The 72089-nt window shown below is 33.8% G+C and overlaps 1 protein-coding gene and 1 pseudogene across 1 annotated transcript; both read left to right on the plus strand.

Annotated features, from left to right (window-relative positions):
- Positions 1–5279: 5279 nt before the first annotated feature.
- On the plus strand, positions 5280–16952 carry LOC139870475 (ABC transporter A family member 2-like; annotated as a pseudogene).
- Positions 16953–18292: 1340 nt separating this feature from the next.
- LOC139870476 (uncharacterized) lies at positions 18293–18841 on the plus strand. The gene has a single exon (XM_071858274.1). The coding sequence runs from the start codon at positions 18293–18295 to the stop codon at positions 18839–18841; it is 549 nt and encodes a 182-aa protein (XP_071714375.1).
- Positions 18842–72089: the final 53248 nt, after the last annotated feature.

Consider the following 72089-nt stretch of genomic DNA (forward strand, 5'->3'; position numbering starts at 1 on the left):
CACAAGTGATAAAAAAATATATTCTACGTTGAGTTGTACCACTGGCATATTTCCCTGTAGCTTGGTAACTACTATTTACATGTGGTATTGTAAACGCGAATCCTGTTGATAGATCTATCGGGCCAGACAACCCCAACCGGACTGGACGACCAGTATTCTACGGTTGCACAGTACTTCGTTTCGGTGACTACACTTGGTACAGTGTAGTGAGATTTCATAATAAAGGGAATATGCGACGTTGATTAAATGTTAAGTATGGTTATCAAGTGCTCAACCACTTAGAATATTTTTATTAAAACGTTTATGTATATGAAATCTTGTGGTCTATATTTATAACGCTGCTAGCATTAAACCTATATCTCACCAACTTTATGTTGACGTTTAAAGCATGTTTATTCTCAGGTTCCTAGAAGTCTTCTGCTGTTTGAATATATGTTAGAGAAACCTTGTGCATGGAGTCATACATGTTTTATTCGAGGAAGCATTGTATTCACAAAATCATCACCGTGTATTTATTTTGACTGCATTGTCAACGGAAGTATTCTTGTAAACTGTTATTTACGGTGATTGTCTACATGTAGAAATCATCATATGTCGAAAACATTGAATTTTAAATATTCATTTATGGTATATCTTTTCAAAAGAATGCAATGTTTATAAAACGTATCATATAGAGGTCAAATGCCTCGCGATGTAATCATATGTTATTGTATTCGTCCCTATGGATTGGGTCGGGTCGTTTCAGTTTGTAACCTTTGCATCATATTCTCCAAAGCCACTACCCGAGCGCGAAGCTCGTTGACTTCTTCTATTACAACGGGGTGATTGTCGGTTCGGACGAGTGGATAAATAAGATCTAGAATTTGATGTAGTATATAATCGTGACGAGATACTCTGGAAATGAGAGAGAAAATGGTGTTTCGGACAGGTTCGTCGGTAAGTGCTTCAGGTTCTTCGCCAAGAGGGCAATGTGGTGGATGGAAAGGATCGCCTTCTTCTTGTCTCCAATGATTAAGGAGGCTACAAACCCATCCCCAATTCATCCAGAATAGATGATGGCTGATTGGTTGATCCATTCCAGTCGCACTGCTTTCGAAGCTTGAGTGAGATTCCATTTCGGAATCCGAGGAACTTGAACTGATGACGAATTCCATTTCGTACGATTTGATAAAGGATTTTTCGATACGAAATGATTTTCCGACTATCGGGTGGTATTCTAACTACATAGAATATCTATATACATAGATCAAAAGATTTCATAGATGATGGAGGAATTTACGGAATATGTCAGGCAAAGTTTACGGTAATAGATACGATAAGATATGATTTAGCAGATACGCTAAGATATGAATTTTGTCTATACACTATTCATGCAATCAATGAAGCAAGACGTGTCAAGACTAAGAATGATAAGTAGGTAATTTCCTAAGGATGATAAGTAGGTAATTTTTGACACAAATGATAAGCAAAACTTTTGACATGCAGACACGGTCGAAGTCCAGACTCACTAATGTATCATAACAACTTATCAGTTAGACACACTAATGCAGACCTGGTTCGCCAAGACCACCGCTCTGATACCAACTGAAACGACCCGTCCATATTACTATAAACGCAGTACGTTATTCATTGGTCCCATAGCGATGTATTTGACCTCTATATGATACGTTTTAGAAAAATATTGCATTCATTTCATAAAAAGCACACCATTATTATACATAATGCATGTTTTAAACAATTGGGCGATTATTTAAGAAATAATCTCCATGATACATCGGTTTCCAAATACTACACACGTGACATAACAATCGAATATAATACATGATAAAGGTTTTATTGAATGCAACACTTCATTTAAACAAAAGCATGAGACTCCATGCACAGCTTGCTCAGATAATGCAACAGCGGAAGACTTTCTTAAGGACCTGAGAATAAACATGCTTAAACAGTCAACACAAAGGTTGGTGAGATATATAGGTTTAGCATCGATATAAATATAGACCACAAGATTTTCATAGTTATAAATATATGTACACTTGCAAGTGTATAAAAGTATTCTATAAGTTGTTGAGTGCTTCGGTAACCATACTTAACCATTAATGTGGCATATTCCCTTTATTATGAAATCTCCCTACACTGTACCAAGTGTAGTAAAAATGAAGTACTATGCAACCGTTTACGATACTAGAGCGACTATCCCGGTTGGGGTTGTCAAATCCGATAGATCTATCAATAGGATTCGCGCTTACAAGTTCTTACAACATGTAAATATTAGTTACCAAGTTATTAGGGACGATATGCAATGTGGTACAACTCAACGTAGAATATATTTTAAGTACTTGTGTCCATGGCGTAAAACATAAAATGCATGTATTCTCATCCCAAAATATTTTTAGAGTTTAAAAAAATGGGACTATATTCTCACGGTAGTAAAAGTATATTAATAATAAGTTTTTAACTTATTAAAAATATGGCCGTCGTCCTTGGATTCACGAACCTATAATAATAATAACGATTTAGATAATAATACATGTGAACAAAATTAATATAGCAAGTTCATATCATATATTCAATCACATGTGATTGTTTAAGTTTATATTTTCAATCACATGTGATTATTTATATTTTCAATCACATGTAATTATTTAAGTTTATATTTTCAATCACATGTGATTATTTATATTTTCAATCACTTGTGATTATTTAAGTTTATATTTTCAATCACATGTGATTATTTAAGTTTTCAAGTTTAGTAGTCCAAAATAGTCCGAAAAGTCCAACAGTCCAATAATCGGTATATATATATATATATATATATATATATATATATATATATATATATATATATATATATATATATATATATATATATAATCTTAGAATTACCCCACGGCGTATTGTGTACTTATTGTCTTGCATCAATCTAGAGACGTATTGTATACGTATTGTCTTAGAATTAACTAAGACGTATTGTGTACGTATTGTCCTCGGATTTATCAAAACGTATTGTGCACGTATTGTCATGGAACGTACCAAGATTATTATATATATACAATCTCGAAATTAATCAAGGTTATAATATTTTGTTATACTAATGATAACATGTCCAAATATATATAGGATATAGGAAAAGTTAACATGGATATGGTTAATATAGTTTTTATAATATAAATTTCGTCCATACCACGTTAATTTTAGCAGATTTTGTTTTGCTCGCCAAATATTCATTACAACTCCGTCTAAAGTGAATCAAATTGCTATGGATTCTTTAAGAATTCAATTTTACAAAACCAATTTGAAAAGTTCATCCCAAGTAGTAATTTTTAGAGCTTTACCCTCTTTTTGTGTCGGTGGACAGATTTGGAAAAATCCCGGCATCCACCCAATATATGATTTTTGATAAAATACTTTCACTTTGTCTAAAATCATAAAAAAAAAAATATTGGAAGTCTTATTTGCATATATTAACATATTTCCAAAGTCTTAGCCTCGAACTCAAAGTCTAAGATAGGTTTTTAATTCCCAACCCAAAACACGCTTTTTACTGAATGGAGATTAAAGGATATATGTTAAGTTTCAAGGTGTTCTTCATATGTACAAGTTATAAGTTCTTATATTAACTTAATATAACATCATAATACATATAAATAAGTGTTATTAGAGTTAAGTTAGAAAGATTAGATTAGTTTTTCAAACAAGTTTAGAATCAACTAAACTATGTTCTAGTTTATAAACTCTTATATAGATAGCTATAAACATATGAATTGAACAAGAGTTGAAGTAAAGTTTTTACCTCAAGTTTAGAATGTAAAGTTGCTGAAAAAAAGTAGTAGAACAAAACTTGAGAGAGTTCTTGCAAGTGTGTGTAAAAATTGGAAGTAAAATTTGGAAAATGAATGTGTAAAAATGAGTTAGAAATGGTGCTTATTTATAGGCTTGAAAATTTGGCTTTTAGTGAAAATATCTAAGATAAGTTAAAATGTATTAAGTCATGGATGACATATTAAATTGATTAGGTCATGGATGACATATTACACAAATAATTGCAGATTTCTATTGGTATATACCAATAGTAAATACTTCTAGAAGATGTGTATAATACGGGTAAAAATACCTTATGAATGCGAGTAGAATTCTTGAGAAAATTGAACAAAAATACGAGTATAGCTATCCTTTATATGTATTGGTATATTATAAAGTGTATTCAATACTTGTAAGGATGTATTTACACTCGTAATACATTATATGTAAATACATTTTAACACAAGTTAATTACTTCGTTTAAATAGTAACATATATATTGTTCAAAAACTCTTTAAATTAGTAGTATGAAAATATATATACAATACTTTGTTAATATACTTAATGAGATATTTAATTATCATATTTTCAAGTTAAATATATATAAATCCATATATATACACAATAATTAAACAACTAAACAATTAAATCAAGTTATGACGTTCGTGAATCGTCGGAATAAAAGGGTGAACAAAAGCTTGTGTAAAATTCTTTCCGGAGGTTCAAGATTTATTAAAAATTCATTGCTTATCAAGTCAGAATTATATAAAGATTAAGTTTAAATTTGGTCGGAAATTTTCGGGTCGTCACATTAGGGTTGTAAAATTAAGGTTCGTGGGGAAAATAATTGGGGATGAAATCTGATGTATAAGTGTTTAAATAGCCAAAGTGGGTCCCAATACAGGTACACGTCAGAAAAGGTAGTATTAGCCGGTTTCCAAGTTATGTTCGTGTACATTATACAACTTTTAAGAGTATATGGCCTACATTGGTATTTTATGGAGTATATAGCCTACATTGAGACAAAAATGAAAGTATATGGCCTATTTTTGACTTTAACCCATTTTTTTATTAAAATATATATGCTAATTATTATAGTGTCGATCAAAATGCGTACACGTGAATTTACATGTCATTAGCGTAATTAGTTAGAAAATAACACGTAAGCGAATTACTGAGATAATTAACGGGGAGCTGACACGTAGGATTTACTCCCATAATTTATAATATGTTATAGATTATAGATAGATACTCGTAATATAATATAATATATAATATAATATAATATAATATAATATAATATATAATAATAATAATATATATAAATGAAAATATAAAATTCATTAAAACCCTGTATGCGTAAATTTCAAAACCCCCACTTCCTTTTTGTTCATATATATTCCTCACAATTCACAATTCTCCGTTACAAAACCTCTATAAATACCTGCAATTTCATACACACAAACCATACCTAAAAAATGGAATTACAGAAAGGGTACAAGTTATTACTGCAACAATACAAATCATTATTCACCAAAAACCTGCTACTCGCATGGAGATACAAAAGAGCTACATTCTTTCAACTATTTTCATCACTATTCTTCATTACTTTCTTATTCATTATTCAAAAAGCAATGGAAGCTCGATTAAGTTCATCGAATGCGTCTACAGCTTCAACCACACCTTTTATAATCGATCCTCCGATCCCTAAGTGTGAACATAAGTATTACAGAAATGATCACTGTTATGATTTTGTTTGGAGTGGAAATCATAGTTTAAGGATTCGATCGATTGTTGATCGAATTAGGGCTAATAATCCTGGTAGACCTATTCCTTCTAATAAGGTGATTATAATCATTTTTTCAAATTTTGTTACTTGCGTGCTGCATTAGAATATTTTTTAATTTCTTATTTTATTTTACATATAACATTTTATTTTTTAATTGTGTGCATATTTGATCCTACATTGAATGTTATTAAACGGAAGGGTATGTAATTCTATTAAATTTAAACAAAATCGATCGACTTACAGTTTATATTACACAAGAATACAAAATTTGTGAATGCCGTGTTATTAAAATTTTTATGCATTCTAAAAGTTACTCTTGCTTAAAAATTGGATTATATGTACTGCCACGTGGATGGAGACAGTGACATGGCGTTGAAGTGGATGCATATGTAGACGGTGACTTAGACCATTTGTAACGGTTATGGCGTTTGTTTTGTCGTGTTTCTTGCTTTTTGCACTTTTTTTATGAGTAGGACATGTTTCTTTTTTGGGTGGAGTAGTGGTGGTGTTTCTTTTTGGTGTTGGTTAGGAATATTGTGATGATGTGTTAATATATAATTGGGTTAAGTATTAAAAGGGGATAAAAATAATATTTTTAAATTAATAAAAAAAAAAAAAAAAAGAAACACCATGTTTCTTGACCTGTCACTTTCCAACTGACGCCAAAGAAACACCACAAGTGACACCCTGTTACGCCGGATTTCGGTGTTTCTTCTCCGCCACATCACCAAGTGACGCCATCACTTGGTACCGTTACAAATAGTCTTATGGAATAGTCTGCTGATTACCCGCACATACTAAATTTCAGTTAATAAAAAAACATTGTGTGTGAAAATTGCATTTTGTAACAGAATGCTTTTCACGAGAAGTAAATTTACGTACCCCATGTTTATGAATTATATACATTTTGTTACATTTCTTAGCTGTTGATTATTTGGAACTTAGGATTTAAGAAAATAGGTGACCATGACCAGTTGCGGAACTTGAACCAAAATAGTGATAGGAGGGGTAAACGCTAAAAAAAACCTTATTTATTTATTTATATATTTTGTTTTTTTAATAGTGTAAAAAAAAATTCCCTGAAAAATCCAGATGAGGCGAGTACCCCTCCGGAATACCCTAAGTTACGCCCCTGACCATGACATGTAACTGATAGTAGCCGGTTCGAGATGGCTAGTCTCCAAAGAATAAGAAGGGGAAACAGACAAGCTTTGCAGCAATTTTCTCATATCATTCATGAACTTCAAAGTTACAATTACTCTATTTATCTAAATGATATAGAGTAAATGAATAGTAACTCTCAATAGTTTCACAAACACCCCTCAAATTTTTTATATTTTCACAATTCACCTTCGCCCTTTACAATAATTAACTTTATAGCTTTTACAAATTTATCACATAGTTTTCACATTTTATACTTTAACCATTACACTTCTCATTCATTATAAATCGATCCTGTAATTTTTACTAACTAACAACTATTCATTATTATTATTATCATCATCATCATCATCATCATCATCATTATTAAATCAACCACATAATTTTTCACTTTATTATTGTTTAATTTTTTTTTATTATAAATTAACTACGCAACTCATTATATATTATTCTCTACATCTCTAAAAGGCCAAAGACTTTATGGATAGTTCTTCCTTATGCTTTAATCGTTTATACGTCGTGCAAAAAGATTGTACCCACAATGACACCACACTAAACATCGAGAACCATTATAAACTTTAGGGCGCCAAATGTAAATTTCTAGGGTAAAAAATGTAAACTCCATAGGGGTCTAACGTTAAAGTTCAAGGGCCAAATCGTAACTTCTTTATTTTCCATAAAACTCTCCAATAAATCCACCTAAATTTTTAACCGCCTTTAAATTTTCGTACGACTTGGGATAGGTTTAACCGACATAACCATTAAACACGAAATAATTTTACGAACCAAATACAACAAACTATATCCGAAACGGAGTCCCGACGCGTAGCGAGTGCTCCTCCACTAGTTTATACTAAAATGCAAGACATACTCTATCAAGGAAACATGCAGTAACGTAATGCACTAACCCACTACAATAACCCACTACTATAAAACTTAATTAACTGACCCACTAAATGCACATGAAGTAAACCACTACATGCTCATGTGTTAACTGTAAATTAAACATGCTTAAACCACTACTTGCAAAAGGGAAACATGGAATTAAATATCCATTCATGCATGACCATAAAAAGAAACGTGAAAACGTGCAGCTACTTTGACACTCTAACCAACTTGTATCTTGACTTAGTAATACTTTGGCTTTTCCCATGCTAAGATGCTATCAGTAACACACCAACTTTATTTAATAGGACAAATAAGAAACAGGCTCTCATTTGAAGATCATTCGTGACTTTTGTGAATAGGTAAAATCATTTCGAACTAAGAAGGATGTAGATGTCTGGCTTTTAGCTAATCCTATGACGTGTCCTGGAGCTCTGCATTTTGTTGAGAGATCTCCTACTGTAATTAGTTACGGTTTGCAAACAAACTCTACATCGATCGACAATCGAGGAAATCATGATGATCCAACGTTAAAAATCCAAATACCACTCCAAGTTGCAGCCGAGCGTGAAATTGCAAGGTCATTAATAGGAGGTACATTTTTAATTTATGTAATCCCTTTCATGTACTTATGGGCAATGTTGCAAACATCGCTACTTCCCGAGTACTCGGCCAAGACTTTTTGGGGAGTACTCGGTAACTCGTCGGGGAGTACTCGTTGACTAAGTTTAACTTTGATCGATTTTGGCTGAGTTTTGACCAATTTTGACATTTTCTGTGTTTTGGCCGAGTTTTGACCGATTTTTCGAGTAATCCTGAGGTTCAGCCGAGGTAGTCCGAGTTTGACCAAGTTTGACCGAATACTCCCTGAGCTGCAAAATTGAGTACTGTCCGAATTATTCCGAATTCTGCAACCCTGCTTATGGGTTGTCATGTCCTCTTCATTTTTGAAAATTAACTGAGGAAAGTTAATAAAATAATGTCAGATCCTAGTTTCAGTTGGGTTGTGAATTTGAAGGTTGCACACTTTGAAGATGAAATGTACTCTTCGGTGGACACAGTCGGACCAAGCTTTTTTCTGGCAATTGCCATGTTTGGCTTTGTGTTTCAAATTAGTTCTTGTTGGGTTATAATCGGTTTATATCAAAAATGGTTTGCTAGTCACGTTCAGTTGCAATTTAAGATGGTTGGAAACTTAGATTTAATAGTTATTTATTTTATATGCTATGTTTTAATTAATTGTTTTATTAGTATTGAATAAGTAGTATGTGGACCTAAATTAGTGGAAGTCACGGAGTGAGTCAGAAGGTGTGCCTATTCTTTAGGAATAGAGTATGGTAGTTTAGATAGTGCTATTTTCCAGCATGGTTTACGTTTGTTTTCTAGCTATATAATATAAAGCTAGCATCTGTTGGTTAATAAAATTGTACTTTTTTTGTTTCCAATTCTTTATCTACTTTAGCATACATCAAATATACAATCTTTATTTTCTTGTTTTGATCTCTGATCTGAAAAGGACCTAACCAACATTTGGTATCAAGAGCTTAGGCTCAATCCTATGAAAGAAAAGCAGTAGCAGTAGCAGAGTAGCAGGCTGATAATTCAGCAATTAGCAGTCAACAATAGCAGTCTAAAAGCAGTGAAAACGAGCAGAAAATAGCAGCCAGTTGCAGCAGATTTATGCAGTAAAAAAAGAAGCAGATAACAGCAGTAAACTCAGTAGAAAGACGTCTAAATTAGCAGCAAATATAAGCAGAAAAGCAGTAGAAGATAGCAGGAAGTGGTACCAATAAATATCAGCAGTTCACAGCAAGAAGTAGTAGCAGCAAAGCAGTACAAAGCAGCAAAAAAAAAAATAAAAAAAAAATAAAAGAAGTCAGCAAGTATTAAAAGGCAAAAAAAAAAAAAAAAAAAAAAAGATGTCATCAAGCGATGGGACTTTAACCGTTCGTGAGCAAGGAACCGTACCAATTCAATGTCCAAAATTAACCGAGACTAACTACACCACATGGTCCATTATGATCGAAACGGTTCTAAGGGCATATGGCCATTGGGATGCTATCACCCAAGATGAGGTTGATGAGAAGAAAAAGTATACTACCAAAGGTATAATTTATCAAACCCTACCCGAAGATGTTCTTTTGCAAGTTTCCAAACACAAGAATGTGAAAGAAGTTTGGGAATCAATCAAAACTCGTTATGTAGGGGCTGAATTTGTTCAAAAAGCAAGGTTACAAACATTGAGAAACGAATTCCAAATGCTAAAGATGAAAGAGAATGAATCAATTAATGATTTTTCGGGTAAGATAAATAGCATTGTTGCTAAATTCAAGAGTCTTGGTTCTACTCTTGAAGAGGAGGTGATTGTAAGGAAGTTTCTTAATTCGGTTCCAATGAAATACTTGCCAATTGTAGCTCCCATTGAACAATATTCGGACCTTACGAAAATGCCATTTGAAGAGGCGGTTGGAAGGGTGAAAGCCTATGAAGAAAGGCTTCTAGGTCATGAAGAAAAAGATGAAGAACAAAACAAACTTTTGTTGGCAAGTGAACAAAAGTATGGTGAAAGTAGTGGACGCGTAAGGGGACGTGGAAGGAGCTATGAAAGAGGTGGTAGAGGTCGAGGAAGAGGCTCGGGTCGAGGTGACAAGAGTGGGTTTAGATGTTACGAGTGTGGAGAGTTTGGACACTTCAAACATGAGTGTACAAAATGGAAGGGTAAGGAGCATGAAGCAAACTTTGCTGAAGAGGAACCGGCATTGTTATAAACCGATTAGGCGGGTGATTGTTGGGTTATAATCGGTTTATATCAAAAATGGTTTGCTAGTCACGTTCAGTTGCAATTTAAGATGGCTGGAAACTTAGATTTAATAGTTATTTATTTTATATGCTATGTTTTAATTAATTGTTTTATTAGTATTGAATAAGTAGTATGTGGACCTAAATTAGTGGAAGTCATGGAGTGAGTCAGAAGGTGTGCCTATTCTTTAGGAATAGAGTATGGTAGTTTAGATACTGCTATTTTCCAGCATGGTTTACGTTTGTTTTCTAGCTATATAAAGCTAGCATCTGTTGGTTAATAAAATTGTACTTTTTTTGTTTCCAATTCTTTATCTACTTTAGCATACATCAAATATACAATCTTTATTTTCTTGTTTTGATCTCTGATCTGAAAAGGACCTAACCAACAGTTCTTTGGTCACTGAGAAAGAACTCAAGCTTCGCCAGGTACTAAGATCATTTTTATTCATGCTAATGCTGTTTACTGAAGGTGGCAATTTGGATCCTGTTACCTATAAATGGGTTGGTAAAGGTTATGTTCGTCTCCAGTGTGTAAACTGGGACTTGGGTTACGATGAGATGAATTTTTTAAATTTGAAACAGGCCATATGGGTTTAGCAAGTGGATCAGGTTGTCAGCTATCAAAAGTGTGCATGCACGTTTCTCAAAACATCATAACTGGTTTTATTAAATTATTATTATCATAATCATAATCATATTTTAGCTTTGTTAAATAAAAGTATATAACACATATATTGTGTATAAAACTAAAGGGAAATTGATAAAAAGTAATTACGGGTTCGTCCAACACGACCCGATTGTCACTAAATAATCGAGCTTTTAATCTGAATCATTTTCACTTGTTACCGACCCACCCACCCTATTATTTTGCCACCTCTACTGTTTATGTACTTGAAGACTTGAAGTTATTTCTCAAGTTCAATAAATTTTTACTTACAGGCGATGGCTATGATGGGTCTTTATGATACGGCTTACTGGTTATCATGGCTTACATGGGAGGGAATGATTACTCTGTTTTCATCTCTTTTCACAGTTCTTTTCGGAATGATGTTTCAGTTTAATTTCTTTTTACACAACAGCTTCGCAGTTGTGTTTTTTTGTTTTTTCTTTTTCAGTTAAACATGGTAACATTCTTTCTTTTTCCAATTTAAATTACAAAGTTGTTCCCATTCTGTATATTTAATGGATCAACTATTTTTAACTTTTTCTGCCAGGTTGGTTTCGCATTCATGTTTTCATCATTCACCAGCAAATCTACCTCGTCTACAAGTGTCGGTTTCTCCGTCTATATACTTGGCTTTCTGACACAGGTTAGTTAATTGATTATTACGCTTACAAATCTACTCACTTTGTCACATTTCAGGTTATAGATATATTTTTTCTTTATTCAGGTTGTTACCAAATCTGGTTTTCCATATACTAGCGGTTTCTCTAACACACAAAGAACCATATGGTCTTTCTACCCACCTAATCTTCTTGCTAAAGCCCTTCAGTTGCTTTCTGACGCTACGGCCACTCATAAAGATCCTGGTATTATTAGGTGGGCCGTTAGGGGGAAGTGTGCACCAAATGATGATGACTGTATAATAACTATGGTATGTATGTATTTATATGTTCGGTGGCTATTTTTATCCATTTGCATATTAAATAGGTCCACGCCGGTTATATTATATCTCAAAAGCTACGAAAGGAATTGTTAAATGGGTGAATGTACATTTGTACTGCATACAACGTCATAAATTGCTTTATTCAAAGTTTTGGATTATTATTGGTATTATTTTTCACAGGTTAACCGTAAACGAACAAACTTTGAAGGTGATCAAAAAAGTGTTTTCTGGTTTCGTTCCAGCTCGTACTTAAAGTAGTTCATTTTGACCTGTTATCCCACCCATTTTCCACCTCTCATATACTTGTGCTTTGTTGGTGAATCACTACTTTCAATGTGGAGATCTTGTAACATTTTTAGTTCAGTTGATTCATTTCATATATTTTTTTTTCGCAGAGTGACATCTATATATGGCTTTTTGCAACATTTGTTTTATGGGTTGCTCTGGCAATCTACTTCGATAATGTACTCCCAAACTCATCAGGCGTAAGAAAACCAGTTTTCTACTTTCTAAATCCTGGATACTGGTCAGGAAACGGTGGTGGTAGGGTGAAAGGTAATCAAGTGAACTAGTAACTAAAGACAACAGTTTTATTTATTTACTTATTAATGGGTCGATTTCGGCTGTATGTTATCTAAGGCAGGTCAAATCTGAGAGTTTAGTTTAAAATGAACGCCTGAAATTTGGTCGAAAGTCATCTAAAATGTATTTGTATACTTATAATTCCCTAGAAGTTTATAAAAGATTTAGATCATTATTGTAGCATTATTCTTTTTCTCAAACACAAATAAGGTCTCAATTTTTAAATTGAAGTGTTCACAGTGGACAAAATGTTTTTTGGGTTAACTCGGCTTGTTCCAAACTCTACCGTAAAGTGATACACTTCAACGTCAACCTGTTTTGACCCGTTAACCAACCCGCCTGATTGACCCATGTTTTACTTTTATTTATAACCGTATGTACTATGGACTCTTGCGATGTCTATTGTTTTTTTTACTTAACCATTATAATCCTTGTTTCGTTTGAAGAGGGTCGGATCTGTAGTTGCATGCGGTCTCTTCCAGCATTAGATGATACATCTCCAGATGATGAGGATGTACTTGAAGAGGAAAGCATTGTGAAGCAGCAACACAAAGATGGTGTTTTTGACCCAAATCTTGCAGTTCAGATACATGGTCTTGTGAAAGTGTACCCTGGTAGAACTAACATTGGTTGTTGTAGCTGCAAGAAGAGTGCACCTTACCATGCACTCAAGGTAACAAACCACTTTTTATTGTCAGTACAGGTCTCATGTTTGACTCAGTTGTTTTTGAATAAGTTTGGGGCTATTTTTTATGTCCATTTCTTAACAAAATTTGACACAACACTGTTCTTTGAAAAGTTGAAATCGGTGGACCCTCGAGGAAAAAAAAACTACCCGTATTGACCGGTTCCCCAACCCATTTTAGCACCTCTGGCTTTTGAGCTTGTAAATAAGCTAATCAAATCTAACTTATTTTCAGGGTTTATGGGTGAACTTTCCAAAGGATCAGTTATTTTGTCTTCTAGGACCCAACGGGGCAGGAAAAACTACTGCGATTAATTGCTTAACCGGAATCACACCTGTGACCAAAGGAGATGGTAATACGGGGTATTTTTTATTTATAGCTGATTATTTTAGGTGTGAAAGTTTTGTGTACATTAAAAATTCTGTTATAAATGTCTCATGAACAGCTCTCATATATGGACATTCCATCCGAAGCTCTATTGGCATGTCAAATATCCAGAAAGTGATAGGTGTATGCCCCCAGGTGATAATATCGCTTTCATAATCACATTTTGCTCATCATTTTTTATTAAAAAAACATGATGGTTAGAAATTGTTAGCGGGTTAGTCCAACACCCCTACTCGGCGTCACCCATTAATACCCACATTATTGACAAGTATCCTTCTTGACCCATTTCTCGACCCGATTGACCCGCACATTCAATCATTAGAATCAATTATTAAGTAGTGAAGGTAACATTTTTACTACTGTGTTGCAGTTTGATATACTTTGGGACGCACTATCTGGTCAAGAGCACCTATATCTTTTTGCCAGTATCAAGGGTCTTCCCCCTGCTTCACTTGCAACGGTGCGCCCTTATGTTGATTAATACGGATCTGTGTAATGTTTTTGTGCTTAGAAGGTTTTTAAGATGATTGATCCCAATGTCTTACAGGTTGTGCAAAAATCATTGGCTGATGTGAGACTCACTGAGTCAGCTAGAGTGAGAGCTTGTAGCTACAGCGGTGGAATGAAACGTCGGCTCAGTGTTGCAATTGCTCTAATTGGTGATCCAAAGTTGGTCATATTAGATGAACCGGTAAACAAGATTGGAAAATTTTCTCTTCACGAGATTCAGTAATCTTTATTAGAGGTGGGAATGTGTGCAAGTTTGGGTAATGGAGCAACTTGGATAATATACGAAGCGGGCGGGTTGACTCAATTTTTAAAAAAAAATTCGAAGTGTTCCCACCTAGATCACTTACAATCTAATTCTAAGAGTTTTATCCACACAAAAAAACACTTTGTGGGGATTTTCGACCCATTTGACCACTTATCTTCTAGCACTTTTTTTGTCCATTCGACCCGTTGGGGATGATACATAAGAATATCTTTTCGTTTATATGTAGATGGTTAAGGTTAAAAAGCTGTTATCTGTAATTTCTATCTTGGTCTAACTTTATATGTTTAGACTACTGGTATGGACCCAATAACACGAAGACATGTTTGGGACATTATTGAGAATGCAAAAACAGGGCGAGCCATTATACTCACAACGCACTCAATGGAAGAAGCTGATATTTTAAGTGATAGAATTGGAATCATGACTAAAGGTAGGTTTCGCTGCATTGGAAATTCAATCAGGCTAAAATCAAGATTTGGTACTGGTTACATCACTAGTATAAGCTTCTCTGAGACCATTAATGATGTCATGTCTGCAATGTATCATGAAGAAGTGAAATTGTTCTTTAAAGAGGTATGTTAAATTACACACCTTCTTTAGGCTTGATTTTGTTATATATTATATTCTAAATTCTAATCTAATGATGATGAAATGTTGGTTTATAATACAGCGTTTGGATGTGGTTCCAAAAGAGGAAAACAAGTCTTTTGTCACTTTTGTTATCCCACATGACAAAGAGAGCCTGCTAGCGGTAAGACTTGTCGTTCTTTTGGTATTGTTGATATGCATAAAAGATCGTGTTTTTTTCGTGTTTATAATTTTCAATAGTTTATCAAGCTGTTTTTTTTTGGTGAGTACTGCACTTCAGTTAGATCTATTGTCGAGTTGTACCCCCAAACTAAAGGCTAGAGGTTCCTTGTTACAAATGCACGTCGTCACAGTTCATTCTTTCAGACAAAACAGTTGTTTTCTTATCCTTGATTCATATAAAAAAAAAATAAAAATAAAAAAATAATTGTTACATTCATATTATATTAGCACACCATCAGTGATATTTACACTTGCAGGAATTGCCTTTTTATTCCGTTAAGCCAATTTTCACGAGCAAACACACTTTAGTGAAAGATCATTTATGATAACATCATCAATTAACAACACATATGCGTATAGTTTCTTAAATGTATTGTATGCATGCTATTTTTGTTATTAGGATTTTTTTGAGGAGCCAGAAAATAGAGAAGACGAATTTGGTATATCGGACATTCAGCTCAGTCTTACGACCCTTGAAGAAGTCTTCCTCAACATTGCAAAGCAAGCAGAGTTTGAAAGTAATGCTGCTGAAGGCAGATTCACCACTTTGATTTTAACCTCAAGAACTTCTCTTCAAGTATGTCTTCCACTTCAGATTCATATTGTCTTTTTTTCTCTCCTTTGCATCTTTTAGTAATGTTGACAAGATGGGCGAGACGGGTAACGACTTCAGGTTGCAACCAGCTAGGTTGACCCGTTTTCATGTTTGCAAACTGCGGTTGCGGCGGCCGTTGCTACTTTTATTGCGGTGGTTTGTTGATTAGTCTGTCCTGCTTCGCCCAGTGGCGGAACTTGAACCTGACCATAGAGGGGGTAAATTAGTGACAGGAGGGGTAAACACTAAAGAAACCTTATTTTTAAATAATTTTATTTTTTTGGTGTAATTTATTTTTTTGAAAAAGCTAAATGGGGCAAGCTCCCCCTCCGGAGTAGCTTATGTTCCGCCCTTGGCTTTGCCCAAAAACGTCTAATTAGCCTGTAACGTTAAAAAGTCTGGTCAAAGTCAGGAAAAGTCGGTCCATGAAAATCGTAAGCTCATTCAAAAATTAGCTAGGGAAAACACTGACTTACATAGTTTTCGTTACAGATAAATTAATAAATACATTATAATAATAGAATACATATGAAAGACCTGTATATATAAACTACCACCACATCATTTTATTTGTAAATTATTTATTTTTAAAATATGAAATATTGATATTCAATATATATTTTATTTAAAAGTTAACGTTCGTCTACGTCCGTCTCAACCCCGACTTCCTGACGGACTGTCTCGCGAAGGGTATGTTTTGTGTCAAACTTATAAAAATTCGTAAAACGTGTTTGTTTGTAAGCAATGTTTTTTGGTTTCTCTTTTATAACTACATTGGAACACAACTTGGTTTGCATAGTATTTTACAACCTTTAAGTAACCTACAAAACGAGATACATTGTTGCAGATACCAGTTGGAGCAAGATATATAGGAATTCCAGGAACAGTTTCAACTGAAAATCCGAAAGGGGTCATGGTCGAAGTTTTTTGGTGTCAAGACGATGCAGGTACCCTCTGCATTTCAGGCCATTCAGAAGAAACACCGATACCACCACATGTCGAATTGGGTGATGTCTCGTCGCACCCTCATGGAATTGTTATTGATCCAAATGAGATTCATAATCCAACATGATCTTGATTGGTACCAAAAACAAAAGTTAACAACATATGGAAGGGACTTAAGTTTTTATCAACTCTTATAGTTATGGCATGTCTAGTCTTGTATTAGAACTTTCGGTTATATATAAAAGTTGTGTTACAATTATAATCTAAATTGTTTTGATTTACTTTACTTCTCAGTGCATGTTACAATTCTAATCTATTATTTCAGTTAAAAAGTTGTTCAAATCTGACTTTTTTCTCATGTATAAAGTTGTTAGACCATGTATGAGCTGACGTTTTCCTAGTCCAATTCCGACTGAGTGAGTTATGGGTGTGTATTAAAAAATATATGTAGGACAATGAGACCCTTCAATAAGTCAATAAGAATTATCAATGTAAATTATGCTTATTATTATTTTTAAAACTTATGCCTATGCTTATTAATGCAAATCGTGATCAAGTTATTACTGCTAATACTAGCTAGTATATATAGTGTCTAACATTTCATTTTAGTGATTGGATTACTAAGTTGAAAGTGCTCGAACCATTGAAACGCTACACGGATTTGAGGGGTGTGGAGTACACGTTCGTAAAGTGTAAAATGGTTTGAGGTTATGTTAGTGAGCTTGGAAATAATGTTTGGAACATTAGAAATGTGAAACGCGACTTGAAAGGCTAAACACGCTTGAAAATGAGCTTAAAATCAATTTTTGGTGTGCAGTAGCTTTAAGCCGCGGCGCGGCTCCTGGGCCCGCGGCGAGGCATAAAGGGTGAAATTGAGGCCGAGAGTTTTGCTTATTTTGGGTGTTTGGTTCTTTTTAAGTCGCGGCGCGGGTCTTTTGGCCGCGGCGCAGCTTAACACTGAATCGCTGAAAATGTGCCTTTTCAACCCAAAAGGCACATTTGAACCCCAAACGTTTTGGGGTTGTTCCAGGTCATTTGATTGCGATTTTTACATGTTTTTAGACCATTTTAAATCTATATACATGAATGTTAACTTCCTAGTCATTAATGGGTATGAATCAAAGGTTGTGACTTTTCATCAAACCTTTTGACCCATTATAAATACACCCTTTGTGTATTTGAAAAAGGTTCCAGATTTTTAACCTTTTGCACACACTTTCAACTTTAAACAATTAGAAGATACATCTCTGCAATTGTTTGATTGTTTTCTTTTAGCCAAGACAACAATCTCATCTTTGTCTTATCCCAATCGAAACTTCATGTAACCCGTGGCTAATAGGGTTGAAATATTCGATTAGGAAAGTGTTCACACGATTCAAAGATCAATCCGGAGTCAGTTCCATTTCAGGCACGAAGGTTTACTTACAATCCAAGTTTATAACATTCTAATCGAATATTTTGATCACCATGTCTGGTGAAACGGTGAAAGAAATGACTTCAAAGTTTGCAAAATTGGAGAAGTTTGAAGGGGCAGATTTTAGGAGATGGCAAAAGAAGATGCAATTTCTTTTGACCACATTGAAATTGGTTTATGTGTTGTCAACTCCAAGGCCTGCTGAATCGGATGAAGAGACAATGGAACATGCCCGGTTAAGGAGCAAATGGGACAACGATGACTTTATGTGTCGTGGCCACATTCTAAATGGTATGTCTGATGTTTTATTTGATGTTTACAATTCGGTTGAATCGGCAAAGGAACTTTGGAATAAATTGGAGGGCAAGTATATGGCCGAGGATGCATCTAGCAAGAAATTTCTTGTTAGTAATTTCAACAATTACAAGATTGTTGATACTAGGTCCATCATGGAACAATTCCATGAGATCCTTAGGATCTTGGGGCAATTTACCCAACACAACATAAGTGTGGATGAAACTTTCATGGTTTCCATCATTGACAAATTGCCATCTTCATGGCAAGATTTCAAACACACACTCAAACACAAAAAGAAGATATGAATTTGAATGAGTTGGGTAGTCACTTGAGAATTGAGGAATCAATTCGGGCACAAGATAGTAGCAAGGGGAAGGGTAAAAAAGTGGGATCTTCTTCAATTAACATGAGTGAAGATAAATCCCATGGGAACAAATACAACAAGAAACCAAACAACAAGAAACAAAAGTTTGAAGGCAACAAGAATGCGTCCAATAAGAAGGACAAGAAGTCTTGTTGAAGATGCGGCAAACCCGATCACTATAAGCGGGATTGCAAAGTTAAGATGGTAGAAGGAGGAAGCACATCGGGTGCGGGCGAAGGATCAAAGGATCCTACTCCTAATCAAGGTCAAATTTCTGAATTTGTGACTATTCCAATTAAGAACTATGTTTCACATATTTCTGATGCATTCTATGTACAGGATGATACAATTGGATGGTGGGTAGATTCGGGTGCAACTTGCCATGCTTGCAAGGATCGTGAATGGTTCAAGACTTTTGTACCGGAAAAGGATGTTTTGCACATGGGCAACGAATCTATGGCTAGTGTTGTTGGTTATGGAAATGTTGTATTGGAGTTTAGCTCCGGAAAAACTATTACTCTTTATAATGTATTGTATGTACCTAACTTGTGTAAGAATCTTATTTCTAGTCTCATGTTGAATAAATGTGGGTATAAACAAGTGTGTGAAAGTGACAAATATATATTGTCTATGTGTGGTGTGTTTGTTGGTTTTGGGTATTATAACAATGGTATGTTCATGCTTAATCTCAAAAATGTTCCTAGGGCCATTAATTCTACTTGCATGATTAGTTCTAGTACTTGTGATTTCGGTTTATGGCATGCTCGTCTAGGTCATGTGTAGTGACCCGAACTTTTCCATGTTTATATATATTAATTGAGATTGATATTTACATGACTAAATGTTTCCAACGTGTTAAGCAATCAAACTTGTTAAGACTTGATTAAATGAAATAAGTTTCATATAGACAATTGATCACCCAAGTTGACCGGCGATTCACGAACGTTACAAAATTGTAAAAAGTACATGTTGTGGTATATATAGACATATATATATATATATATAGTTGACATAAGATTATGATGAGTAAGTATCTCACTAAGCATATTAACAATGTGTGATATACATAAGAAATGAGATTACTAAGTTAAGAAACTCGAAATGATATATATTACGATTATCGTTATGATAACGTCTACTAAATACATATGTATCATATTAAGATATTGATTCACTATGTTTAATCATGATAAATGATAATTAAACATGTCATTAAGTGTATTAACAATGAACTACATATGTAAAAACAAGACTACTAACTTCATGATTTCGAAACGAGACATATATGTAACGATTATCGTTGTAACAACATTTAACTGTATATATATCATATTAAGATATATTAATATATCATAATATCATGATAATATAATAATTTAACATCTCATTAGATATAATAAACATTGGGTTAACAACATTTAACAAGATCGTTAACTTAAAGGTTTCAAATCAACATTTACATATAACGACTAACGATGACTTAACGACTCAGTTAAAATATATATACATGTAGTGTTTTAATATGTATTCATACACTTTTGAAAGACTTCAAGACATTTATCAAAATACTTCTACTTAATAAAAATGCTTACAATTACATCCTCGTTTAGTTTCATCAACAATTCTACTCGTATGCACCCGTATTTGTACTCGTACAATACACAGCTTTTAGATGTATGTACTATTGGTATATACACTCCAATGATCAGCTCTTAGCAGCCCATGTGAGTCACCTAACACATGTAGGAACCATCATTTGGCAACTAGCATGAAATATCTCATAAAATTACAAAAATATGAGTAATCATTCATGACTTATTTACATGAAAACAAAATTACATATCCTTTATATCTAATCCATATACCAACGACCAAAAACACCTACAAACACTTTCATTCTTCAATTTTCTTCATCTAAATATCTCTCTCAAGTTCTATCTTCAAGTTCTAAGTGTTCTTCATAAATTCTACAAGTTCTAGTTTCATAAAATCAAGAATACTTCCAAGTTTGCTAGCTTACTTCCAATCTTGTAGAGTGATCATCCAACCTCAAGAAATCTTTATTATTTACAGTAAGATATCTTTATAATACAAGGTAATACTCATATTCAAACTTTATTTCAATTTCTATAACTATAACAATCTTATTTCGAGTGAAAATCTTACTTGAACTGTTTTCGTGTCATGATTCTGCTTCAAGAACTTTCAAGCCATCTAAGGATCCTTTGAAGCTAGATCCATTTTTTTCATTTTTAGTAGCTTTATCCAGAAAACTTGAGGTAGTAATGATGTTCATAACATCATTCGATTCATACATAAAAAGCTATCATATTCGAAGTGGTAAACTAGTAATCACTAGAACATAGTTTAGTTAATTTTAAACTTGTTCACAAATAAAGTTAATCCTTCTAACTACACTTTTAAAATCAACTATACACATGATCTATATCTATATGATATGCTAACTTAATGATTTAAAACCTGGAAACACGATAAACACCATAAAACCGGATTTACGCCGTCGTAGTTACAACCGGGGGCTGTTTTGGTTTGGATAATTAAAAACTATGAAAAAATTTGATTTAAAAGTTGTTCTTCTGGGAAAATGATTTTTATTATGAACATGAAACTATATCCAAAAATCATGGTTAAACTCAAAGTGGAAGTATGTTTTCTAAAATGGTCATCTAGACGTCGTTCTTTCGACTGAAATGACTACCTTTACAAAAATGACTTGTAACTTATATTTCCGACTATAAACCTATACTTTTTCTGTTTAGATTCATAAAATAGAGTTTAATATGAAACCATAGCAATTTGATTCACTCAAAACGGATTTAAAATGAAGAAGTTATGGGTAAAACAAGATTGGATAATTTTTCTCATTTTAGCTACGTGAAAATTGGTAACAAATCTATTCCAACCATAACTTAATCAACTTGTATTGTATATTATGTAATCTTGAGATACCATAGACACGTATACAATGTTTCGACCTATCATGTCGATACATCTAAATATATTTCGGAACAACCATAGACACTCTATATGTGAATGTTGGAGTTAGCTATACAGGGTTGAGGTTGATTCCAAAATATATATAGTTTGAGTTGTGATCAATACTGAGATATGTATACACTGGGTCGTGGATTGATTCAAGATAATATATATCGATTTATTTCTGTACATCTAACTGTGGACAACTAGTTGTAGGTTACTAACGAGGACAGCTGACTTAATAAACTTAAAACATCAAAATGTATTAAAAGTGTTGTAAATATATTTTGAACATCCTTTGATATATATGTACATATTTGTTATAGGTTCATGAATCGACCAGTGGCCAAGTCTTACTTCCCGACGAAGTAAAAAATCTGTGAAAGTGAGTTATAGTCCCACTTTTAAAATCTAATATTTTTGGGATGAGAATACATGCAGGTTTTATAAATGATTTACAAAATAGACACAAGTACATGAAACTACATTCTATGGTTGAATTATCGAAATCGAATATGCCCCTTTTTATTAAGTCTGGTAATCTAAGAATTAGGGAACAGACACCCTAATTGACGCGAATCCTAAAGATAGATCTATTGGGCCTAACAAACCTCATCCAAAGTACCGGATGCTTTAGTACTTAGAAATTTATATCATATCCGAAGGGTGTCCCGGAATGATGGGGATATTCTTATATATGCATCTTGTTAATGTCGGTTACCAGGTGTTCACCATATGAATGATTTTTATCTCTATGTATGGGATGTATATTGAAATATGAAATCTTGTGGTCTATTATTATGATTTGATAATATATAGGTTAAACCTATAACTCACCAACATTTTTGTTGATGTTTTAAGCATGTTTATTCTCAGGTGATTATTAAGAGCTTCCGCTGTGGCATACTTAAATAAGGACGAGATTTGGAGTCCATGCTTGTATGATATTGTGTAAAAACTGCATTCAAGAAACTTATTTCGTTGTAACATATTTGTATTGTAAACAATTATGTAATGGTCGTGTGTAAACAAGATATTTTAGATTATCATTATTTGATAATCTACGTAAAGCTTTTTAAACCTTTATTGATGAAATAAAGGTTATGGTTTGTTTTAAAATGAATGCAGTCTTTGAAAAACGTCTCATATAGAGGTCAAAACCTCGCAACGAAATCAATTAATATGGAACGTTTTTAATCAATAAGAACGGGACGTTTCAGTTGGTATCCGAGCGTTGGTCTTAGAGAACCAGAATTTTGCATTAGTGTGTCTTATCGAGTTTGTTAGGATGCATTAGTGAGTCTGGACTTCGACCGTGTTTACTTGAAAAATGATTGCTTAACAAATTTTGTTGGAAACTATATATTTTTAACATGTGAATATTATGTGATATATTAATCTCTTAACGTGTTTGATATTATGTGATAGATGTCTATCTCTAGAACAAGTCCCATTGACTCACCTAATAATAATGAAGAGTCAAATGTAAATTGGAATGATTCGTGGACTGATTCACAAGTTCCCGAAGAGGAACCGGAAGAAGAGTCGGAACCGGAAGAAGAATCGGAACCGGAAGAAGAATCGGAACCGGAAGAAGAAATAGAACCGGTGGGGGAAATAATAAAACGGTTAAGTAAAAGAAAATCTTCAACCAACCGACCAAGGTTAATTATGGTCAATGGTATTTCCGCCAAGGAAGCAAAATATTGGGAGGATTACCAATTCTCCGATGAATCAGATTCCGACGAGAATTCCGATGATGTGATAGAAATTACCCCAACTGAATTTAAAAAGGCAAAAGAAAATAATAAGGGAAAGGGCATAAAAATAGAGAAATCTAATTCCAACCCCGATGAACTTTATATGTATCGTCAACCCCCGAAGTCCTTAAGTTGTAACAATGACCCGGGAACCTCTAAACCACCAGGTTTTTCTAAACCAATGTGGAAAATGATGGCTCGTATTAGGGGAACATCATATATCCCTAGAAACTTGGCAAAACGAACCAAAACCGAAGAAGTAGAAACGAGCGAGTCGGAATAAGATAGTTGTATTCGTGTGGTGTAATATATGTAATATAGTGTGCTTATGCTTTATGTTATATGTAAAAATTGCTTGTATTAATAAGTATTTTTTTTATGAATCTAACTCTTGTCTATTTTACAGTATAAAAACACAAAATGGATAGACAACCCAATATTTTAAGAGACCTACCCGGAGACATGATTGATGAAATCTTGTCTAGAGTCGGTCAGAATTCCTCGGCACAACTATTTAAGGCGAGATCAGTTTGTAAGACATTCGAAGAACGTTCCAAGAATGCCTTGGTTTATAAAAGGCTTTCATTCGAAAGATGGGGGATATCACATTGGGAAATCCATAAGTTACGATGTGTTTACTTTGACACATATATTGCGGGGAACCCAAATGCTATTTTACGCAACGGGTTAAGAAATTATTTTGACTCAATGTATCCGAATATAGGACTTCGTGATTTAGAAAAGGCGGCTAACATGTAACATAAAGAAGCATGTTATGCTTACGGGTTAGTAATGTTCGCTTCTCACCAAAGTGAGAAAGAGAATATCGGGCTACAACTATTAAACAAAACGTTCCCACAAGTGACGGAGTCGGTAATTGGGGTAAGAAATGAGGTTTTTAGGTTGTTACGAGACTGTTGGTCATTACGTAACCTTCATCCTTTTGACGACGTTACAACACGTTGTCTTACTATCGGTCACAACGGTTATGTTCCACAAGACCAAGGATGGGAAGTAGTCCTAGTAAAACCAGAATGCATGACTTGTTTCTGGACGTATGAATTACGTGTCTTTATTGTCTTTTCTGAGCGACTTGTGTACTAGCTAGAATTATCTTCACAACTATCTTGTATCAAAGTTATTGTGTGCTATATTTCATGCTTTATGTAAAATAAGCGGTATTGTAAATTTGTAAAATATTGTATAAAAGTTTGAACGCGAAATATTATTATAATCAGTTTTTCATATAGAATTGTAGTAGTTGAATTGTATATTAGCTACTAAGTATGAACTTAACGGGTAGGTACTACCCGAATTTAAACTTATAAAATGCTAATATGAAGAAAAAGCTTTTATAAATGAGTTCATATTATGCTACGAAATACTATTAACTACTCTTAATATTCTGTATGATTAACTTGTTCCATTTGACTATTTTGAAGGAAATGGCACCGACTACTCGACACACCTTGAATATGAATGAAGAGGAATTCCGTACTTTTCTAGCTTCAAACATAGCCGCAGTACAGGCTGCGCTACATACCAACAATAACCTTGGATCTAGCAGTACAGGAAATCGTGTAGGATGCACCTACAAAGAATTCACTGCCTGCAAACCCTTGGAATTTGATGGAACCGAAGGACCGATCGGATTAAAACGGTGGACCGAGAAGGTCGAATCGGTGTTTGCCATAAGTAAGTGTACTGCAGAGGACAAAGTGAAGTACGCTACGCATACCTTCACAGGTTCTGCGTTAACATGGTGGAATACCTATCTAGAGCAAGTGGGACAAGATGATGCGTACGCATTACCGTGGTCAGCATTCAAGCACTTGATGAACGAGAAGTACCGTCCCAGAACCGAGGTCAATAAGCTCAAGACAGAACTTAGAGGGTTACGAACCCCAGGATTTGATATTACCACGTACGAAAGACGATTCACAGAATTGTGCCTATTGTGTCCGGGAGCGTTAGAAGATGAGGAAGAGAAGATCAACGCGTTTGTGAAAGGATTACCGAAAAGAATCCAAGAAGATATAAGTTCACACGAGCCCGCCTCCATACAACAGGCATGTAGAATGGCTCACAAACTAATGAACCAGATTGAGGAAAGAATTAAAGAACAGACGGCTGAAGAGGCCAATGTGAAGCAAGTCAAAAGAAAGTGGGAGGAAAACGGTGATAAGAATCACCAATACAACAACAACAACAACAACAATTACAACAATAATCGCAACAACTATCCCAACAATCGCAACATCAATCGCAACTACAACAAACGGCCCAACAACAACAACAACAGCAACTACAACAATCATCCCAACAACAATAACAACCGCAACAATAACAACAATCAGAAGCAGCTATGCCAAAGGTGTGAAAAGTACACTCGGGGTTCTGCACCAAATTTTGCAACAAGTGTAAAAGAAATGGTCATAGCGCGACGAAGTGTGAGGTCTACGGACCAGGGGTTAACAGAACGAAAGGAACAAATGGTGTCGGAACGAGTAATGGCGGAGCAAGTAGTGTTGGAGCAAGTTATGCCAATGTAGTTTGTTATAAATGTGGAAAACCGGGCCACATTATTAGAAATTGCCCGAACCAGGAGAACACGAATGGACAAGGCTGCGGAAGAGTTTTCAATATTAATGCGGCAGAGGCACAGGAAGACCCGGAGCTTGTTACGGGTACATTTCTTATTGACAATAAATCTGCTTACGTTTTATTTGATTCGGGTGCGGATAGAAGCTATATGAGTAGAGATTTTTGTGCTAAATTAAGTTGTCCATTGATGCCATTGGATAGTAAATTTTTACTCGAATTAGCAAACGGTAAATTAATTTCAGCAGATAATATGTGCCAGAATCGAGAAATTAAACTGGGTAGCGAAATATTTAAGATTGATTTGATACCAGTAGAGTTAGGGAGTTTTGATGTAATAGTTGGTATGGACTGGCTGAAGAAGGTGAAAGCAGAGATCGTATGTTATAAAAATGCAATTCACATTGTACGAGAAGAAGGAGAACCCTTAATGGTGTACGGAGAAAAGGTGATAAGGTTAAAAAGGAACATATATTTCATAGCATTATCCCCCAAGAAAGACAAGATTTTAGTTGTAATTGTTCCATATTCAAGTAATATTCGTTTATATTTAATAAGTGCGAAGACAAAAGGCGTAAACGAAGATTTGAAGACAAAAAGGTCCAAAATGCTCAAATGTACAAGATTCAATCAAAAAGGTTCAAAATATTTATGAAGGACGTCTAAAAATGACAAGAGTACAAGTTGCGGAACGCAAAGTACACGATATAAAATAATACGCGAAGACGTCCGAAAATCCGGAACCGGGACCCGAGCCAAGAAGAAACGCCCGACGCAACGGACCAAAAATATCTAGTCTACTATGCACAAGAATAAAATATAATATATAAATAATTATATTAATTATTTATATATTTATATTTATTTTAAATTATGTCGACGAACAAGAAAACAAAAATGATTGAGCTGGATTCTGATGGCCATGCGACTCGCATGGCCAGAAGGCTATTTCCCATGCGAGTCGCATGAGGATCAGAATCAGGCCTGGTCTATAAATTTGCCAGTTTTCGTTCGTTTTTAAAACACACCACACACCACACACACAAATACATAATAATACTCTGTAAGAATAATGTAATAAATAAATATATATATATATATATATATATATATATATATATATATATATATATATATATATATAGTATAGATTAGTGTTATATTAGATTAGTTTGGGTTATGTAAAGGTTATTTTACGGGTTTTTGAAGTCGAAATTCTGTCCGTGTAACACTACGCGATAAATACTCAATGTAAGTTATGTTCTCCTTTTTAAATTAATGTCTCGTAACTAAGTTATTATTATGCTTATTTGAGCCGAAGTAATCATGATGTTGGGCTAATTACTAAAATTGGGTAATTGGACTTTGTACCATAATTGGGGTTTGGACAAAAGAACGACACTTGTGGAAATTAGACTATGGGCTATTAATGGGCTTTATATTTGTTTAACTAAATGATAGTTTGTTAATGTTAATATAAAGATTTACAATTGGGCGTCCTTATAAATTACCATATACACTCGATCGGACACGATGGGCGGGGTATTTATATGTACGAATAATCGTTCATTTAACCGGACACGGGAATGGATTAATAGCCACTAGAATAATTAAAACAGGGGTGAAATTACATTCAAGGGTAATTGGTGTAATTGTAAACAAAGTAGTAAAACCTTGGTTTACACGCAGTCGATAACCTGGTGTATTCATTAAACAAAGTATTAAAACCTTGTTACAATTCGAATCCCCAATTAGTTGGAATATTTAACTTCGGGTATAAGAATAAATTGACGAGGACACTCGCACTTTAAATTTATGACCGATGGACTGTTATGGACAAAAACCAGACGGACATATTAAATAATCCAGGACAAAGGACAATTAACCCATGGGCATAAAACTAAAATCAACACGTCAACCATCATGGTTACGGAAGTTTAAATAAGCATAATATATTTTATTTCATATTTCCTCGTACTTTTATTTATTGTCATTTTAATTATTGTTATTTATTTTATATTGTTATTTAAATATCGTCATTTACTATACGCTTCGCTTAAAATATAAATCGACAAACCGGTCATTAAACGGTAAAACCCCCACTTTTATATATTATTATATATATATTTATATATTTTTGTACAAATATAATTATATAAAAATAAGTGTTTCGTAAGCCCGTCTCCCTGTGGAATGAACCGAACTTACTAAAAACTATACTACTCCGCGACTAGGTACACTGCCTATTGTGTTGTAGCAAGATTTTGGTATATCCATTTTGTAAATATTTAATTAAAACTTGTTAAATTTTGTAGCATTCCGTAGTAAAATATAGTACTATCACGTACCCCTCCGCTACATCATCAAGTTTTTGGCGCCGCTGCCGGGGAGTCGGCGAAATATTTATATCATTTTTAGAAAAACAATATAAAATCCTAAAAATTAAAAAACTTAAAAAAAAAAAAAAAAAAAAACCGAAAAAAAAATATATATTTTTATATAGTTTTAAGATTTTTATTTATAAAATTATCAAATATTTCTATTTTTAGTTTTATAAAAATATTAAGTTTTTATTTAAATTATATATATATTTTATTTAATATATAAAACAGAAAATATAAATAAATATAAATAATACGGTTGAACCTGTCATTTGACCCCCCCATTTGAACCGGCTCTGGAGGTCATGCGACTCGCATGACCCTTAGCCTGAACCCCATGCGAGTCGCATGAGGGGTCTGACAGGGCCACATACAACCCTACTTTTGCATTAAATACGGTATATTATTTAATTTTATTATATTTAACCCTAGTTAGTTTATTTGTTTAATATAATTAGTTTTTAGTTTTATTTGTATTTTACTTTTAATTAGTTTTATTAATATATAAATTGATATCTTTAATAAATAATAATATAAAAATTATATTTTTATAAAAATTGTACTTTTTACCATTTTTTTTATATATTTTTATATTTTGTATCTTTTTATCGTTTTAGCGTAATTTGTGTATTTTTATTCTTTCGTGCTTAGTTTTAAGTCTAGTTTTTGTCGTAGTTTTAATTTTTATTTCTAGAATTTTTAGGCTTTGCCGTAAAATCCCTTAAGTGCTTATTCCTTAGACTAAGATTTAGGTGCTTTAGAATTTTGCGACGCCGTGTTTCGACGTTTTTCTTTCTTATTTTTATTTTTCGACACTTTTCGACGCGCAATCTATTTCTTTCTATTTTCTCGACACTCTAATTTTTAGGACCTAGAATTTTCTCTATTTCTTATCTAATATCTCAAACGGAAAGAAAAATTATTTAAGTGGTTAAATTAATGGACGTTGACATTTTTCTGGTTCGTAGTAATAGTTGGATTTGTTAGTGGCTAGTTGTGGGCTTCCGATTTAAAGGGTCCTGGCTACCTGCTGCATCTTTTGGCTATTCGAAACGTGGGCAAAAATCAGAAAAGTCTATTAATTGGACAACTTATTTAAGTTTTTCTATTTTTATAACTAATAGGAATTGCGCAAAACTGTAGCTAAAATTTGGCCATCGCAATAAAATGGAAAATTTTGAAAACAAGGCCTTGGAAACTCTTTTTGAACTCCAAAATCAATTAAATCAATACTCTCAAACGAGTGTTGATGACAATTCGGTCAGTCAATCTTGGATCGCGAACGACGAAACAATAACTGGTTGTGAAATCTGTGGAGATTATCACTCAACATGGGAATGTTACTATTACGTTCCTATGGAAAATTACGCACCCACGGAACCTGAATGGAACGATTATGAAGAACACAATTCAAATTGGGATTATTCCCAAGAATATATCCAAACTCAACAACCAGAAGACGAGGAAAATTACGTGTCCGAAAATTCTTTAGATTATATGAGAATCAAACTCGAAGAACTTGATGCTCAAAAGGAACAAATGAGAGAGTTTGTAAACCGGCAAGCTGAAACTCTATCAGATTATACACCTGTTGATCTGAGGAGTATTGTGCAAGAAAATTTCAAATCATCGAATTTTGATGAATTCGAGAGCTCCGAAATCACCAACTATCCCGATGATACTTTTTATTCAGTCTTACCAAATTCACAACATATCGACACATTAGCCTCTACCGACGAAATCATCAGTCCATCAATGGATAAAGATGAAGTAAGGGAGACAAATTGGTACTATTGGGAAAACGATAACGTTGAAAATTTTACCCTCGAGACCAAACCGAACTTCACCATTCCACAACCTTCCAACCCAATATTCTCAATAGAGGAGTCATCTACTGAAGATGAACCACGAGATGTAATAGATAATGACACCTCGGATTTTACCCAATTGGGTAATAGAGGTGAAAACTTTGATCCCAAGAATAAACGGAAGGAAATATTAGGAATTGTCCGCCCTATAATAGGTATGTCGGTGTATATCGATCCATTTGACCAAGAACCAGAAAAGAGACATATCCATTTACTAAAAGCTACACTTAAAAAAGAATTAAGTAGTGACGATCGGGTGAGTCTAAACTTTAAACCCATTGATATATTATACACCACCCGAGATATAAATAACTGGCTCACTATTTTAATTCGAGGAACTTATTCCACCGACTTCACATATCGTCAGCTAAAGTGTAGGGAAGTCTAACCCCACTTAACGTTAAATTAGGGGTTCGGGTTAGTGCATAACTCGTTAATAAACATGCATGATAACTTAGGGTAAAATACGCATTTTCAAAGATTAGCAAATAGTTCAGAAAAGGAACCATTTTTGAAGAAAAACATGTGTGATAAAACAAGAAGGAATGAACGGTGAGGCGCGCCATCTATCATTCGACGAGCTTTGTAAGTACAAACCAGGTATTCTTAATCACTTTTCTACACTAATCACCCTCATGAATTTATAATTATAGTCTGATTTCATGCAAATGAGGGCATTGCATGATCTCAAGTGTGGGGAAGGGTTATAAATTCTCTCGGGTTTACACTTAGTTTATTTGCGAAATTTTGTGAAAATTTGAAAAAAATTTCAATTAAATGAAGTCAAAATCATGTTTATATATATTTATGAACGATGAAAACTAGGTGTTAATACCGAAATTATCGTTACCTCGAAAAGGACATAAATTGAGAAACAACCCAAAATGCTTGAATTCATTTAAGAATGGAATAAAGGAGAATAAAAAGGCAAAGAAAGAAACTAAGTGTGGGGAGAATATACCAAGTCATTCAATTAAGAACTATCTATCACATGTTTCTGTAAAGTTATTGCAGGTGTTTTGTTTTGGACTAAATTAACTGTTTTACCCGATTTACTGTAATGAGAGATGGATCTACACGATGAATCAATTCCATCATTAAAAGGAAGTAAAGTCTTCCGAAAAAGACACGCGCTTCTTGATTTAGGTCAAGAAGTTGTCGTCCAGACCAGCTGTAGGTTGACGAAAAATCTAGAAAAGTCATTTCTAAAATCAGCAGGAAATCCACGGACCTCAGCATCAAACAGGGTCGCCAAGTGGTCAGATTTATCCTAACCATGAGAAGGATTTATCTCGTACAATGGGGAGGCACCGTGCAAATTAGCTTGATAAGACTAATGAATCAGATCCCCAGAAAGGATAATCTCCTTAAAGATTAAAAATTAGCATTTAAGACTGATATTACTCAATCCTAGAGATTGACCTTAAAGATTGAGAATTACAAACTCATGGAATTCAATGATATCTAAACTCGAGCTTGAACGAGAAAATATTTTGATCAAAAATACAAACCGATTTGTTTTCTGAAAACCCATTTTCAATACGTTCATTACCATTGAACGTAAAATCCTAGGAATTCACCTGGAATTCATTAGGTCACCTGAACCAAATCGGGTGTCAACCGTAAGAACGGTGGTTGCATAGCATGGTCGAAGACAGGACCTTGTGCCAGACCGAAAAATCAAAGGATGATCTTTACTATTGCTCCTACCAAGGATAGTTCTAGCATCCGACACGTTAATTAGACCATGAACAAATGCATGTCATTAGACATTGCCTTAACAGTTTCTTGTTCATCGCTTTCCTTTACAACCGGACGGTAGTTTACCGAAAGGTAATATACGGAACAAGTAAACTGGATGTGTGCTTCCGATACCGGGATAGCAGTGGATTACACGAACCTAAAAGTTTTAAGCCAAAATATTGATCCACAAATATATTTTGCAACACCGAATGGTGGGTCAAATCAGAAAACTTGTCTAGGGTAAAATCTAGCTTGAATTTTCAAAAGATCAAATGTTTTCATAAAGATCCAATTTCCTTAAGGATCTAAATTTTTATAGTCATGTGGGACTGTAAACCGCCTTTCAAATGTGCACTTTGCTTTGGAAACCGAAAGTAAATCGGCTATTTGATTGCAAGTGTCGTTGACCTAAACCCGAGGCAACTGTGGATGACACACCCACCTTTAAACCACATCGTTACTATCATTGTTTATACAGCCATATCAAAATCACTAATGTATAAAGTGTGAAGAATAAAGAAGTGATTTGTGTGATGTATTATATTATTTCAAGACTGTATTGCTTGAGGACAAGCAACGCTCAAGTGTGGGGATATTGATAAGGTTAAAAAGGAACATATATTTCATAGCATTATCCCCCAAGAAAGACAAGATTTTAGTTGTAATTGTTCCATATTCAAGTAATATTCGTTTATATTTAATAAGTGCGAAGACAAAAGGCGTAAACGAAGATTTGAAGACAAAAAGGTCCAAAATGCTCAAATGTACAAGATTCAATCAAAAAGGTTCAAAATATTTATGAAGGACGTCTAAAAATGACAAGAGTACAAGTTGCGGAACGCAAAGTACACGATATAAAATAATACGCGAAGACGTCCGAAAATCCGGAACCGGGACCCGAGCCAAGAAGAAACGCCCGACGCAACGGACCAAAAATATCTAGTCTACTATGCACAAGAATAAAATATAATATATAAATAATTATATTAATTATTTATATATTTATATTTATTTTAAATTATGTCGACGAACAAGAAAACAAAAATGATTGAGCTGGATTCTGATGGCCATGCGACTCGCATGGCCAGAAGGCTATTTCCCATGCGAGTCTCATGAGGATCAGAATCAGGCCTGGTCTATAAATTTGCCAGTTTTCGTTCGTTTTTAAAACACACCACACACCACACACACAAATACATAATAATACTCTGTAAGAATAATGTAATAAATAAATATATATATATATATATATATATATATATATATATATATATAGTATAGATTAGTGTTATATTAGATTATTTTGGGTTATGTAAAGGTTATTTTACGGGTTTTTGAAGTCGAAATTCTGTCCGTGTAACACTACGCGATAAATACTCAATGTAAGTTATGTTCTCCTTTTTAAATTAATGTCTCGTAACTAAGTTATTATTATGCTTATTTGAGCCGAAGTAATCATGATGTTGGGCTAATTACTAAAATTGGGTAATTGGACTTTGTACCATAATTGGGGTTTGGACAAAAGAACGACACTTGTGGAAATTAGACTATGGGCTATTAATGGGCTTTATATTTGTTTAACTAAATGATAGTTTGTTAATGTTAATATAAAGATTTACAATTGGGCGTCCTTATAAATTACCATATACACTCGATCGGACACGATGGGCGGGGTATTTATATGTACGAATAATCGTTCATTTAACCGGACACGGGAATGGATTAATAGCCACTAGAATAATTAAAACAGGGGTGAAATTACATTCAAGGGTAATTGGTGTAATTGTAAACAAAGTAGTAAAACCTTGGTTTACACGCAGTCGATAACCTGGTGTATTCATTAAACAAAGTATTAAAACCTTGTTACAATTCGAATCCCCAATTAGTTGGAATATTTAACTTCGGGTATAAGAATAAATTGACGAGGACACTCGCACTTTAAATTTATGACCGATGGACTGTTATGGACAAAAACCAGACGGACATATTAAATAATCCAGGACAAAGGACAATTAACCCATGGGCATAACACTAAAATCAACACGTCAACCATCATGGTTACGGAAGTTTAAATAAGCATAATATATTTTATTTCATATTTCCTCGTACTTTTATTTATTGTCATTTTAATTATTGTTATTTATTTTATATTGTTATTTAAATATCGTCATTTACTATACGCTTCGCTTAAAATATAAATCGACAAACCGGTCATTAAACGGTAAAACCCCCACTTTTATATATTATTATATATATATTTATATATTTTTGTACAAATATAATTATATAAAAATAAGTGTTTCATAAGCCCGTCTCCCTGTGGAACGAACCGAACTTACTAAAAACTATACTACTCCGCGACTAGGTACACTGCCTATTGTGTTGTAGCAAGGTTTTGGTATATCCATTTTGTAAATATTTAATTAAAACTTGTTAAATTTTGTAGCATTCCGTAGTAAAATATAGTACTATCACGTACCCCTCCGCTACATCATCAAAAGGGCAACACGAAGCTACATCTTATTAGTAATTTGAAGGCACAAAAACTAATAAGAAAAGGTTGCTATGCTGTTCTAGCACATGTCGAGAAAGTACAAACTGAAGAAAAGAGCATCAATGATGTTTTTGTCGCAAAAGAATTTTCCGATGTATTTCCGAAAGAATTACCGGGACTACCTCCACATCGATCTGTTGAATTTCAAATAGACCTTGTACCAGGAGCTGCACCAATAGCTCGTGCTCCTTACAGACTCGCACCCAGTGAGATGAAAGAACTGCAAAGCCAACTGCAAGAACTATTAGAACGTGGTTTCATTCGATCAAGCACATCACCATGGGGAGCTCCTGTTTTGTTTGTCAAGAAGAAAGATGGTACATTTAGGTTGTGTATTGACTACAGAGAGTTGAACAAACTTACCATCAAAAACCGTTATCCACTGCCGAGAATTGAAGACTTATTTGATCAACTACAAGGCTCGTCGGTTTATTCGAAGATTGATTTACGTTCTGGATATCATCAAATGTGAGTAAAGGAGGATGATATTCCAAAAACTGCTTTTAGGACGCGTTATGGTCATTACGAGTTTATGGTTATGCCGTTTGGATTAACTAACGCACCAGCTGTGTTCATGGACCTTATGAACCGAGTGTGTGGGCCATATCTTGACAAGTGTGTCATTGTTTTCATCGATGACATACTTATTTACTCAAAGAATGATCAAGAGCACAAAGAACATTTGAGAAAAGTGCTAGAAGTATTGAGGAAAGAAAAACTGTACGCTAAGTTTTCAAAGTGTGCATTTTGGTTGGAAGAAGTTCAATTCCTCGGTCACATAGTGAACAAAGAAGGTATCCAGGTAAAAGTGGGAAACCCCAAAAACTCCGAAGCATATACGCCAATTTTTAGGATTGGCTGGTTACTACAGAAGATTCATCCAAGATTTCTCCAAAATAGCAAAACCCTTGACTGCATTAACGCATAAAGGGAAGAAATTTGAATGGAAGGATGAACAAGAGAAGGCGTTTCAATTATTGAAGAAAAAGCTAACTACGACACCTATATTGTCATTGCCTGAAGGAAATGATGATTTTGTGATTTATTGTGACGCATCAAAGCAAGGTCTCGGTTGTGTATTAATGCAACGGACGAAAGTGATTGCTTATGCGTCTAGACAATTGAAGATTCACGAGCAAAATTATACGACGCATGATTTGGAATTAGGCGCGGTTGTTTTTGCATTAAAGACTTGGAGGCACTACTTATATGGGGTCAAAAGTATTATATATACCGACCACAAAAGTCTTCAACACATATTTAATCAGAAACAACTGAATATGAGGCAGCGTAGGTGGATTGATGTCACGACCCGGAAATTTTTGACCAAATTTAAACTTAATCTTAATATGAATCCGATATGATAAGCTAAGTTTGTAATATTGAGTCTCAGAAATTTTTGAACTGTTTTATGAATTCTATTACCCTTCGACTGATTTCGACGATTCACGAACAAATGTGTATAAATAATATTATGATCACTATTAATAATATAATTATTAATAATTAGTATTAGTATTATTACTATAAAAAAATTTATTAATTATTATTATCTTTAACATGATTCTTATTTTGATTAATAATATTACTAGTATTAATTTATTAATATTATTATTTTTCATTAATTCATTAATATAAAATATACATAGAATTTCATACAGATACAAGGATCCGTTTTTTTTTTCAACAACTTTTCAATTCTTGTTTTCTAGTCGATACCAATTATCAAACACATCCAAAAATTTGTTGAAATCGTACAACTCAAATGTTCTTTATTATCTGTAATATATTTTCTTTATTTATTTAATTCTCTAAATTATAATCCTGTCTAGAATCTGTTACGCGTCCAAATCAATATGTAATACAAACAAGCAAGTTTACTGTATCAATATCCTAATATCATCTACACACGATGTTACCTTCACCAGGCAATTCGATTTTAAAAAAAAAAACAGAAGATAGATATAAAAAAAAAAATAATAGAAGTAGTTCCTTGTTCTCGAACCCACAACTACATCAAAAAGCCCTCCCTTAAGCTATCACCTTCGATTACTGAAGACAACCAAGAACCCCCAAAAGCTATTCGAACAAAACTCAAATATATCTCCTTGCTTTATCTTATATCATATATATATATATATATATATATATATATATATATATATATATATATATATATATATATATATATATATATATATATAGGTGAGATGCATACATAGATATTAAACCGCCATTCAATTCATCATTAGTTACCATCTGCAACCTTCTCATTCTGTTATTTACCCGATTGCCACCACCATCCGATGAATACACCACCACCGATAACACCTTTTCATCAAACCGCCACCTACATCCCTCATCTCTCTCTTTTCCTCTCTTTCTCACTTGCTATTTCATGTTTCTAGTCGATGAACAAGACAACCCTTTCAATCCACCATTTGCAGCTGCTATCTTCTCTATTTGTTGCTACTCTAGTTTCTGTTTCAGCTGAAAATACACGTTAAACCCGCCACCACCTTCGGTTTACATATATATATTTTTCTTTTTCTTTTCTATGCTACTGCTATTCCTTGATCAGACCACGCAACCACACCATGGTACTACTATATTTTGCTGTTTCATTTCTGTAAACAACAACGATGATGATATTTAATCATGGCTGCACACTGTAGCTGCTGCTGTATCGTTTTCTTCCTTTTTCTGTTTTTCGTTTCTGTTTCTAAACCCCTACAAACCACTATAAATCACCATCAATGTTACTGTGCAGTTGCGATTACCTTTCTTTTATGTTAAACCATCGCAAACATGTAAACCTTCACACATAACTTTATCAATTAAAATTGCTTTGACATGTCCCTTTGTTTTCTTAGTGGCCGACAAATACTAAGTGTATACAACCCCACTTATCATTTAAAGAAATCTATATTTTTCATTAAATTTAGTTGGCCTGTTAATGGGGCTTTTAAATAAAAAATCGTTTTAGGATTAGATTAATGATTTGGGCCGAGTTTTGATTAAGATAATTACTGGGCCGAATTGATTTTAATGATGGGCCGGAATCCTTTTGCTGTTGGGCTTGAAAGTCGATTAATTTAAAGAAGAAAACGACTGGTACACGAGTTACAAGAGTTTAAGTGTAAATTAAATCAGAAATGAAACAGATAGATGACTGGTCAGGGATGTTTGCGTGGAACGAGAGGTCATGGGTTCAAGTCCTGTCTGGGGCATTCTTTTTAGGAAAAAGCCTTTAAAGGTAGTTCTATTATTATTATTATTATTATTATTATTATAATTATTATTATTATTATTATTATTATTATTATTATTATTATTATTATTATTATTATTATTATTATTATTATTATTATTATTATTATTATTATTATTATTATTATTACTATTAATGTTATTATTATCATAAGTATTAGTATTATTATTAGTAGTATTATTATCATTGTAGTTATTAATATAAATAATAGTATTATTATTATTATTATTATTATTATTATTATTAGTAAATCATTACTTTTAGAATTATTATTATTAGTACACATTATTATTAAAATTAACATTTTTTTTATTTTTTATTAAAAGTATTATTTTTATTAAAGTCATCATTTTATTATTAATATTAAAAGTATCATTTTTAACTCTATTATCATTATTATTATTTTTATCATTTCTAATATTATTTTAGTATTAATAAAATTTTAACAAACAAAAGACATATATACATATATATATATATATATATATATATATATATATATATATATATATATATATATATATATATATATATATATATATATATATATATATACAAAAATGTATTAAATACGTATAACATAACAAAATTAATATTTTTATTTATTTAAATATATAAAATAAATATATGAAATATATAAGTTGTTAGTATAAAAATGATATAACTAATAAATTATTATATATATGAATTTGTTTGATTACAATTATGTGTGTTAATATATATATACATGATATAGATTCGTGAATCCGAGGCCAACCTTACACTTGTTCAATGACGTCATATGTATTTTTACTACAAAATACAGTATGGTGAGTTTCATTTGCTCTTTTTTAATTGATTTTGCAATATATATTTTTGGGCTGAGAATACATGCGCTGTTTTATAAATGTTTTACGAAATAGACACAAGTACTAAAACTAATTCTAGGTGGGTTTAAACCAGAAATATACCCTTAGCTTGGTAACATTAAACTACTTGTCTATGTACGGTAGGCGCGAATCTTAAAGATAGATCTATTGGGCCTGACAAACCCCATCCTGACTATGGGATGCTTTAGTACTTTGAGGTTATTTTAAACACACCTGATCTGGTGTACTTCAGAGGGTAAAACATGAACGTTAAGGCTTGTTACCGGGTGCCTACAGCTTATAGAATACTTTTATACACTTGTGAGTGTACATATATTTATAAACAGAAATCTTGTGGTCTATTGATATATTGGAATGATTGATATGATAAACCTATGAACTCACCAACCTTTTGGTTGACACTTTTAAGCATGTTTATTCTCAGGTACGAATTAAGTCTTCCGCTGTGCATTTGCTCATTTTAAGGACGGGTTATTACATGTGGTATCAGAGCGTTGGTCCTAGCGAACCAGGCCTTGCATTAGTGTGTCTAACAGATAGTTGTTAGGATGCATTAGCAAGTCTGGACTTCGACCTTAGCTGCATATTATAAGTATTGTTTATCATTCCTAGTGGAAAATTACCTGCTTATCATTCCTAAGTTTAGACACGACTTTCTGCACTTATTTGATAGATAGTGTACAGATAAATTCATATCTTAGCGTATCTGTTACTGTAGACTTATCTGACACGTTTCCTTAAATCCCTTCGTAATCTACGGGATCTTCTGTACTATGTATAGGTATTCTATATAATTAGAATACCATCCGATATCCGAAAATCATTTCATATCAAAAAATCCTTTATTCAATCGTACGCAATGGAACTCACCATTAGATCAAGTCTCTCGGATTCCGATATGGAGTCCCACTCCAGCTCCGAAAGCAGCGTCACCAGAATGAATCAATCAATCATCCATCCCCAATTCATCTGATGGATTCGTAGTCAACTTAACCAATGGAGACGAGAAGAAGGCGATCTCTTCCACTAACCAAATTCACCTTTTGGCGAAGAACCTGAATCACTTACTGGCGAACCTGTTCGAAACACCATTTTCACTCTCGTTGCCCGAATATCTCGCCACGATTATATTCTATCCACAATTCAAAACCTTATTCACTCGCCCGTTCCTACCGACAATCATCTCAGAGTAATAAGTCAACAAGCTTCGCACCCAAGTTGTAGCCTTAAAAAATATGGTGCAAACCGTACCAGCTTCAGCAACATCACTGGCACCAACAGTATCACCAACACCCAAGTTTCAACATCACATGCTTCAACATCTCATTCTGTACCTCGAGCATAATCATCGTTCTACGTATCGTTCTATCTACTTTATCTTCGTTCTACATATCGTTATACATCAATTATCTTCCCTCAACATGGCAATTATGTAATTTCTAAAGTTCTAGAGATTATGTAATTTAGTATTAACGATAAATCAAATGAGTTTAATATCTTATTGACTCATTAAATCCATGATTACATCTGAAGAAAATATATATGTAAGTATATTTTCATAAAGATTGTAATTAAAAATTCTTTCGTACAAACTGTTAATGATGAAAATATTTTAACGGGTAGGCAATACCCTAGGAATATTTAGATTTCACATTAATAAGTTACACTGTACATTCTTTGAATCTGATTCAACGATCATTTACTATCATGTTTACATCCACGGATATACGAATCCGTTCATCACAGAATGACCATTTTCATTCAATTTCATATTGGATTTTGACTTCTCAGAATCCAACAAGTGGCATAATGAAGAAAACATTGGATAAAATAAAATTTGTTAGAAACAAACGAATTAACTAATTGAAATTTTATTAGGAATCCACGCTAACTGTTACAGCTAACTGTTCCTAGCTAACTGATTACATTTTATTTATCGCAATTTAATTATCGTAATTTATATTCTCGCAATTTTATTTATCGTCATTTAAATTATGTTATTTACTTTTACGCACTTTAAATCGGGACACATGTACACAATACGTCGGATTAAGTCTGAGACAATACGTTGTACACGGGTCATGATACATATCTATTTATTTTACGCACTTTAAATAACGGGACACGTATACAAGGTTTCGACCTATCATATCGACCCATCTATATATATATTTCGGAACAACCATAGACACTCTATATGTGAATGTTGGAGTTGGCTATACAGGGTTGAGGTTGATTCCAAAATATATATATGGTTTGAGTTGTGATCAATACTGAGACCGGTACACGGGTCACGATACGTATTAATTAATTCGAATATTATATATATAACTGTATATGAATCGTTGGACAATTGGACTATTGGACTGCTAAATTAAAATGAATTAAAATATTGATTATAACATATGAAACTAAACAATTCTTCAAGTTTGCCACTTGATTTCATCTTAAACCTCATTTGAATCTTGACAATTCCATTCCATGTTCAAATTTTTCTTGATTCTTGAAAACACCTCGATCGAGAGGATGAACCAACCGCACTTCATCTACGGAAGAAAAGATTTATGCATACAGTATTGCACCTGAGAAACTCTTGGAGTTTGAGTAAAGGTTTAACACGTATCTGCGCTAGCTCCTTTAGCAATGTTACTACCGAAAATCACTTAGCAATCCTTTTCCAAAGTAGCCAAAATTGTCACAGCTCCAGCAAGTCAACTTTGACTTTTCATTTGAAACAACCTTATTATAACCTTGATATATATGCGTACCCTTTATTGTTACTGGGGAACCTTTTATATTCCACGATATTACCATCAGCGTTTAACCATCTAAAAGCACAATTCTCCTGAAACCACCTCGGTTTGATAACCGATGACCCAGATCCGTAAACTTTGAAAATGCTGACGAAGCAGTATGTTGTAGATGGTCTTAATGGCCAAAAGTTGATGATAAAGAAGGAAGTGTTGGGAACGCTCGATAGAAAATTGGTACTGAAAAACGGATTAAGAAAACCATGAAGGAGACGATGGACAAATCACAAAGACTAAGACTGTACTTAACGAATCCAGATGATTCAGTATCTGCTGAAACCTTTAAATGAATATCTTGCTCCTACTTAATCTAAATCCTTGCGGAAGGATTTTCTTCATCAACCTTCGATCTTAGAAATTCCAAAATATCATCATAAATATCTTCGATATTTCTGAAAATATATTCATAAATATTCTTGTCCGAAATTATCTATCTCTTCGTGCTATCTGTGTTACATCCTAAAAGAAACTGTTTTAGTTCCTATATTCTTTAAAATTCAAGTTAAATTATGAATGATTTCCTAGAGAAGTGTTGGGAATTGAAGCATGAGTTAGTATAATATAATGACGTCAGGCCAACGTGATTATATTACAGTAAGTCATGCTAAATTTCTAATGTAACATGATGATGATTCACAGACCTTATCCTCATCATGTGCCATGTTACATGACTCTTTCATTCTACTTAATCTCTAAGTATATCACGAAAATATTTCATTAATATTTCTGTTCTTCCGTAATTCCAACAAATTGCTAATAAATCGTGCTATTACATTTTCTTTCTGATTAGAAGATTTCTTTAAATCCCTTGAATTCCGAAAATCAACCATGTCTACATCAAAAATTAAGACGAACCTCTATTTACTCCATTTCATTCTTTTGCGATAGCTTCACTCGTACGCTTCACATGATCGAGAATCGTTTTATCTATATTAATCAATAATGATAAAACTCTAATTATCAACTCATATTTGTCATGAAAACATTTTTATTGTTAGCCATGACGACCTCACTCAAATTTCGGGACGAAATTTCTTTAACGGGTAGGTACTGTCACGACCCGGAAATTTTCGACCAAATTTAAATTTAATCTTAATATGAATCCGATATGATAAGCTAAGTTTGTAATATTGAGTCTCAGAAATTTTTGAACTGTTTTATGAATTCTATTACCCTTCGACTGATTTCGACGATTCACGAACAAATGTGTATAAATAATATTATGATCACTATTAATAATATAATTATTAATAATTAGTATTAGTATTATTACTAAAAAAAATTTATTAATTATTATTATCATTAACATGATTCTTATTTTGATTAATAATATTACTAGTATTAATATTATTATTTTTCATTAATTCATTAATATAAAATATACATAGAATTTCATATAGATACAAGGATCCATTTTTTTTCAACAACTTTTCAATTCTTGTTTTCTAGTCGATACCAATTATCAAACACATACAAAAATTTGTTGAAATCGTACAACTCAAATGTTCTTTATTATCGGTAATATATTTTCTTTATTTATTTAATTCTCTAAATTATTATAATCCTGTCTAGAATCTGTTACGCGTCCAAATCAATATGTAATACAAACAAGCAAGTTTACTGTATCAATATCCTAATATCATCTACACATGATATTACCTTCACCAGGCAATTCGATTTAAAAAAAAACAGAAGATAGATATAAAAAAAAATAATAGAAGTAGTTCCTTGTTCTCAAACCCACAACTACATCAAAAAGCCCTCCCTTAAGCTATCACCTTCGATTACTGAAGACAACCAAGAACCCCCAAAAGCTATTCGAACAAAACTCAAATATATCTCCTTGCTTTATCTTATATCATATATATATATATATATATATATATATATATATATATATATATATATATATATATATATATATATATATATATATATATATACATAGGTGAGATACATACATAGATATCAAACCGCCATTCAATTCATCATTAGTTTACCATCTGCAACCTTCTCATTCTGTTATTTACCCGATTGCCACCACCATCCGATGAATACACCACCACCGATAACACCTTTTCATCAAACCGCCACCTACATCCCTCATCTCTCTCTCTTCCTCTCTTTCTCACTTGCTATTTCATGTTTCTAGTCGATGAACAAGACAACCCTTTCAATCCACCATTTGCAGCTGCTATCTTCTCTATTTGTTGCTACTCTCGTTTCTATTTCAGCTGAAAATACACGTTAAACCCGCCACCACCTTCGGTTTACATATATATATTTTTCTTTTTCTTTTCTATGCTACTGCTATTCCTTGATCAGACCACGCAACCACACCATGGTACTACTATATTTTGCTGTTTCATTTCTGTAAACAACAACGATGATGATATTTAATCATGGCTGCACACTGTAGCTGCTGCTGTATCGTTTTCTTCCTTTTTCTGTTTTCTGTTTCTGTTTCTAAACCCCTACAAACCACTATAAATCACCATCAATGTTACTGTGCAGTTGCGGTTACCTTTCTTTTATGTTAAACCATCGCAAACATGTAAACCTTCACACATAACTTTATCAATTAAAATTGCTTTGACATGTCCCTTTGTTTTCTTAGTGGCCGACAAATACTAAGTGTATACAACCCCACTTATCATTTAAAGAAATCTATATTTTTCATTAAATTTAGTTGGCCTGTTAATGGGGCTTTTAAAAAAAAAAATCGTTTTAGGATTAGATTAATGATTTGGGCCGAGTTTTGATTAAGATAATTACTGGGCCGAATTGATTTTAATGATGGGCTGGAATCCTTTTGTTGTTGGGCTTGAAAGTTGATTAATTTAAAGAAGAAAACGACTGGTACACGAGTTAAAAGAGTTTAAGTGTAAATTAAATCAGAAATGAAACAGATAGATGACTGGTCAGGGATGTTTGCGTGGAACGAGAGGTCATGGGTTCAAGTCCTATCTGGGGCATTCTTTTTAGGAAAAAGCCTTTAAAGGTAGTTCTATTATTATTATTATTATTATTATTATTATTATTATTATTATTATTATTATTATTATTATTATTATTATTATTATTATTATTATTATTATTATTATTATTACTATTAATGTTATTATTATCATAAGTATTAGTATTATTATTAGTAGTATTATTATCATTGTAGTTATTAATATAAATAATTGTATTATTATTATTATTAGTAAATCATTACTTTTAGAATTATTATTATTAGTACACATTATTATTAAAATTAACATTTTTTTATTTTTTATTAAAAGTATTATTTTTATTAAAGTCATCATTTTATTATTAATATTAAAAGTATCATTTTTAACTCTATTATCATTATTATTATTTTTATCATTTCTAATATTATTTTAGTATTAATAAAATTTTAACAAACAAAAGATATATATATATATATATATATATATATATATATATATATATATATATATATACAAAAATGTATTAAATACGTATAACATAACAAAATTAATATTTTTATTTATTTAAATATATAAAATAAATATATGAAATATATAAGTTATTAGTATAAAAATGATATAACTAATAAATTATTATATATATGAATTTGTTTGATTACAATTATGTGTGTTAATATATATATACATGATATAGATTCGTGAATCCGAGGCCAACCTTACACTTGTTCAATGACGTCATATGTATTTTTACTACAAAATACAGTATGGTGAGTTTCATTTGCTCCCTTTTTAATTGCTTTTGCAATGTATATTTTTGGGCTGAGAATACATGCGCTGTTTTATAAATGTTTTACGAAATAGATACAAGTACTAAAACTAATTCTACGTGGGTTTAAACCAGAAATATACCCTTAGCTTGGTAACATTAAACTACTTGTCTATGTACGGTAGGCGCGAATCCTAAAGATAGATCTATTGGGCCTGACAAACCCCATCCTGACTATGGGATGCTTTAGTACTTTGAGGTTATTTTAAACACACCTGATCTGGTGTACTTCAGAGGGTAGAACATGAACGTTAAGGCTTGTTACCGGGTGCCTACATCTTATAGAATACTTTTATACACTTGCGAGTGTACATATATTTATAAACGGAAATCTTGTGGTCTATTGATATATTGGAATGATTGATATGATAAACCTATGAACTCACCAACCTTTTGGTTGACACTTTTAAGCATGTTTATTCTCAGGTACGAATTAAGTTTTTCGCTGTGCATTTGCTCATTTTAAGGACGGGTTATTACAATTGAATTGTTGAATGATTACGACTTTGAGATTCGTTACCACCCGGGGAAGGCAAATGTGGTAGCCGACGCCTTGAGCAGAAAGGACAGAGAACCCATTCGAGTAAAATCTATGAATATAATGATTCACACTAACCTTACTACTCAAATAAAGGAGGCGCAACAAGGAGTTTTAAAAGAGGGAAATTTAAAGGATGAAATACCCAAAGGATCGGAGAAGCATCTTAATATTCGGGAAGATGGAACCCGGTATAGGGCTGAAAGAATTTGGGTACCAAAACTTGGAGATATGAGAGAAATGGTACTTAGAGAAGCTCATAAAACCAGATACTCAATACATCCTGGAACGGGGAAGATGTACAAGGATCTCAAGAAACATTTTTGGTGGCCGGGTATGAAAGCCGATGTTGCTAAATATGTAGGAGAATGTTTGACGTGTTCTAAGGTCAAAGCTGAGCATCAGAAACCATCAAGTCAACTTCAACAACCTGAAATCCCGGAATGGAAATGGGAAAACATTACCATGGATTTCATCACTAAATTGCCAAGGACTGCAAGTGGTTTTGATACTATTTGGGTAATAGTTGATCGTCTCACCAAATCAGCACACTTCCTGCCAATAAGAGAAGATGACAAGATGGAGAAGTTAGCACGACTGTATTTGAAGGAAGTCGTCTCCAGACATGGAATACCAATCTCTATTATCTCTGATAGGGATGGCAGATTTATTTCAAGATTCTGGCAGACATTACATCAAGCATTAGGAACTCGTCTAGACATGAGTAGTGCCTATCATCCACAAACTGATGGGCAGAGCGAAAGGACGATACAAACGCTTGAAGACATGCTACGAGCATGTGTTATTGATTTCGGAAACAGTTGGGATCGACATCTACCGTTAGCAGAATTTTCCTACAACAACAACTACCATTCAAGCATTGAGATGGCGCCGTTTGAAACACTTTATGGTAGAAAGTGCAGGTCTCCGATTTGTTGGAGTGAAGTGGGGGATAGACAGATTAGGTCCGGAGATAATACAAGAAACTACCGAGAAAATCATCCAAAATCAACAACGATTGAAAACCGCCCAGAGTCGACAAAAGAGCTACGCAGACAGTAAAATAAAAGATATAGAGTTTGAAATTGGAGAAATGGTCATGCTTAAGGTTTCACCTTGGAAAGGCGTTGTTCGATTTGGTAAACGGGGGAAACAAAATCCAAGGTACATTGGACCATTCAAGATTATAGATCGTGTCGGACCAGTAGCTTACCAACTGGAGCTACCTCAATAACTCGAGGCTGTACATAACACTTTCCACGTCTCGAATTTGAAGAAATATTTTGCTAAAGAAGATCTCACTATTCCGTTAGACGAAATCCAAATCAATGAAAAACTTCAATTCATTGAAGAACCCGTTGAAATAATGGATCGTGAGGTTAAGAGACTTAAGCAAAACAAGATACCGATTGTTAAGGTTCGATGGAATGCTCGTAGAGGACCCGAGTTCACCTGGGAGTGTGAAGATCAGATGAAGAAGAAATACCCGCATCTATTTCCAGATGATTCGTCAACACCTTCAACAGCTTAAAATTTCGCGACGTAATTTATTTAACGGGTAGGTACTGTAGTGACCCGAACTTTTCCATATTTATATATATTAATTGAGATTGATATTTACATGACTAAATGTTTCCAACATGTTAAGCAATCAAACTTGTTAAGACTTGATTAAATGAAATAAGTTTCATATAGACAATTGATCACCCAAGTTGACTGGCGATTCACGAACGTTACAAAATTGTAAAAAGTACATGTTGTGGTATATATAGACATATATATATAGTTGACATAAGATTATGATGAGTAAGTATCTTACTAAGTATATTAACAATGTGTGATATACATAAGAAATGAGATTACTAAGTTAAGAAACTCGAAATGATATATATAACGATTATCGTTATGATAACGTCTACTAAATACATATGTATCATATTAAGATATTGATACACTATGTTTAATCATGATAAATGATAATTAAACATGTCATTAAGTGTATTAACAATGAACTACATATGTAAAAACAAGACTACTAACTTCATGATTTCGAAACGAGACATATATGTAACGATTATCGTTGTAACAACATTTAACTGTATATATATATATCAGATTAAGATATATTAATATATCATAATATCATGATAATATAATAATTTAACATCTCATTAGATATAATAAACATTGGGTTAACAACATTTAACAAGATCGTTAACTTAAAGGTTTCAAATCAACATTTACATGTAACGACTAACGATGACTTAACGACTCAGTTAAAATATATATACATGTAGTGTTTTAATAGGTATTCATACACTTTTGAAAGACTTCAAGACACTTATCAAAATACTTCTACTTAATAAAAATGCTTACAATTACATCCTCGTTTAGTTTCATCAACAATTCTACTCGTATGCACCCGTATTTGTACTCGTACAATACACAGCTTTTAGATGTATGTACTATTGGTATATACACTCCAATGATCAGCTCTTAGCAGCCCATGTGAGTCACCTAACACATGTGGGAACCATCATTTGGCAACTAGCATGAAATATCTCATAAAATTACAAAAATATGAGTAATCATTCATGACTTATTTACATGAAAACAAAATTACATATCCTTTATATCTAATCCATACACCAACGACCAAAAACACCTATAAACACTTTCATTCTTCAATTTTCTTCATCTAATTGATCTCTCTCAAGTTCTATCTTCAAGTTCTAAGTGTTCTTCATAAATTCTACAAGTTCTAGTTTCATAAAATCAAGAATACTTCCAAGTTTGCTAGCTTACTTCCAATCTTGTAGAGTGATCATCTGAAATGTCCCATTCTTATTGATTAAAAACGTTCTATATTAATTGATTTCGTTGCGAGGTTTTGACCTCTATATGAGACGTTTTTCAAAGACTGCATTCATTTTAAAACAAACCATAACCTTTATTTCATCAATAAAGGTTTAAAAAGCTTTACGTAGATTATCAAATAATGATAATCTAAAATATCCTGTTTACACACGACCATTACATAATGGTTTACAATACAAATATGTTACAACAAAATAAGTTTCTTGAATGCAGTTTTTACACAATATCATACAATCATGGACTCCAAATCTCGTCCATATTTATGTATGCGACAGCGGAAGCTCTTAATAATCACCTGAGAATAAACATGCTTAAAACGTCAACAAAAATGTTGGTGAGTTATAGGTTTAAACTATATATATCAAATCATAATAATAGACCACAAGATTTCATATTTCAATACACATCCCATACATAGAGATAAAAATCATTCATATGGTGAACACCTGGTAACCGACATTAACAAGATGCATATATAAGAATATGCCCATCATTCCGGGACACCCTTCGGATATGATATAAATTTCGAAGTACTAAAGCATCCGGTACTTTGGATGGGGCTTGTTGGGCCCGATAGATCTATCTTTAGGATTCACGTCAATTAGGGTGTCTGTTCCCTAATTCTTAGATTACCAGACTTAATAAAAAGGGGCATATTCGATTTTGATAATTCAACCATAGAATGTAGTTTCACGTACTTGTGTCTATTTTGTAAATCATTTATAAAACCTGCATGTATTCTCATCCCAAAAATATTACATTTTAAAAGTGGGACTATAACTCACTTTCACAGATTTTTACTTCGTCGGGAAGTAAGACTTGGCCACTGGTTGATTCACGAACCTATAACAATATATACATATATATCAAAGTATGTTCAAAATATATTTACAACAATTTTAATATATTTTGATGTTTTAAGTTTATTAAGTCAGCTGTCCTCGTTAGTAACCTACAACTAGTTGTCCACAGTTAGATGTACAGAAATAAATCGATAAATATTATCTTGAATCAATCCACGACCCAGTGTATACGTATCTCAGTATTGATCACAACTCAAACTATATATATTTTGGAATCAACCTCAACCCTGTATAGCTAACTCCAACATTCACATATAGAGTGTCTATGGTTGTTCCGAAATATATATAGATGTGTCGACATGATAGGTCGAAACATTGTATACGTGTCTATGGTATCTCAAGATTACATAATATACAATACAAGTTGATTAAGTTATGGTTGGAATAGATTTGTTACCAATTTTCACGTAGCTAAAATGAGAAAAATTATCCAATCTTGTTTTACCCATAACTTCTTCATTTTAAATCCGTTTTGAGTGAATCAAATTGCTATGGTTTCATATTGAACTCTATTTTATGAATCTAAACAGAAAAAGTATAGGTTTATAGTCAGAAAAATAAGTTACAAGTCGTTTTTGTAAAGGTAGTCATTTCAGTCGAAAGAACGACGTCTAGATGACCATTTTAGAAAACATACTTCCACTTTGAGTTTAACCATAATTTTTGGACCGTTATATATATCATTTCGAGTTTCTTAACTTAGTAATCTCATTTCTTATGTATATCACACATTGTTAATATACTTTATGATATGTTTTCTTATCATAGTATCATGTTAACTATATATATATCCATATATATGTCATCATATAGTTTTTACAAGTTTTAACGTTCGTGAATCACCGATCAACTTGGGTGGTCAATTGTCTATATGAAACATATTTCAATTAATCAAGTCTTAACAAGTTTGATTGCTTAACATTTTGGAAACATTTAATCATGTAAATATCAATCTCAATTAATATATATAAACATGGAAAAGTTCGGGTCACTACAGTACCTACCCGTTAAATAAATTTCGTCCCGAAATTTTAAGCTGTTGAAGGTGTTGACGAATCATCTGGAAATAGATCCGGGTATTTCTTCTTCATCTGATCTTCACACTCCCAGGTGAACTCGGGTCCTCTACGAGCATTCCATCGAACCTTAACAATCGGTATCTTGTTTTGCTTAAGTCTCTTAACCTCACGATCCATTATTTCAACGGGTTCTTCAATGAATTGAAGTTTTTCATTGATTTGGATTTCGTCTAACGGAATAGTGAGATCTTCTTTAGCAAAATATTTCTTCAAATTCGAGACGTGGAAAGTGTTATGTACAGCCTCGAGTTATTGAGGTAGCTCCAGTTGGTAAGCTACTGGTCCGACACGATCTATAATCTTGAATGGTCCAATGTACCTTGGATTTTGTTTCCCCCGTTTACCAAATCGAACAACGCCTTTCCAAGGTGCAACTTTAAGCATGACCATCTCTCCAATTTCAAATTCTATATCTTTTCTTTTAATGTCAGCGTAGCTCTTTTGTCGACTTTGGGCGGTTTTCAATCGTTGTTGAATTTGGATGATCTTCTCGGTAGTTTCTTGTATAATCTCCGGACCCGTAATCTGTCTATCCCCCACTTCACTCCAACAAATCGGAGACCTGCACTTTTTACCATAAAGTGCTTCAAACGGTGCCATCTCAATGCTTGAATGGTAGCTGTTGTTGTAGGAAAATTCTGCTAACGGTAGATGTCGATCCCAACTGTTTCCGAAATCAATAACACATGCTCGTAGCATGTCTTCAAGCGTTTGTATCGTCCTTTCGCTCTGCCCATCAGTTTGTGGATGATAGGCAGTACTCATGTCTAGACGAGTTCCTAATGCTTGCTGTAATGTCTGCCAGAATCTTGAAATAAATCTGCCATCCCTATCAGAGATAATAGAGATTGGTATTCCATGTCTGGAGACGACTTCCTTCAAATACAGTCGTGCTAACTTCTCCATCTTGTCATCTTCTCTTATTGGCAGGAAGTGTGCTGATTTGGTGAGACGATCAACTATTACCCAAATAGTATCAAAACCACTTGCAGTCCTTGGCAATTTAGTGATGAAATCCATGGTAATGTTTTCCCATTTCCATTCTGGAATTTCGGGTTGTTGAAGTAGACCTGATGGTTTCTGATGCTCAGCTTTGACCTTAGCACACGTCAAATATTCTCCTACGTATTTAGCAACATCGGCTTTCATACCCGGCCACCAAAAATGTTTCTTGAGATCCTTGTACATCTTCCCCGTTCCAGGATGTATTGAGTATCTGGTTTTATGAGCTTCTCTAAGTACCATTTCTCTCATATCTCCAAATTTTGGTACCCAAATCCTTTCAGCCCTATACCGGGTTCCGTCTTCCCGAATATTAAGATGCTTCTCCGATCCTTTGGGTATTTCATCCTTTAAATTTCCCTCTTTTAAAACTCCTTGTTGCGCCTCCTTTATTTGAGTAGTAAGGTTATTATGAATCATTATATTCATAGATTTTACTCGAATGGGTTCTCTGTCCTTCCTGCTCAAGGCATCGGCTACCACATTTGCCTTCCCCGGGTGGTAACGAATCTCAAAGTCGTAATCATTCAATAATTCAATCCACCTACGCTGCCTCATATTCAGTTGTTTCTGATTAAATATGTGTTGAAGACTTTTGTGGTCGGTATATATAATACTTTTGACTCCATATAAGTAGTGCCTCCAAGTCTTTAATACAAAAACAACCGCGCCTAACTCCAAATCATGCGTCGTATAATTTTGTTCGTGAATCTTCAATTGTCTAGACGTATAAGAAATCACCTTCGTTCGTTGCATTAATACACAACCGAGACCTTGCTTTGATGTGTCACAATAAATCACAAAATCATCATTCCCTTCAGGCAATGACAAAATAGGTGCCGTAGTTAGCTTTTTCTTCAATAACTGAAACGCTTTCTCTTGTTCATCATTCCATTCAAATTTCTTCCCTTTATGCGTTAATGCAGTCAAGGGTTTTGCTATTCTGGAAAAGTCTTGGATGAACCTTCTGTAGTAACCAGCTAGTCCTAAAAACTGGCGTATGTGTTTCGGAGTTTTTGGGGTTTCCCACTTTTCAACAGTTTCTATCTTTGCCGGATCCACCTTAATACCTTTTTTGTTCACTATGTGACCGAGGAATTGAACTTCTTCCAACCAAAATGCACACTTTGAAAATTTAGCGTACAATTCTTCCTTCCTCAATACTTCTAACACCTTTCTCAAATGTTTACCGTGTTCTTGGTCATTCTTTGAGTAAATAAGTATGTCATCAATGAAAACAATGACAAACTTGTCAAGGTATGGTCCACACACTCGGTTCATAAGGTCCATGAACACAGCTGGCGCATTAGTTAAACCAAACGGCATGACCATAAACTCGTAATGACCGTAACGTGTTCTGAAAGCAGTCTTTGGAATATCATCTTCTTTCACCCGCATTTGATGATACCCGGAACGTAAGTCAATCTTTGAATAAACAGACGAGCCTTGTAGTTGATCAAATAAGTCGTCAATTCTCGGTAGTGGGTAGCGGTTCTTGATGGTAAGTTTGTTCAACTCTCGGTAGTTGATACACAACCTTAATGTACCATCTTTCTTCTTGACAAACAAAACAGGAGCTCCCCAAGGTGATGTGCTTGGTCGAATGAAACCACGCTCTAAAAGTTCTTGTAATTGGCTTTGCAGTTCTTTCATCTCGCTGGGTGCGAGTCTATAAGGAGCACGAGCTATTGGTGCAGCTCCTGGTACAAGATCTATTTGAAATTCAACGGATCGATGTGGGGGTAATCCCGGTAATTCTTTCGGAAATACATCGGGAAATTCTTTTGCGACGGGAACATCATTGATGCTCTTTTCTTCAGTTTGTACTTTCTCGACGTGTGCTAGAACAGCATAGCAACCTTTTCTTATTAGTTTTTGTGCCTTCAAATTACTAATAAGATGTAGCTTCGTGTTGCCCTTTTCTCCGTACACCATTAAGGGTTTTCCTTTTTCTCGTATAATGCGAATTGCATTTTTGTAACAAACGATCTCTGCTTTCACTTCTTTCAACCAGTCCATACCGATTATCACATCAAAACTCCCTAACTCTACTGGTATCAAATCAATCTTAAATGTTTCGCTAACCAGTTTAATTTCTCGATTTCGACATATATTATCTGCTGAAATTAATTTACCATTTGCTAATTCGAGTAAAAATTTACTATCCAAAGGCGTCAATGGACAACTTAATTTAGCACAAAAATCTCTACTCATATAGCTTCTATCCGCACCCGAATCAAATAAAACGTAAGCAGATTTATTGTCAATAAGAAACGTACCCGTAACAAGCTCCGGGTCTTCCTGTGCCTCTGCCGCATTAATATTGAAAACTCTTCCGCGGCCTTGTCCATTCGTGTTCTCCTGGTTCGGGCAATTTCTAATGATGTGGCCCGGTTTTCCACATTTATAACAAACTACATTGGCATAACTTGCTCCGACACTACTTGCTCCGCCATTACTCGTTCCGACACCATTTGTTCCTTTCGTTCTATTAACCCCTGGTCCGTAGACCTCACACTTCGCTGCAATATGACCATTTCTTTTACACTTGTTGCAAAATTTGGTGCAGAACCCCGAGTGATACTTTTCACACCTTTGGCATAGCTGCTTCTGATTGTTGTTGTTGTTACGGTTATTATTGTTGTTGGGATGATTGTTGTAGTTGCTGCTGTTGTTGTTGTTGTTGTTGTTGTTGTTGTTGTTGTTGTTGTTGTTGTTGTTGTTGTTGTTGTTGTTGTTGTTGTTGTTGTTGGGCCGTTTGTTGTAGTAGCGATTGATGTTGCGATTGCTGGGATAATTGTTGCGATTATTGTTGTAATTGCTGTTGTTGTTGTATTGGTGATTCTTATCACCGTTTTCCTCCCACTTTCTTTTGACTTGCTTCACATTGGTCTCTTCAGCAGTCTGTTCTTTAATTCTTTCTTCAATCTGGTTCACTAGTTTGTGAGCCATTCTACATGCCTGTTGTATGGAGGCGGGCTCGTGTGAACTTATATCTTCTTGGATTCTTTCCGGTAATCCTTTCACAAACGCGTCGATCTTCTCTTCCTCATCTTCGAACGCTCCCGGACACAATAGGCACAATTCTGTGAATCGTCTTTTGTACGTGGTAATATCAAATCCTTGGGTTCGTAACCCTCTAAGTTCTGTCTTGAGCTTATTGACCTCGGTTCTGGGATGGTATTTCTCGTTCATCAAGTGCTTGAATGCTGACCACGGTAGTGCGTACGCATCGTCTTGTCCCACTTGCTCTAGATAGGTATTCCACCATGTTAACGCAGAACCTATGAAGGTATGCATAGCGTACTTCACTTTGTCCTCTTCAGTACACTTACTTATGGCAAACACCGATTCGACCTTCTCGGTCCACCGTTTCAATCCGATCGGTCCTTCAGTTCCATCAAATTCCAAAGGTTTGCAGGCAGTGAATTCTTTGTAGGTGCATCCTACACGATTTCCTGTACTGCTAGATCCAAGGTTATTGTTGGTATGTAGCGCAGCCTGTACTGCGGCTATGTTTGAAGCTAGAAAAGTACGGAATTCCTCTTCATTCATATTCACGGTGTGTCGAGTAGTCGGTGCCATTTCCTTCAAAATAGTCAAATGGAACAAGTTAATCATACATAATATTAAGAGTAGTTAATAGTATTTCGTAGCATAATATGAACTCATTTATAAAAGCTTTTTCTTCATATTAGCGTTTTATAAGTTTAAATTCGGGTAGTACCTACCCGTTAAGTTCATACTTAGTAGCTAATATACAATTCAACTACTACAATTCTATATGAAAAACTGATTATAATAATATTTCGCGTTCAAACTTTTACACAATATTTTACAAACTTACAATACCGCTTATTTTACATATAGCATGAAATATAGCACACAATAAATTTGATACAAGATGGTTGTGAAGATAATTCTAGCTAGTACACAAGTCATTCAGCAAAGGCAATAAAGACACGTAATTCATACGTCCAGAAACAAGTCATGCATTCTGGTTTTACTAGGATTACTTCCCATCCTTGGTCTTGTGGAACATAACCGTTATGGCCGTTGATAAGACAGCGTGTTGTAACGTCGTCAAAGGGACGAGGGTTATGTCATAACCCGTCCTTAACCATAAGAACGTGTTAGATAACGTATGATTTCATAGCGAGGTATTGACCTCTATATGAGACATTTTTAAAAGAACAACTGCATATATTTTACATTACAAACCATAATTCTTATTTTTGATACAAGCTTTAGACAATAAAAAGATGATTATCGTTTAGCGATAATCTTAGACTTACAAACTTTACAAATGATAATAACAACCCGATTTCTAGCATATTTTACAACACAAGTTCTTGGATATGCAGTCTTATTTTTGACACAAATATGCGTACGCAAGATCCTGCTTAGATTCAACATGATGCAGCGGAAGCTTCTAATTATCACCTGAGAATAGACATGTTTAAAACGTCAACATAAAGTTGGTGAGATATAGGTTTAATGCCGGCAGCGATATAAATATAGACCACAAGATTTCATATATAAACATTTTAATAAAAATATTCTAAGTGGTTGAGCACTTGGTAACCATACTTAACATTTAATCACGTCGCATATTCCCTTTATTATGAAATCTTACTACACCGTACCAAGTGTAGTCACGAAACGAAGTACTGTGCAACCGTTGAATACTGGTCGTCCAGTCCGGTTGGGGTTGTCAGGCCCGATAGATCTATCAACAGGATTCGCGTTTACAATACCGCTGTAAATAACAGTTACCAAGCTACAGGGAAGTATGCCAGTGGTACAACTCAACGTAGAATATATTTTTCAGTTACTTGTGTCCATATCGTAAAACATAAAATACATGTATTCTCATCCCGAAATATTTAGAGTTTAAAAGTGGGACTATATACTCACTTTTGTCTTGAAGATATGTAATTTCGACTTGGTCTCCGATTGATATCACGAACCTATCCATATATAATATATCAATACCTTTTCTTTTTTAAAACAATCGTCACATATATATACTTATTATACTTTTAATACTTTTAATAATTTCTTAGTCCGTAGTTAGCAGTCCGATGTTAGTAATTCAATTTTAATGGTTCATTTTTAGGTGTTTAATAAACCCCCAATGAAATAAATAAAACCCCCATCGTATATGTATTGGTCGAGATTAATCTTGACCCATGGTACCGGTGTTGTCAAATGACGTGTTGCGTACATAAAGTACCGGTGTTGTCAAATGACGTGTTGCGTACAAACATGGGATCTTATGATTAATCTTCTCGTGTTGTTTGCGGGTGATCCTGAACCATATAAAATTGAATTATAAGTACATATATATAAAATATCATGTTATCTTAGAAATATGTGATTTTATTTAATTTTTTCCAATTAATCCCGAAGTTAAACAAGTCTTAGATATCCGATCTCGTTTTGGTCATAGTTTCTTCGTTACAACTCCGTTTTCGTTGATTCAACTTGTCACTTCCTTGGATCGAGTCCCTCTTTAAGACTATGAACTGTAAATACCTTAGTTTGTATTCGAAATCACAGGTCATAGATCAAACTTTAGTGAAACTTATGAAGTTAATCATTTTCCATCATGTAAACAACCTTAAATGATTATTTTTTCTAAAAATACTTATACTTTGAGTTAAATCATGAAATTTTTATGTGTTATCATATTCATAGTAAAAATCATTTTTCCAGAAAATAAACCTCCAATTCAAAGTTTAAGATGGTTTTTAATTATCCAACCCAAAACAGCCCCCGGTTGCACTCCGACGTCGTAAAAACAGTTTTTAAGATGTTCTTTGAAAAACCAAGTTATACCTTGTTAAATTAGAATATATTTAAGTTATATTACAGGTCTTGAAGTATTTTAAAAGTTAAGTTAGAAGGATCTATTTAGTTCGCAAACAAGTTTGAAAACATTCAAACTATGTTCTTGTTGTTAAAATTTTATACCACAAAATAAGATAGCTATATATATATGAATCGAATAAGGTTATGAACAAAGTTACTACCTCAAGTTACTTGGACAAGATTTCTGTAAAAGAGGAGTAAGAACCTAGAACCAAAAGGGTGATGGAATTGGATGAAAGATTGGAAGTAAGTTTGTGTTCTTGGAAGGATTCTTGAAGTGTTTTTGTAAGAGTTTTCTTATGGTGATTAAGTGATGTTTTTATGGCTAGATCTTCATGGATATTAGCTGAATGGTTATGGAGGTTAAGGCTCTTAAAAGTGTGTGTGTTTTAGTTAAAGGAAATGTGTAGTAAAATGAAAATGGAATGGAGTATAAATGGTGGTGTAAAAGGTGTATAAGTTTGTAATTTTGTGAAAAAATCTTTTAATCATGTGAAATTGTCATACTAGATAACAAAAGTAGTTACCTTATACATAAGGCATTGAACAAGGGCTGGTTGGTGGTGATTTGATGTGTATATACCAATAGTAAATACGTATAGAAGCTAGGTATGATACAAGTATATGTACTCTAGATATACGTATAGAAATCTTGTGAAAAATGGAATGAGAATTCAAATATAGCTATCTTTTGTGAATATACTTATATTGTTTTATGTATTTAAGTTCTTAAAAAGTGATTAAATACATTACATATACGATATATGTATAAACATTATAGGTTATAAGTATTTATGTCAAATAACGTTACGTATGGTTATTGTTTTGAAAACTTAAGTTAGTAGTTTCAAAATATACTTATAACTTATTGTTATTAATACAAAATGAGATATTAAAACATCCTTAGATCATGTTAAATATGTATATATACATATATATACACAAACGTATAATTATCATATGTTATATAGTTCGTGATATCATCGGTCAAACTAGACGGTCAAACGTTGTGTAAAACTCATTTCAAAAACATAAATCTCAACAATTTGGATTGTTTATCATGTTGGTAAGGTTTAATTTATGTAAATATTAATCTTATAAGTATAGAACGATCGAAAAAGTGCGGGTCGTTACATTACCTCCCCGTTAAATAAATTTCGTCCCGAAATTTTAAAATTGTACCTATTTTGCGTCATCGAGAAACAAGTGTGGATACTTTTGTTTCATCTGATCCTCTCGTTCCCAAGTAAACTCAGGACCTCTTCGAGCATTCCAACGAACCTTAACGATCGGTATGTTGCTCTGCTTGAGCTATTTAACTTCACGGTCCATGATTTCGATTGGTTCTTCGATGAATTGTAGTTTCTCATCGACATGGATTTCTTCAAGAGGAATGGTGAGATCTTCCTTTGCAAGACACTTCTTAAGGTTCGAGACGTGAAAGGTATTATGTACTCCGGCGAGTTGTTGTGGTAACTCGAGTCGATAAGCTACCGGTCCAATGCGTTCGATGATCTTGAACGGGCCTACATACCTTGGGTTTAGTTTACCCCTTTTTCCAAAACGTATTACACCTTTCCATGGTGACACCTTTAACATAACCATGTCACCGATTTGAAACTCTAATGGTTTCCTTCGAACATCGGCGTAGCTCTTTTGGCGACTACGGGCTGTTTTCAATCTCTCCTTGATTTGTACTATCTTTTCAGTAGTTTCATGTATGATCTCGGGACCAGTTAATTGTCGATCTCCTACTTCATTCCAACAGATAGGAGATCTACACTTCCTTCCGTACAATGCTTCGAATGGTGCAGCTTTAATGCTCGCATGATAACTATTATTATACGAGAATTCTGCTAATGGTAGATACTTATCCCATCCGTTTCCAAAATCGATCACACATGCCCTGAGCATGTCTTCAAGAGTCTGAATTGTTCTTTCACTCTGCCCGTCAGTTTGCGGATGATATGCGGTACTCATATCCAAACGAGTTCCTAGTGCCTCCTGTAGTGATTGCCAGAACTTTGAGGTAAATCTACTATCACGATCAGATATAATGGAAATAGGTATTCCATGCCTTGAAACTATTTCCTTTATAAATAATCGTAATAATTTCTCCATTCTATCCGTTTCCTTTATAGGCAAGAAATGTGCAGATTTGGTAAGACGATCAACAATTACTCAAATAGTGTCGTATCCCCAGGCAGTCTTTGGTAACTTCGTGATGAAATCCATGGTAATACCGTCCCATTTCCATTCTGGGATTTCTGGTTGTTGAAGTAATCCTGACGGCTTTTGGTGTTCTGCTTTGACTTTGGAACACGTTAAACACTCCCCAACATATGTTGCAACGTCTGTCTTTAAATTAGGCCACCAATAATGCGTCTTAAGATCTTGATACATCTTTCCAACTCCAGGATGTATCGAGTATCTTGTCTTATGTGCCTCATTCAATATCAACTTCCTTAATCCACCCAACTTCGGTACCCAAATACGGTTTGCAAAATATCGAATTCCGTCTTCCCGTATAACGAGTTGCTTCTCATACTTCTTCATTATTTCATTTCTTATGTTTTCTTTAGTAAGTGCTTCTCGTTGAACTTCTTTGATTTGTGAGTTGAGATTCATGCGAATTTTTATGTTCATCGCTCGTACTCGAATTGGTTCTCGTTCCTTTCTGCTTAGAGCATCGGCCACCACGTTCGCCTTCCCGGGATGATAACGAATTTCACAATCATAGTCGTTTATCAGCTCGACCCACCTACGTTGCCTCATGTTCAGCTGTTTTTGATCGAAAATATGTTGAAGGCTTTTATGATCAGTAAACACAGTGCATTTAACCCCATACAAGTAGTGTCTCCATATCTTCAATGCAAACACGACTGCTCCCAGTTCTAGATCATGCGTCGTATAATTCCGCTCTTGAATCTTTAATTGTCGGGATGCGTATGCAATAACTTTCTTCCGTTGCATAAGAACGCAACCAAAACCTTGTCGCGAAGCGTCACAATATATTTCAAAATCATCGTTCCCTTCTGGTAACGATAAAATAGGCGCCGTAGTCAACTTCTTTTTCAGTAATTGAAATGCACTCTCCTGCTCAGAAGTCCATTCATATTTCTTCCCTTTTTGCGTTAACGCTGTCAACGGCTTAGCTATTCGGGAAAAATCTTGAATAAACCTTCTATAATAACCGGCTAAACCCAAAAATTGGCGTATCTGCATTGGTGTCTTAGGAGTCTCCCATTTTTCAATGGCTTCAATTTTTGCTGGATCAACCTGAATTCCTTTGCTACTAACAACGTGGCCAAGAAATTGCACTTCTTTCAACCAAAAAGCACACTTAGAAAATTTAGCATATAGCTGTTCTTTTCTCAACAACTCTAATATCAACCTTAAATGCTGTTCATGCTCTTGCTCACTCTTGGAATAGATAAGAATATCATCAATGAAAACAATAACAAACTTATCTAAATATGGACTACAAACTCGATTCATGAGGTCCATGAATACAGCTGGCGCATTCGTCAATCCAAACGGCATGACCAAAAATTCGTAATGACCATAACGTGTCCGAAAAGCAGTTTTCGGAATGTCCTCTTCTTTGACACGTAATTGATGATAACCCGATCTTAGGTCGATTTTCGAATAAACACATGATCCTTGCAGTTGATCAAATAAGTCATCAATTCTCGGTAGTGGATACCGATTCTTGATAGTTAACTTATTTAATTCACGATAATCTATACACATCCTAAAAGATCCATCTTTCTTCTTAACAAACAAAATTGGAGCTCCCCACGGTGAAGTACTTGGTCGTATGAATCCACGGTCTAGTAATTCTTTTAACTGACTTTGAAGTTCTTTTAATTCGGACGGTGCAAGTCTATATGGCGCACGAGCCACTGGTGCAGCTCCTGGTACTAAATCTATTTGAAATTCTACAGATCTAAATGGAGGTAATCCCGGCAACTCTTCCGGAAAGACTTCAGGAAAATCTCTTGCCACAGGCACGTCATTGATGCTCTTCACTTTTTCCTTCATTTCGACTTTATTAACATGTGCTAAGATAGCATAGCACCCTTTCTTCAAGCACTTTTAAGCTTTCAAATAACTAATGAGTTTTAGCTTTGAGTTACCCTTCTCTCCATAAATCATTACTGGCATTTTATCCTTACGAGGAATGCGAATTGCCTTCTTGGCACACACAACTTCAGCTCCTACTTTGGACATCCAGTCCATGCCGATTATTACATCAAATCTTCCTAATTCTACGGGTATCAAGTCAATTTTAAACGTTTCTCCGGCTAACTTTATTTTACAATCACGGCAAATTTTATCGGCTTTAATTAGTTTACCATTAGCTAACTCAATCATGTACTTAGCATCTAGAGGTAATGATGAACAATTCAATTTAGTGTAAAAATTTCTACACACGTAACTTCTATCGGCACCAGTATCAAATATAATAGATGCTGATAAGTTATTAATGGTAAACGTACCCGTAACAAGCTCCGGGTCTTCACACGCCTCTCTAGCATTAATAACAAATGCTCTTCTACGTGCAGATCCATTATTCTTCTAGGGATTCGGGCACTGGCTCTTATAGTGACCTTGTTTTCCACACCCATAACAAGTAATGGTAGCCAAAGCAGTTCTATTTGCATTGGTGGCAGGAGTCTTGGTACCATTTGTATTTGTAACGAGAGCCCTACAATCTTCAGCAAGATGACCCTTTCGATTACATTTGTTGCATACCACATTACAGTAGCCAGAGTGATGTTTGTGGCATCGGTTACATAAAGGATTTTGTCCTTTGTAACCAAAGCTTAAACCACTACCCGCACCTTGCGTGATTTCTTGTTTCTTAAAAGATTGTTGTTGATTACCTCGATCATAACTTCCATTCCACTTTCTTTTGTTACCTGATACCTTCACATCGGTATTGGATACTTTCTTATCCATGATGACCTGATCCATTAGCTCGTTTGCCATGGTTATAGCTTCATGAATTGTCTTAGGTTTCGATGCTGTAACATTTGCCTTGACCTTTTTGGGCAAACCATCTTTGTACATTTCAATCTTCCGTTCTTCGGTTGGAACCAATTCAGGACATAGCAAAACTAATTCCATGAATCACTGATTGTAGTTGGTGATTTCAGTACCAACAACCTTCAGGCTTCGTAATTCATCTTCCAACTTCCTAACCTCGTTCCTTGGACAATATTCGTTGATTAACATTGTTTTGAATTCTTCCCACGGAGTATCATAAGCTACATCTCCTCCTACAGCCTTCACATAATTTTTCCACCATGTGAGTGCACTATCTTGTAAAGTGCACGATGCATACTTGGTCATGTCCTTTTCAACACAACCACTGATTTTAAACACAGTCTCCATCTTTTCTATCCACCTGGTTAAACCGATCGGTCCTTCCGTTCCACTGAATGATGAGGGCTTGCAAGCTTGAAAAGTTTTGTAAGTGCACCCCACACGAGGATTTGGGTTAACTGCAGCACCTCTTGCAGCCTCGACCCATAACATTCTGTCGTTCACTCGCTGATTGATGAGTTCCTGGATTTCTTGTTCCGTCATTCGGTTCAATCGCGCCATATTCTTCTATAAGAATGAAAAGAAAATAATTATTCACATGGAATATTATAGATGTAGTGTATATTTACAGTACATTATAGCTTATTAATAATATGAACCAGGTATTATTATAAAAGCCTTTTCTTCTTATTAGCGTTTTATAATTATATCTAGGGTAGTACCTACCCGTTAATGTCCATACTTAATAGCTTAGTACAGAATCAATTACTACCATCTAAATAATACTTAACCATGGAAAATTATTGCATTTCACACTTCACTATTTTACATATGCTTATCTTACATCGAACATTAAACAAACCACACTAATAATATTATACAAAACATTATATGATCCCATGGTTTAATACGGCAGCGCATCGTTTGGTCTATTTTCTAGGACGTTTAGGTTCAAAGAATCGCTTAACGCTTATCCTGGCTGTCTGCCTATATTTTGGCTGTGGGACTAAAGAACTGGATGCCGGGATAGAACGAATAGGAATAGCGGGAATAGGGGTGGTAGTGTCTAGTGGAGTTGGTGCCACATCATCCTTACTAAACTCGGGATTTGAATTTTCTAATTCATTAGCCTTTCGTTTCTTTCCTAGTTCGAACTCGTCTTTTGTAATTTCCTGTATTTCTTCCTCGGGTTCACTTTCCTCCTCGGGTTCACTTTCCTCCTCGGGTTCACTTTCCTCCTTGGGTTCACTTTCCGGGTTCTCTATAGTCGGTTCATCCGGAATTTGTGAGTCTTCCCCAAAGATATTATTTTCGTCATCGGATAGGTTAATGACTGGAACACCATCTGAAGATTCTGGTTCGGAGTCGCTGAATGTGATAACAAGTTTTGAGCCCGACATCTATCACATAACAACTAACCCATTAGTACTACATAATATTTACATATAAATTTTAACCAACAATGATAAGCAATGGTTTTTAAATCAGACCCGGTCAAAGTCCAGACTTACTAATGTATCCTAACGACTTCTCGGTTAGACACACTAATGCAAACCTGGTTCGCTAAGACCACCGCTCTGATACCACATGTCATAACCCGTCCTTAACCATAAGAACGTGTTAGATAACGTATGATTTCATAGCGAGGTATTGACCTCTATATGAGACATTTTTAAAAGAACAACTGCATATATTTTACATTACAAACCATAATTCTTATTTTTGATACAAGCTTTAGACAATAAAAAGATGATTATCGTTTAGCGATAATCTTAGACTTACAAACTTTACAAATGATAATAACAACCCGATTTCTAGCATATTTTACAACACAAGTTCTTGGATATGCAGTCTTATTTTTGACACAAATATGCGTACGCAAGATCCTGCTTAGATTCAACATGATGCAGCGGAAGCTTCTAATTATCACCTGAGAATAGACATGTTTAAAACGTCAACATAAAGTTGGTGAGATATAGGTTTAATGCCGGCAGCGATATAAATATAGACCACAAGATTTCATATATAAACATTTTAATAAAAATATTCTAAGTGGTTGAGCACTTGGTAACCATACTTAACATTTAATCACGTCGCATATTCCCTTTATTATGAAATCTTACTACACCGTACCAAGTGTAGTCACGAAACGAAGTACTGTGCAACCGTTGAATACTGGTCGTCCAGTCCGGTTGGGGTTGTCAGGCCCGATAGATCTATCAACAGGATTCGCGTTTACAATACCGCTGTAAATAACAGTTACCAAGCTACAGGGAAGTATGCCAGTGGTACAACTCAACGTAGAATATATTTTTCAGTTACTTGTGTCCATATCGTAAAACATAAAATACATGTATTCTCATCCCGAAATATTTAGAGTTTAAAAGTGGGACTATATACTCACTTTTGTCTTGAAGATATGTAATTTCGACTTGGTCTCCGATTGATATCACGAACCTATCCATATATAATATATCAATACCTTTTTTTTTTTTAAAACAATCGTCACATATATATACTTATTATACTTTTAATACTTTTAATAATTTCTTAGTCCGTAGTTAGCAGTCCGATGTTAGTAATTCAATTTTAATGGTTCATTTTTAGGTGTTTAATAAACCCCCAATGAAATAAATAAAACCCCCATCGTATATGTATTGGTCGAGATTAATCTTGACCCATGGTACCGGTGTTGTCAAATGACGTGTTGCGTACATAAAGTACCGGTGTTGTCAAATGACGTGTTGCGTACAAACATGGGATCTTATGATTAATCTTCTCGTGTTGTTTGCGGGTGATCCTGAACCATATAAAATTGAATTATAAGTACATATATATAAAATATCATGTTATCTTAGAAATATGTGATTTTATTTAATTTTTTCCAATTAATCCCGAAGTTAAACAAGTCTTAGATATCCGATCTCGTTTTGGTCATAGTTTCTTCGTTACAACTCCGTTTTCGTTGATTCAACTTGTCACTTCCTTGGATCGAGTCCCTCTTTAAGACTATGAACTGTAAATACCTTAGTTTGTATTCGAAATCACAGGTCATAGATCAAACTTTAGTGAAACTTATGAAGTTAATCATTTTCCATCATGTAAACAACCTTAAATGATTATTTTTTCTAAAAATACTTATACTTTGAGTTAAATCATGAAATTTTTATGTGTTATCATATTCATAGTAAAAATCATTTTTCCAGAAAATAAACCTCCAATTCAAAGTTTAAGATGGTTTTTAATTATCCAACCCAAAACAGCCCCCGGTTGCACTCCGACGTCGTAAAAACAGTTTTTAAGATGTTCTTTGAAAAACCAAGTTATACCTTGTTAAATTAGAATATATTTAAGTTATATTACAGGTCTTGAAGTATTTTAAAAGTTAAGTTAGAAGGATCTATTTAGTTCGCAAACAAGTTTGAAAACATTCAAACTATGTTCTTGTTGTTAAAATTTTATACCACAAAATAAGATAGCTATATATATATGAATCAAATAAGGTTATGAACAAAGTTACTACCTCAAGTTACTTGGACAAGATTTCTGTAAAAGAGGAGTAAGAACCTAGAACCAAAAGGGTGATGGAATTGGATGAAAGATTGGAAGTAAGTTTGTGTTCTTGGAAGGATTCTTGAAGTGTTTTTGTAAGAGTTTTCTTATGGTGATTAAGTGATGTTTTTATGGCTAGATCTTCATGGATATTAGCTGAATGGTTATGGAGGTTAAGGCTCTTAAAAGTGTGTGTGTTTTAGTTAAAGGAAATGTGTAGTAAAATGAAAATGGAATGGAGTATAAATGGTGGTGTAAAAGGTGTATAAGTTTGTAATTTTGTGAAAAAATCTTTTAATCATGTGAAATTGTCATACTAGATAACAAAAGTAGTTACCTTATACATAAGGCATTGAACAAGGGCTGGTTGGTGGTGATTTGATGTGTATATACCAATAGTAAATACGTATAGAAGCTAGGTATGATACAAGTATATGTACTCTAGATATACGTATAGAAATCTTGTGAAAAATGGAATGAGAATTCAAATATAGCTATCTTTTGTGAATATACTTATATTGTTTTATGTATTTAAGTTCTTAAAAAGTGATTAAATACATTACATATACGATATATGTATAAACATTATAGGTTATAAGTATTTATGTCAAATAACGTTACGTATGGTTATTGTTTTGAAAACTTAAGTTAGTAGTTTCAAAATATACTTATAACTTATTGTTATTAATACAAAATGAGATATTAAAACATCCTTAGATCATGTTAAATATGTATATATACATATATATACACAAACGTATAATTATCATATGTTATATAGTTCGTGATATCATCGGTCAAACTAGACGGTCAAACGTTGTGTAAAACTCATTTCAAAAACATAAATCTCAACAATTTGGATTGTTTATCATGTTGGTAAGGTTTAATTTATGTAAATATTAATCTTATAAGTATAGAACGATCGAAAAAGTGCGGGTCGTTACAGGTTACGTAATGTCCAACAGTCCCGTAACAATCTAAAAACCTCATTTCTTACCCCAATTACCGACTCCGTCACTTGTGGGAACGTTTTGTTTAATAGTTGTAGCCCGATGTTCTTGTTCTCACTTTGGTGAGAAGCGAACATTACTAATCCGTAAGCATAACATGCTTCTTTATGTTGCATGTTAGCCGGTTTTTCTAAATCACGAAGTCCAATATTCGGATATATTGAGTCAAAATAATTTCTTAACCCATTGCGTAAAATAGCATTTGGGTTCCCCGCAATATATGCGTCAAAGTAAACACATCGTAACTTATGGATTTCCCAATGTGATATCCCCCATCTTTCGAACGAAAGCCTTTTATAAACCAAGGCATTCTTGGAACGTTCTTCGAATGCCTTACAAACTGATCTCGCCTTAAATAGTTGTGCCGAAGAATTCTGACCGACTCTAGACAAGATTTCATCAATCATGTCTCCGGGTAGGTCTCTTAAAATATTGGGTTGTCTATCCATTTTGTGTTTTTATACTGTAAAATAGACAAGAGTTAGATTCATAAAAAAATACTTATTAATACAAGCAATTTTTACATATATCATAAAGCATAAGCACACTATATTACATATATTACACCACACGAATACAACTATCTTATTCCGACTCGCTTGTTTCTTCTTCTTCGGTTTTGGTTCGTTTTGCCAAGTTTCTAGGGATATATGATGTTCCCCTAATACGAGCCGTAATTTTCCACATTGGTTTAGAAAAACCTGGTGGTTTAGAGGTTCCCGGGTCATTGTTACAACTTAAGGACTTCGGGGGTTGACGATACATATAAAGTTCATCGGGGTTGGAATTAGATTTCTCTATTTTTATGCCCTTTCCCTTATTATTTTCTTTTGCCTTTTTAAATTCAGTTGGGGTAATTTCTATAACATCATCGGAATTCTCGTCGGAATCCGATTCATCGGAGAATTGGTAATCCTCTCAATATTTTGCTTCCTTGGCGAAAACACCATTGACCATAATTAACCTTGGTCGGTTGGTTGAGGATTTTCTTTTACTTAACCATTTTATTATTTCCCCCACCGGTTCTATTTCTTCATCTGGTTCCGATTCTTCTTCCGGTTCCGATTCTTCTTCCGGTTCCGACTCTTCTTCCGGTTCCTCTTCGGGAACTTGTGAATCAGTCCACGAATCATTCCAATTTACATTTGACTCTTCATTATTATTAGGTGAGTCAATGGGACTTGTTCTAGAGGTAGACATCTATCACATAATATCAAACGCGTTAAGAGATTAATATATCACATAATATTCACATGTTAAAAATATATAGTTTCCAACAAAATTTGTTAAGCAATCATTTTTCAAATAAACACGGTCGAAGTCCAGACTCACTAATGCATCCTAACAAACTCGATAAGACACACTAATGCAAAATTCTGGTTCTCTAAGACCAACGCTCGGATACCAACTGAAATGTCCCGTTCTTATTGATTAAAAACGTTCCATATTAATTGATATCGTTGCGAGGTTTTGACCTCTATATGAGACGTTTTTCAAAGACTGCATTCATTTTAAAACAAACCATAACCTTTATTTCATCAATAAAGGTTTAAAAAGCTTTACGTAGATTATCAAATAATGATAATCTAAAATATCCTGTTTACACACGACCATTACATAATGGTTTACTATACAAATATGTTACAACAAAATAAGTTTCTTGAATGCAGTTTTTACACAATATCATACAATCATGGACTCCAAATCTCGTCCATATTTAAGTATGCGACAGCGGAAGCTCTTAATAATCACCTGAGAATAAACATGCTTAAAACGTCAACAAAAATGTTGGTGAGTTATAGGTTTAACCTATATATATCAAATCATAATAATAGACCACAAGATTTCATATTTCAATACACATCCCATACATAGAGATAAAAATCATTCATATGGTGAACACCTGGTAACCGACATTAATAAGATGCATATATAAGAATATCCCCATCATTCCGGGACACCCTTCGGATATGATATAAATTTCGAAGTACTAAAGCATCCGGTACTTTGGATGGGGCTTGTTGGGCCCGATAGATCTATCTTTAGGATTCGCGTCAATTAGGGTGTCTGTTCCCTAATTCTTAGATTACCAGACTTAATAAAAAGGGGCATATTCGATTTTGATAATTCAACCATAGAATGTAGTTTCACGTACTTGTGTCTATTTTGTAAATCATTTATAAAACCTGCATGTATTCTCATCCCAAAATATTAGATTTTAAAAGTGGGACTATAACTCACTTTCACAGATTTTTACTTCGTCGGGAAGTAAGACTTGGCCACTGGTTGATTCACGAACCTATAACAATATATACATATATATCAAAGTATGTTCAAAATATATTTACAACACTTTTAATATATTTTGATGTTTTAAGTTTATTAAGTCAGCTGTCCTCGTTAGTAACCTACAACTAGTTGTCCACAGTTAGATGTACAGAAATAAATCGATAAATATTATCTTGAATCAATCCACGACCCAGTGTATACGTATCTCAGTATTGATCACAACTCAAACTATATATATTTTGGAATTAACCTCAACCCTGTATAGCTAACTCCAACATTCACATATAGAGTGTCTATGGTTGTTCCGAAATATATATAGATGTGTCGACATGATAGGTCGAAACATTGTATACGTGTCTATGGTATCTCAAGATTACATAATATACAATACAAGTTGATTAAGTTATGGTTGGAATAGATTTGTTACCAATTTTCACGTAGCTAAAATGAGAAAAATTATCCAATCTTGTTTTACCCATAACTTCTTCATTTTAAATCCGTTTTGAGTGAATCAAATTGCTATGGTTTCATATTGAACTCTATTTTATGAATCTAAACAGAAAAAGTATAGGTTTATAGTCGGAAAAATAAGTTACAAGTCGTTTTTGTAAAGGTAGTCATTTCAGTCGAAAGAACGACGTCTAGATGACCATTTTAGAAAACATACTTCCACTTTGAGTTTAACCATAATTTTTGGATATAGTTTCATGTTCATAATAAAAATCATTTTCTCAGAATAAAAACTTTTAAATCAAAGTTTATCATAGTTTTTAATTAACTAACCCAAAACAGCCCGCGGTGTTACTACGACGGCGTAAATTCGGTTTTACGGTGTTTTTCGTGTCTCCAGGTTTTAAATCATTAAGTTAGCATATCATATAGATATATAACATGTGTTTAGTTGATTTTAAAAGTCAAGTTAGAAGGATTAACTTTTGTTTGCGGACAAGTTTAGAATTAACTAAACTATGTTCTAGTGATTACAAGTTTAAACCTTCGAATAAGATAGCTTTATATGTATGAATCGAATGATGTTATGAACATCATTACTACCTTAATTTCCTTGGATAAACCTACTGGAAAATAGAAAAATGGATCTAGCTTCAACGGATCCTTGGATGGCTCGAAGTTCTTGAAGCAGAATCATGACACGAAAACAAGTTCAAGTAAGATCATCACTTGAAATAAGATTGTTATAGTTATAGAAATTGAACCAAAGTTTGAATATGATTATTACCTTGTATTAGAATGATAACCTACTGTAAGAAATAAAGATTTCTTGAGGTTGGATGATCACCTTACAAGATTGGAAGTGAGCTAGCAAACTTGAAAGTATTCTTGATTTTATGTAACTAGAACTTGTAGAATATATGAAGAACACTTAGAACTTGAAGATAGAACTTGAGAGAGATCAATTAGATGAATAAAATTGAAGAATGAAAGTGTTTGTAGGTGTTTTTGGTCGTTGGTGTATGGATTAGATATAAAGGATATGTAATTTTTGTTTTCATGTAAATAAGTCATGAATGATTACTCATATTTTTGTAATTTTATGAGATATTTCATGCTAGTTGCCAAATGATGGTTCCCACATGTGTTAGGTGACTCACATGGGCTGCTAAGAGCTGATCATTGGAGTGTATATACCAATAGTACATACATCTAAAAGCTGTGTATTGTACGAGTACGAATACGGGTGCATACGAGTAGAATTGTTGATGAAACTGAACGAGGATGTAATTGTAAGCATTTTTGTTAAGTAGAAGTATTTTGATAAGTGTATTGAAGTCTTTCAAAAGTGTATAAATACATATTAAAACACTACATGTATATACATTTTAACTGAGTCGTTAAGTCATCGTTAGTCGTTACATGTAAGTGTTGTTTTGAAACCTTTAGGTTAACGATCTTGTTAAATGTTGTTAACCCAATGTTTATAATATCAAATGAGATTTTAAATTATTATATTATCATGATATTATCATGTATGAATATCTCTTAATATGATATATATACATTAAATGTCTTTACAACGATAATCGTTACATATATGTCTCGTTTAAAAATAATTAAGTTAGTAGTCTTGTTTTTACATATGTAGTTCATTGTTAATATACTTTATGATATGTTTTCTTATCATAGTATCATGTTAACTATATATATATATCCACATATATGTCATCATATAGTTTTTACAAGTTTTAACGTTCGTGAATCACCGATCAACTTGGGTGGTCAATTGTCTATATGAAACATATTTCAATTAATCAAGTCTTAACAATTTTGATTGCTTAACATGTTGGAAACATTTAATCATGTAAATATCAATCTCAATTAATATATATAAACATGGAAAAGTTCGGGTCACTACATCATCCAACCTCAAGAAATCTTTATTATTTACAGTAAGATATCT

This window comes from Rutidosis leptorrhynchoides, chromosome 10 (genome assembly GCF_046630445.1).
Source record: "Rutidosis leptorrhynchoides isolate AG116_Rl617_1_P2 chromosome 10, CSIRO_AGI_Rlap_v1, whole genome shotgun sequence".
NCBI classification, from domain to species: Eukaryota; Viridiplantae; Streptophyta; class Magnoliopsida; order Asterales; family Asteraceae; genus Rutidosis; species Rutidosis leptorrhynchoides.

Excerpts from the sequence above, each read along its gene's own strand:
- LOC139870476 (XM_071858274.1), top strand. The coding sequence starts at position 18,293 with ATGTCTGGTGAAACGGTGAAAGAAATGACTTCAAAGTTTGCAAAATTG.